This window comes from Hemibagrus wyckioides, linkage group LG08 (assembly GCF_019097595.1).
Source record: "Hemibagrus wyckioides isolate EC202008001 linkage group LG08, SWU_Hwy_1.0, whole genome shotgun sequence".
NCBI classification, from domain to species: domain Eukaryota; kingdom Metazoa; phylum Chordata; class Actinopteri; order Siluriformes; family Bagridae; genus Hemibagrus; species Hemibagrus wyckioides.
In genome coordinates, this window is record NC_080717.1 from 28,793,438 (window position 1) to 28,865,526 (window position 72,089).

At 42.1% G+C, this 72,089-nt stretch overlaps 5 protein-coding genes across 10 annotated transcripts; 3 read left to right on the top strand and 2 right to left on the bottom strand.

Moving 5' to 3' along the window:
• The first annotated feature begins 2,288 nt into the window (after nucleotides 1-2,288).
• pla2g15 (phospholipase A2, group XV) lies at nucleotides 2,289-9,886 on the top strand. The gene is made up of 6 exons (XM_058397288.1): nucleotides 2,289-2,604; nucleotides 5,038-5,194; nucleotides 6,448-6,566; nucleotides 6,791-6,889; nucleotides 7,365-7,589; nucleotides 8,042-9,886. Exons 1-6 carry the CDS (start codon nucleotides 2,457-2,459, stop codon nucleotides 8,551-8,553), a joined length of 1,260 nt encoding a protein of 419 aa, XP_058253271.1. The 5' UTR covers nucleotides 2,289-2,456; the 3' UTR covers nucleotides 8,554-9,886.
• Nucleotides 9,887-10,026: 140 nt separating this feature from the next.
• usb1 (U6 snRNA biogenesis 1) lies at nucleotides 10,027-18,074 on the bottom strand. 2 transcript variants are annotated; one of them, XR_009205328.1, is made up of 8 exons: nucleotides 17,698-18,074; nucleotides 17,444-17,625; nucleotides 16,525-16,708; nucleotides 16,391-16,444; nucleotides 15,394-15,499; nucleotides 15,235-15,318; nucleotides 14,244-14,423; nucleotides 10,027-14,038 (listed from the first exon to the last, which is right to left on the bottom strand). XR_009205328.1 is itself a non-coding variant. In XM_058397296.1 (7 exons), the coding sequence occupies exons 1-7, from the start codon at nucleotides 17,820-17,822 to the stop codon at nucleotides 14,319-14,321; spliced, it is 840 nt and encodes a 279-aa protein (XP_058253279.1). In that variant the 5' UTR covers nucleotides 17,823-18,074; the 3' UTR covers nucleotides 14,108-14,318. The 2 variants fall into 2 exon arrangements, 1 of the variants encoding a protein (XP_058253279.1); XM_058397296.1 differs by lacking the exon at nucleotides 10,027-14,038 and having other exon boundaries at nucleotides 14,108-14,423.
• Nucleotides 18,075-18,460: 386 nt separating this feature from the next.
• znf319b (zinc finger protein 319b) lies at nucleotides 18,461-27,932 on the top strand. The gene is made up of 2 exons (XM_058397287.1): nucleotides 18,461-18,816; nucleotides 25,613-27,932. Exon 2 carries the CDS (start codon nucleotides 25,933-25,935, stop codon nucleotides 27,745-27,747), a length of 1,815 nt encoding a protein of 604 aa, XP_058253270.1. The 5' UTR covers nucleotides 18,461-18,816; nucleotides 25,613-25,932; the 3' UTR covers nucleotides 27,748-27,932.
• Nucleotides 27,933-29,799: 1,867 nt separating this feature from the next.
• On the bottom strand, nucleotides 29,800-42,032 carry ccdc113 (coiled-coil domain containing 113). 3 transcript variants are annotated; one of them, XM_058397289.1, is made up of 9 exons: nucleotides 40,962-42,032; nucleotides 39,319-39,480; nucleotides 38,487-38,598; nucleotides 38,217-38,390; nucleotides 36,782-36,937; nucleotides 32,941-33,177; nucleotides 32,154-32,261; nucleotides 31,025-31,180; nucleotides 29,800-30,549 (listed from the first exon to the last, which is right to left on the bottom strand). In XM_058397289.1, exons 2-9 carry the CDS (start codon nucleotides 39,378-39,380, stop codon nucleotides 30,481-30,483), a joined length of 1,074 nt encoding a protein of 357 aa, XP_058253272.1. In that variant the 5' UTR covers nucleotides 39,381-39,480; nucleotides 40,962-42,032; the 3' UTR covers nucleotides 29,800-30,480. The 3 variants fall into 3 exon arrangements, with proteins under 3 accessions (XP_058253272.1, XP_058253273.1, XP_058253274.1); XM_058397290.1 differs by lacking the exon at nucleotides 40,962-42,032 and adding an exon at nucleotides 39,948-40,592; XM_058397291.1 differs by lacking the exon at nucleotides 40,962-42,032 and having other exon boundaries at nucleotides 38,217-38,378; nucleotides 39,319-39,654.
• Nucleotides 42,033-42,199: 167 nt separating this feature from the next.
• On the top strand, nucleotides 42,200-54,764 carry csnk2a2b (casein kinase 2, alpha prime polypeptide b). 3 transcript variants are annotated; one of them, XM_058397293.1, is made up of 13 exons: nucleotides 42,204-42,798; nucleotides 42,987-43,192; nucleotides 44,337-44,448; nucleotides 44,897-44,998; nucleotides 45,757-45,807; nucleotides 47,994-48,053; nucleotides 48,134-48,217; nucleotides 49,370-49,480; nucleotides 49,856-49,957; nucleotides 50,458-50,558; nucleotides 51,687-51,835; nucleotides 53,747-53,827; nucleotides 54,245-54,764. In XM_058397293.1, exons 2-12 carry the CDS (start codon nucleotides 43,089-43,091, stop codon nucleotides 53,821-53,823), a joined length of 1,053 nt encoding a protein of 350 aa, XP_058253276.1. In that variant the 5' UTR covers nucleotides 42,204-42,798; nucleotides 42,987-43,088; the 3' UTR covers nucleotides 53,824-53,827; nucleotides 54,245-54,764. The 3 variants fall into 3 exon arrangements, with proteins under 3 accessions (XP_058253278.1, XP_058253276.1, XP_058253275.1); XM_058397292.1 differs by having other exon boundaries at nucleotides 42,204-43,192; XM_058397295.1 differs by lacking the exon at nucleotides 45,757-45,807 and having other exon boundaries at nucleotides 42,200-43,192.
• Nucleotides 54,765-72,089: the final 17,325 nt, after the last annotated feature.

Consider the following 72,089-nt stretch of genomic DNA (forward strand, 5'->3'; position numbering starts at 1 on the left):
TGTTCCAGTGTCCCAGGTTACTGTTCCAGTGTCCCAGGTTACTGTTCTCCCAGTGTCCCAGGTTACTGTTCTCCCAGTGTCCCAGGTTACTGTTCTCCCAGTGTGCCAGGTTACTGTTCCAGTGTCCCAGGTTACTGTTCTCCCAATGTCCCAGGTTACTGTTCTCCCAGTGTCCCAGGTTACTGTTCCAGTGTCCCAGGTTACTGTTCTCCCAGTGTCCCAGGTTACTGTTCTCCCAGTGTCCCAGGTTACTGTTCTCCCAGTGTGCCAGGTTACTGTTCCAGTGTCCCAGGTTACTGTTCCAGTGTCCCAGGTTACTGTTCTCCCAGTGTCCCAGGTTACTGTTCCAGTGTCCCAGGTTACTGTTCCAGTGTCCCAGGTTACTGTTCTCCCAGTGTGCCAGGTTACTGTTCCAGTGTCCCAGGTTACTGTTCCAGTGTCCCAGGTTACTGTTCTCCCAGTGTCCCAGGTTACTGTTCCAGTGTCCCAGGTTACTGTTCTCCCAGTGTCCCAGGTTACTGTTCCAGTGTCCCAGGTTACTGTTCCAGTGTCCCAGGTTACTGTTCTCCCAGTGTCCCAGGTTACTGTTCCAGTGTCCCAGGTTACTGTTCCAGTGTCCCAGGTTACTGTTCTCCCAGTGTCCCAGGTTACTGTTCCAGTGTCCCAGGTTACTGTTCCAGTGTCCCAGGTTACTGTTCCAGTGTCCCAGGTTACTGTTCTCCCAGTGTCCCAGGTTACTGTTCTCCCAGTGTCCCAGGTTACTGTTCCAGTGTCCCAGGTTACTGTTCTCCCAGTGTCCCAGGTTACTGTTCTCCCAGTGTCCCAGGTTACTGTTCCAGTGTCCCAGGTTACTGTTCTCCCAGTGTCCCAGGTTACTGTTCCAGTGTCCCAGGTTACTGTTCTCCCAGTGTCCCAGGTTACTGTTCCAGTGTCCCAGGTTACTGTTCTCCCAGTGTCCCAGGTTACTGTTCCAGTGTCCCAGGTTACTGTTCTCCCAATGTCCCAGGTTACTGTTCTCCCAGTGTCCCAGGTTACTGTTCCAGTGTCCCAGGTTACTGTTCTCCTAGTGTCCCAGGTTACTGTTCCAGTGTCCCAGGTTACTGTTCTCCCAGTGTCCCAGGTTACTGTTCCAGTGTCCCAGGTTACTGTTCCAGTGTCCCAGGTTACTGTTCTCCCAGTGTCCCAGGTTACTGTTCCAGTGTCCCAGGTTACTGTTCTCCCAGTGTCCCAGGTTACTGTTCTCCCAGTGTCCCAGGTTACTGTTCCAGTGTCCCAGGTTACTGTTCTCCCAATGTCCCAGGTTACTGTTCTCCCAGTGTCCCAGGTTACTGTTCCAGTGTCCCAGGTTACTGTTCCAGTGTCCCAGGTTACTGTTCTCCCAGTGTCCCAGGTTATTGTTCCAGTGTCCCAGGTTACTGTTCTCCCAATGTCCCAGGTTACTGTTCTCCCAATGTCCCAGGTTACTGTTCTCCCAGTGTCCCAGGTTACTGTTCCAGTGTCCCAGGTTACTGTTCTCCCAATGTCCCAGGTTACTGTTCTCCCAGTGTCCCAATATCTCTTCATAGGTTTCTTCCAGGATCTCTAGTTTCTTCTTGCCTGCTAGATGAACTGGCTATGCAAAATTTCCCCTGTTTGTGAATGAGTGTGTGTGTGTGTGTGTGTGTGTGTGTGTACGATGATGGTTTCCAGCCTCATGTTCCAGGGATATGCTCCGGATCTGCAAACACAACCCTGTGACTACTAAAGATGAATGAATAAGTAAGGACTAATACAATTATATGAAAATATACGCGAGCTGTGGGGGGTTTAATACGGCATGAGGTGCAAATGGAGCACTGTTTCTTATTAAAATAGATTATTTTCGTATAGCTGCATGGTCTGGGGTGTGTTATTCAAGAGGTTTGTCATCCCCTAACTGGTGTCACAACATCAGTGATTACAGATTACAGACAACAAAAAAAGTTTATTATTAGGGTATTATGTGTGTTTTCATCTGAGCACGGCCCTGAGGATGAGCTCTTACTACAGAAACACTAAACTATCATTAGGAGAGCATTAATACAGAGTTACAGCGTTCATGTCCTGTGATATAATGAATATTTCTGGTAAGCTCTTGGGAAATGAATGTTTAAACACTTTTGGATGGCCATATTCAGGGTCTCTACTTCACCTTTAAAAACCTTTACATGAAAAAAAAAACGCTGCCTAGTAAATAACAGTCGGCGAAAAATTAATCAATTCATAGCCCCGCCCACTGAAATCGATGTCATCGTTCATCGTCACTACAGCCTGAGTGAGTTCAGCGTTAAAAACCTCTCCGCGCTCATGGGGCGCGCTCTCTATCGTCTTTCTGTATTTCATTTTATATTTGTTTATCATCTTGCTCGTTAGCTTAATAATCCCTCACCATGGCTTCATTTTGATGTAGTACGGACCGTGGTGTTATCAGCCCAGATATGATCCGATGGAAGATGATTTGTTTAAACCAGCTCGCCTTCTTCTTCTTCTTCTTCTTCTTCTTGTTTTTAGCTTCATTCGCCTGGGGCAGAAGTTTAAAATGTTCCGATGGGAAGCCGTGCTCGGACCGACCTCCTGTGGTACTGAGTAAGTTGATGCATTTACAAAACAGGTATTTATTCCACGACACTCACAGTTATTAATGCTAATCGTTAGTCTTGTTTACTGATGACGACTCGTTCACTGTTGACTTGTTGACCTGAGGGCGCGTGATTGGACAGACTGAAATGCAGGACGGTGTTGACCTGAACGTTTTGTGAAATTTAGCCTGCAGAGATTACAAACAGTGCTTGTGACACCTTATCAAAGTCCAGTTTCAAAGTAATAAATGATTAGCATTTGTGTAATTGTCTAATCCATCCATGACCTTCAAACGAACACAATTTCACCGGAGTGTATGACCAAGACATCCTGAAATTGGGAAGGATTAGAGAGGTCAGTTCTTCCTCGAGTTTCCTGGCCTTGTGTCTGTGTGGTGATTCATATGACGTCCAGTCACATGAGGTGGTCAGGGAAGCTTCTTCTCACTGCTGTTACACAATGTAGTGTTTATTAATAACACAACTGGACACCAATACGTCCTGTACATTACAGACTGGAATAACAGTTCAACAAAGATTCAAGAAACAAATAATATGTACTAGGACACTTTTTAAAAGTAAAGTGACCACAAATGGTAAAAAGTGAAATAACACTAATAATAAAAAGTGAGTAGATTTATCACTGAGAAGGTTAAATCACAGGAAATATGACTTACTATTAAACATTTTGTTGTCGGCGTATAAATACATACAGGACATACCATAGCATTATGTTAATAAATCTGTTTTTTTATTTTTCAGTAAACTCACGAGTAAAATCAACACTTGTGTATATTAATCTGACAGACGCCCTAAGAGCAGTTGAACTTGTGTGTGTGTTCAGTTATTTTCCCCCAATTTGTTCCTCTATCATCCTCCAGCCAGCTCTCCTCTATCATATGATCGCTGCTGACATGGGAATAAGGTGAAGCATCTACTTCCTCTAAGGCCATGTCCACATTAATACATTGTCCTGTAAAAAAAAAACACATATTTATCTATCGGTTTTGTCCTTCCGTCCACACCGAGACGCCGTTTTTAGTTGACGAGAACGGATCTTTTTGAAAAGTGGATAAACTTGAAAACAGCGTTTTTCGTGTCTTAGTGTGGACTGTGAACACGGAGGGTTTCGAAAACTGAGACATTTTTAGTCCTGTGAGCGATTCAGCTAGGATGGTGGACGACTTTGTAGAGCAGTTGTTTTGGATGCTCTCCGTTTTGAAGTAAATAAAGACCGGGTGGAAATGATGCAGGTGGAAGTGTGTCTTGTTTTACTCGTGTGCAGTACAGGGACCTGAGTGTTTTCAGACGTTTCCGTGTGGATGAACATGAAAATGAATGAAGAAATACATTTCCCAGTGCTTTACAGGGCACATATAAGAGAATGAAGACATACCAGTACTGAAAGTCCCTCTCTCATTTATTTGATCCTTTTTGTTATTACTACATTTTTTTATATTCCCAAAACATAAGTGCATGTACTGCATTATGCACAAGAGTCAAAATACAGTATAAGGAAATAGCTTTTTAAGTAGGTTTGTGGTTTTTAAAAAGTAAAGGGCAGCACTGAAAATAAGGCAAGCTTCGGTGCTCAGAAGTCAAACCGCAACGAGTTGTATTAACCAAAAAGTCAACTGAGATATCGCCAGCTCTTTATCTAGCGTTCAGCAAGCACACAGGCCACTGTTTGACCACGTGCTAATATCCGAGTTTATCCTACAGCTTCATTTCAGGTCTGTTGCCTCAGCAGTAACAATATTTAAAGTAACTATTTCCTTTTAAGCCTTAATGACTGATCATCAGTCACTGAGTGACAGGAAGTGGACAGCTTCCTTATCAGACTCACGGTCAACATCCTTAGATGTGAACGCATGTAGAGACAAACACATAGCTCTAAATCGGTTAAAGTCTTGATTCTGTTTGTTCAGGAGGTGCTGATTGATTACTGGTTTCTATTCATTCTCTCCTTCTAGTACTTTATTGAAACAGCGACTTGCAGGATGGACGTTCCACATAAACTGTTGATATGATGCTCTTTTCTGTGAGGAGATGTTTTGTTTAGCGTTTGTGGAAGGAAGGGTCTGGCTTCGGGAGAGAGGACTTCTTCCTGGGTTTTTTTTATTTTTATTCCAATTCTTATTCACTTTGAGAGAGAGGAAAGAAAGAGAGTCTGGTGTGGGATTGGCTGTTATAAACAGGAACATGTTTCTTCATGAATACAAGATTTCACAGGTATAGTATATGGCCCTTTGGAACATGCCATCTTTGGAATAATCTGCAGAATATAAGAGCTACACTGAGGCTTGTCCAGGATTGCACAACAAATATGACAGAAATAATCTTGGGAAATTCTGCAGTATTTACTGAACACGTAGCCTTGCTGAATTCCGCTCTGACAGCAACTGTAACCGGGAATTTCACTCAGTCTTCTGTTTTGCAGTTCCAGGAGATCTGGGCAACCAGCTGGAGGCTAAGCTAGATAAACCCAGCGTCGTTCATTACATCTGTTATAAGAAGACAGATGAGTACTTCACGCTGTGGTTGAACCCGGACCTTTTGCTGCCAGTGGCCATCGACTGCTGGATCGATAATATGAGGTGAGAAGCATCAAGTCGATCCATCTCATGATGGATAATACCCATTATTAGGTCACAGGTACAGGTATTTTGCAGGTAAGTCAAGTGTGTCATGGAATGCTGACCTGTAGGAGCTTGTTGAACTTCCCTTTCCAGATCGATTTCCTCTTTTACTGTTGTAGTAATATCCACTCACTCTGCTGGATGTTGAAGCGTGTCTGTGTGGATTTGTGAGCATTCAGTTAGACTGATGTTGTAAGAGTGAGGAGGTCTGGGGTTCTCTCGGTGTTCCAGTTCATTCCAAAGGTGTTCAGTGAGGTTGAGTCAGACACTCCAGTCCTCTTTACATGTACAGAGGCTTTGTGATGGGAAGGGAAGTTGTAATGCTTCGGCATACAAAAACATTCTTTATAATCAGTTGTGTGCTTTCATCTTTGTGAAAGAACCACATATGGGTGTGATGGTCAGGTGACCACAATTCTTGCACACTATATGCTCAGGTTAGACCTTCTATACCTAGATTTATGCAGTGTTCCACTAATACTCAGACTCAAAAATTCTGAACGGTCTCCTAAACGCTGACGTCAAATCAGTATGACTGTCCGTCTGTGATTTTAATTAGATTAGGGAAGTCCGAGACGCTCTCTGCCTGCTAGCGGTTTCATCCGTCACGCCCAGCAACTTTCTATTCGGTTGCCGTATGTCATAATGACTTTACACTACATTACACAAGATCGAAATTCTCAGTTAAAGTTGTGACTCAGGTCCATATTAGCAAGCTCTGTTTTCATGTTTCTTCTGTATGTCGTCAGACGTATTTCCTCAAGCAGGAGTTATTTTTCTACTTCAGTGGCTAGATCAGGATACTTTGTGTTGTGAGGCTTCATCATGATCTCTGCAATGAGGCTTTGCTTCTCAGAAAGATCTGAGTAAACACTAATGGCTGAAAATGTGAGTTTAGCAGGGTTTAAAGTTTCACTGATTTGATTTGATGCACTCGTCTTCTCCTTCAGTGCTTACGGAGTCGTATTATAAAGAAAAACTAAAAGTATATAGAACTGTATCGCTTAAGAAATAACCCCTAAAGATCGACACGTCAGAGCGACTGATATACTCGAATCCCCTTTCATCTGTAACACAGACCTTTTGTCATGACAATGATTTATTTTTAAACAGGTTTTTATTTTCCCTACAGCGTGTATTAACTTCTTGTTTAGTGCTGAACATAATACACAAGAACCTTTCATATGTATTCTCCTCATTGTGTGCATCAGGCTGATCTACAATCACACAACTCGAGGTACAGAAGCGCCTCCGGGTGTGGATATCCGGGTGCCCGGCTTCGGCCAGACGTTCGGCCTGGAATACCTGGACCCGAGCAAACGCAGCATGGGTGAGTAACAGCTACACTTCCAGCTGTGGCTATTTGTCACAAACCTCTTCAGGCTGCTTCGTTTGTTTGTTTTTTCGTTTGTTGTTTCTCTTGCACTGAAATAAGCAGTGAAATAAATGCCTAGAGGATCTAAAAGTTCAGTTCACTGCAACAAGCGCAGTCGTCTGCACTGAGAGCTTCTTTGCAGTCGTCCTCACGCTTGTTTTGTTTCCTCTCCATTACAGGAATGTACTTCTTCACCATAGTGCAAGCCCTGGTGAATTGGGGTTACACCAGAGATGAAGATGTCCGAGGAGCGCCTTACGACTGGAGAAAAGCTCCCAGTGCGTAAAATCTGAATCCTTTGGCTAAACTTCGTAATGCCCTACGTTTGAGAACTGCAGAGCATCATGGGTAGAATTAAAGAATAAAAATCTAAATTGGTACCCAAAACATTTCTTCTTCTAACTGACAATTTTTCATTTAATTACCTCAGATATTTTCAGTAAGTCTAGTAAATCTGACCGAGCCATTAAAGTATCATAAAGTTTATAGAATGATAATATTGCCTCTAAGTGGTTTCGATTAAGTGACAAATGCTTGATTTGCAGGAATTGCTTCCTTTATTTGGCTACCAAATTTATATAGATGAAGACATTCCTTTAATATCGTATCTTATGAGATTAATTTGAGGTGCAATCGTTAAAAAAATGACCCAAATCCAGCTCAGTATTCTCAAGAGCTTCCTTATAAATCTTTTTAAAAATGATTTGTTCAATTTTTTAAAGAAAGCTGTATTTGCGCTCTTTATTATTACAGATGAGAACAAGGAATACTTCCTGAAGCTGCAGCAGATGATCGAGGAGATGGCGCAGAAGTACGGTGGGCCGGTGGTCCTCGTCGCTCACAGCATGGGCAACATGTACACACTGTACTTCCTGAACCAGCAGCCACAGGCTTGGAAGGACAAATACATCAAGGCGTTTGTGTGTCTGGGTCCTCCGTGGGCCGGCGTGGTCAAGACACTGCGAGTGATGGCCAGTGGTAAGAAATTATATTCTGTGTGGTAGAGGTGTCCAAAGTCCTGCTGTTTAGATTTAACTTTAATATTTAATATCTGTATAAAAGATCTCTGAAAGCCTAATAAGCTAAAAGGAGGAAAGATCTTTTAGCTCATTAAATGAGAATCAGAGTTCATGACATTACAAGAAGATGACCTTTGGTGCTATAACATATTTATTATATACAGAAGTAAACACAGTAAACAGTGAACTTGTACCTAATTCAACACATTGTACTCAGATGTGCATTATAAATAGTAACTGAACAGAACATCTGTTTTCATCTGAACTGTACAGTATATTTACATAGCACAAAAATAACTAAATATATAAATTATGCTGTACATTGTTTTTTATATGAATGAAAATCTTTTTGTTAGTAATAAGAGTAGTACTGTTTCTTTAGCTTTAACATGTCCCGGTCTTCCTGTTCAGGGGATAATAATCGTATTCCGGTGATCAGACCTGTGAAGATCCGCACCCAGCAGCGGACTGCCGTGTCCACGGCGTGGCTCTTCCCGTACGCTCACACGTGGCCGAGCGACATGACGCTGGTCTCCACACCCACCGCCAACTACACGGTGAAAGATTACGAGCGTTTCTTCAAGGACATTGGCTTCGAGGACGGCTGGGACATGCGCCAGGATACGGAGCCACTGGTGCAGGCTCTGGAGGCCCCCGGCGTTCCCGTGCACTGTCTGTACGGGACGGGCATCGCCACGGCGACAGCTTACCGCTACAGCACGTTCCCAGACGCCGACCCTGAGGTGGTGAACGGCGAGGGAGACGGCACGGTGAACGTGCTGAGTGCCGTGCAGTGCAAACGCTGGAAAACCGAGCAGAAACAGCCCGTGATTCTGAAGGAACTGCCAGGGAACGAGCACGTGGCTATGCTGCTGAACTTCACTACCGTCACGTACATTAAAGACGTGCTGTTCTTACCCTGACGCACACAACACTTTCATTTTCACCTTTTTAATTAGCAGAAATGACCGTTCACACCTGACTGAAAGTCCTCATTTCTGCTTTTATCATGAATTTTTGCCCCGTTGAGGTTAACTACTTCTGTTTTAAAATGTAATGTTTACCTTTTTAAAAAGCGCTTGGCACAGATTGCCACTTTAATTAAGAGAAATGATCTGGGTCGATTTCATAAATGAAAATGCCTCAGTTCTCCTTTTTTACTAAAAATCCTTGGCGGTTAACCACTTCTTTATTTCTTTGTAAATGTCCAGTGGTCACCTGTATGTTGTAGAGTAGTTATATGGATAAATTAGTCCAGGTTAATCCACTTGCACATTCTTGGGCACAATCAGAAAAAGAGGCATCCATGAATTTTATATTTGGGTTGTTAAAAATCCTAAATTTATTATTTATGAAAGTATTGATATTTACTATGTGATTTAGACCAAATGTTCTGTGCCACTTTAGATATCTCTTCTGCTGATACTGATGTGCCTGCGATTTCTTTTTATTATTTTTTTCCCCTCTGAGAAGAACTGAGCTGAATCATGATAGTGCTATACTTTTAAATTCATACTAATTATACCAAAAATCTTTTTATTGATTATAAATCAGATGTTTATATTTTGAATGTTTTTTTCCTGCTTATATTTCTGTTAAATCGGACACTACAAAGACACAGCTGCTTTTGCAGACATTAAAATGCACAATGCAGAGAGAACTTTGGTCATTCCATCAGCAGGGACCTCATGCTGAGATGTTTACAGAGAAAGAGTTTGTCCTTAGAATCCTCTATTTTGTTTTCATACCCAGATCAGCTTGTTAAGTTAACTTGGGTGCAGAATCCAGACACCTCAGCGATTACATATATTTAAGAAAAGAGAGAGATAGTATGACGTTATGCAGTATAAATTTCAGGTTTTGTATGCAGTCAAGCTGGAGGTATGTCTAGCATTATATATTTACATAGCATTATATTTCTAAAGAATAGATTTAAAAGCCTTTTAGAGTTCATTTTGGATCCATTTATTCTGTTTTGCTGGAAAACCTGTTTGTTCCAAATTTCTGTAGTCATTTTCACTGTTCTCATTCTGATGTACAAGTGGGATCTTAACATTTTATTGATTTGTTGTTTTATGTTTGGTGTGGGTGAAAAAGGGCATGTGAGAACTGTATGAGTGATCAACAGCTTTTGTGAACCTGTACAAATCAGTATTGTTAATTTTATAAGGACAAAATGCTATTGTTGTGCCTTTAAAACGTGTCAAGAATATTTGTATTCAGTATGGGTTGAACAGTGTGGATTTTAAAGTTAAACCATCCTGCCTCATTGACTCATTGACTCGGGTGTTTTAGATACAAGGCTTTGCATAAAGGCAAAGGTTGATCAGCAGCTAATGCTTGGGGCTAGTAATAAAAGCTAACACCACACCACTCATGCAAGTTCCTTAAACTTTCTCTGGTTGCACCAGATGAGTAAACAGAAATGATAGAAAGTCATAATTTAACTAAATAAGAATGCAGTGACATTACCATTTAAACAAATAAAACCAAAGAAGTTTCTTTTTTAAATGTCATTTTAAAAAAATCCAATTTCATGTGAGGGTAAATGTAAGGACACACCCACATTTATTTGTACTTAAAATGGATAAAATAACCTCCAGGTGAATCACATCAGGTGGAAGATTGTTCCAGAGCATTGTGAAGGAGGCGTGTCTTATTTAACCCTCAGACATTTAGCTTGGTTTGCTCTTCATTGTTGAAGTGAGAGGTATCACCATGGTGAGATCCAAACAGCTCTCTGAGGCCTTCAGAAAGAAGATTGTTGATGCTTATGAGTCTGGTAAGGGATATAAAAAGATCTCAAAAGAATTTGTAATCAGCCGTTCCACTGTCCAGAAAATCATTTACAAATGGAGAACATTTAAAACAACTGCCACCATGGCCAGGTCAGACCGTCCGAGCAAATTCACCCCGAGAGCAGACCGCAAGATCTCCAAAAACCCTAAAATATCATCACGGGACAGTTGATGTCAAAGTGAATGAATCTTAAATCAGAAAGAGACTACACAACGTAATCATGGGAGGTCTAAGAAAAACATGAGGGCAAGACTGAAGTTTCCCAAAGAACACAGAGACAAAGGCCAAGACTTCTGGAATAATGTGCTTCAGGGAGATGAGTCTAAAACTGAATTATTCGGACACCATAACAGGGCATGTTTGGTGTAAACCAAATCCAACATTTCAGCAAGTGAACCTCATACCACCTGTGAAACATGGAGGTGGAAGTGTTCTGGTTTGGGGATGCTTTGCTGCAGCATGGCCAGATCACCATCATAGAGTCCATTATGAATTCTACATTGGATCGGAAGGTGCTTGAGGAACATGTGAGACGATCTGTCAAAAAATTGAAGCTAAAGCAGAACTGGACCTTGCCACATTACAATGACCCAAAACATCCCAGTAAATCCACCAAGGACTGGCTGAAAAGTAAAACATGGAGAATTCTGGAATGGCCGAGTCCAGATCTAAATCCTATTGAGATCCTGTGGGGTGATCTGAACCGGACTGTGTGTGCAGGAAACCCCCCAAACATCACACAGCTGAAAGAGTTCTGCATTGAGGAGTGGGGGAAACTTTCTTCTAGTCCATGTCAGAAACTGGTAGATGGCTACAAGAAACATCTCAGTGAGGTTATTTCAGCCAATGGGGGAACATTAGCTATTAGGGCAGAGGGTGTGCTAACTTTTTCCTCAGGTGAAATACACATTTTTGTTGATTTCTTTTGTTTAATAAGTGAAAAAAGTGATACTTTGTTGTTTAAATGCAGTTACATCACTTTCATCTACAGGTACAAATTTTTTAGTCAGGGGGTGTCAGTCCCGACCGGGGATCGCTATGAGGAACTCCAGAAGCCCGTGGACCCCAGAATCCTCCTCACAGGAGGCAGTGCCAGACACCTTTGGTGTTTTGGAATCCATCTCTGTGGCTGAGGATATTATGGTGGTTAGAAACCTTCATAGTGGATGAGATTCAGCCAGAGATGTTTAACTTGTGGTCATGTGGTTGACACGCCTCTTCTATGGTGTACGAAGATCTAAGGTGTGTTCCAAAGAATCAGGCTCACGTGAAAACTCCTCAGTAGATGAAGACCTCAGTATTTGAAACCTTGATTCAGGAGAAACTATGTGGGTTCATGCCAGGCTGTGGAACAGTGGACGAGATCTTGTTAGTGGTAATGGGAGTATGATCCTGTACTGTAGGAAGATCAGGTCTCTGGGTGGATACCTCACATGATCTGTGCTCTGTATGAGTGTAGTGAGAGAATGCCTTCCTCTGCAAGTCAAAACCCTTCAAGTTGGCTCTGTCGAAGGGAAAGCTCTTTACTCCAGTCCTTTTTGTGGTTTCCACAGACAGGATATCAAGGTTGGAGAGATGTCTAGTATGGAGACAGGAAGTTAAATCCCTGGTATTTGCACAATATTTTCTTAGCACCACCTGAAGTGGACATCTGAACATGCATTCTTCTCAGTGTGAAGTTGAAAATCAGCACCTCTAAGTCTGAGCCCATGGTTCCCTTGGTCCCTTGCCCCTGGAGGAGTTTAAGTGTCTTGGGATCTTCTTCACAAGTGATGGAGAAACAGTAGGTGAGATTGACAACACGCTCAACAGCAGCATTGTTACAGTTGCTGTACAAGTCTGTAGTGGTAAAGCAGGACCTGTTAGCTGGTCAGTCAGTACATTCCTGTCATTACCTGGCGGTTTACAAGCTGAAGGTAGTGACCTAAAGAATAACGTCATAAGTACAGGCAGCAGACATGATATGCCTCTGCAGAGTTGCTGTGCATGATTGGATGAGGAGCTTGATAATCTGGGAGAGCTCAGATTAGAGTCACTGCTCATCAGAAATCAGATGTCAGTTGAGTTTTGGGCAACTTACAAGGATAATCAGCTCCTGGTAGAGCTGCGCCGGGGTTGTCCCACTGGATGGAGAATCCACAGGCAGACCCAAGGCCTGCTGGAGAGATGACAAGCCTTCTGAGCTTGTCACAAGTAAGACCCCCACCAGGAAAAGTGGAAGGATAATGAATGAATAAATAAATTGATATGAAGCACTAGTTCCTATATTATACAGCATACAGCAATACACTGTATATTCAATATCCCTCTGGAAGGCAAAAATAAATAATTGAAGTGAGATAAAATCTTGAGCTTGTATTTGATCAGTATTTTAGTTTGGTTGATGCAGTTGTTAAGTTTTAAAGAGTACAGCCGATCATGTAATATGTTAGAAGAAACAAATCCTTGCTGCAGTTTCGTCGTGTCGGAAGTTGCGACAAGTGAGGTTTCGCTGTTAGCAGTACAGGAAATAGCTATTTCCTCTACTGTTTGAAAAGGGGTAACAGTAACTGTCCATTTCTTGAGGCTTATTTATACTTATATGGTGAACAACATTTCACGTATGAGTGATAGAGAAAAAAAAATAATTTAAAGCGATCTCTAATTCTACTGAGGGAATTCAGACAAAGATGTGAGATTCATCTGATAATATTTCTGATTCGTAGTACTCTTTCACTGGGTTAAAAAAAGCAGAATTTACTCAGACAGAAACCCATAGATTCAGCCACCTGTGCATTAGACATTGGTTTGATTTCTGTTACGCTCCTTTGTGACAGAGATGATCATGGCAAAGAAAAACTCAAGGAAGATACCTGAAGAGAAACCAGACCCTCCATCTTTTATGTCACTTGAGATCAGGATTATAGATCATTACAGTATACTGGTGTAGAAGAATCAAGAATTCTGAGATGATCACAGGACAGTCTGTATGATAACAGCAGCAATGCTTTAGATACAAATCTTCAGCATCTAGGTGAGACTTGGGCATGTACTGTTTTTGAGGAGTAATAATTTTACAGGTGGTCCATGTAGGAGACTTCAAAGTTCAGGAAATATCGAGGCCAGACTTTTCTCCCAGTGACACTGAATGTCAGGACCTTAAAAGATATATTGAACTCAGGTGCTTTAATATATCCTCTATAGCCAGGCAAAGCATTCTCCATGCAGTAGACTTGTATTAGCCTATATAATAATATAAGAAAGTTTTCTCTGTATCAGTGGTTGTCCTTAGGAGAATGTTCCATTTTTTAATGTAAAATAATCCTGAATTCAGTGCTTTTAGTCAGTTCCTTATTAAAATAAGAAAAGTATGTAATTAATAAACTGGAGGCAAAGTGGCTTTGTATTCAACACGCTTGCCCTCACACCTCCAGGGTCAGGGGTTTCTCTAACCTCTGTGTATGGAGATCTCATTATCTTTAGGGGTTTCCTCTCCTAGTAAGAAATGTGTTATTGGCTGATTGGCCTCTCTGAAATGTGTGAGTTTGTGTGTAATTGTGCCCTGTGATAGAATTGGCACTCTGTTTCCCAGCTTATACCCAGAATCCCCTGGGAGAGACGCCAGCAACCCTGTGTAGAATAAGTAGAAAATGGACAGGTGGATGGATATAAATAATACATAATAAAAAAGTATTAAAGGGTATTTACTGTACAAAAAATATTTAATTCAGCACATTATTTAAAAGTGTTAGAAGATTTGTAATGGAAATTATAGTCTCTTATTTATTTCAGTATCCTAGTAATAATAAACAGTGAAATATTACATTCATCACACCTTCAGTAAGGCTACTCTGACTCTTCTGAAAGCATTAGTCTGTTATTACTGTAAAATCCTCCTAGGTGCCGTGTGTCACTGTATTGGGAAGAGAAAGAATTTATTCCCGATTTTGCAGCGGAGCTCCTTGCACTTCAGCCTTATCTGAAAAGGTCCATCTTCGTGGCCGTCCACCAGACTCTGTAGAGAGAAACAGAAACGGATCAGAGGTTAAAACAGGTCAGTTACCTGGGTGAAAGTCAGGTAGTCAGGAAGTTACTCTCATATGAAAAAATCCTGACACGGTCCACATGAACATGTTTAGTAAGTGACAGATGCTTGTTTAGCTGCTCACATTAATAGTAGAGAGGGGTTAAAGGTTAAACGGTTATTCTGTAAACTGTTAGTCACGTGAGTAGGTTTCAAAACTGCAGATAACAGAAACGGAGCATGTTTAACTTGTGAAGTTATACACAGTTCTCTTTTACAGTTAACAAATTAAGTTTTCTTTTAGACTCACTCAAATTGATTTTCTGCTTAGGCTCGCTACACACTACAAAGATTTTATGCCCAATTTTGTGCCTGATTTGCCCCCTCCAGTGATCATGGGGGCATGGCCCGGTTCAAGGTGTATCGCAACAACTATTTGTCTAATTAACCCTCAAGTGTGTGGTGCCAATATGATTATTTTTCTGCTTCTGCTTCGTCCTCGATTTCGAATTGTAAATATCAGACATGTGGTATTGAAGATTCCTGATCAGACAGGCTCCGGCGGAACACCAACCGCATGCTGCTTACTTTTACAGCTCACAAACACGGCAGCTCCAAATGGAGCACCTATACCGCCTTCTCAGCCAGGATTACACCTGCATTCTTTTTCTTCTTTTTTGCTGCAAAACTCTATATTTGTTTTTGTTCTGAAGTCATGTTTGATGTGAAAATCTCTGTGAAATCTCGTGTGGAATCGCCAGTGTATAATTGTTCTCTTGGTCTGGTGGTCTCAGTTCTGTACCTGCATCTCTGTTAAACACGCACGCTGCAGTGTTTTAGTGAAGTCTCCAACACACCAGGCCAGACTCAAGTGAAACGATGGATCCTAGAAGACACACAATGAGTGAGCAGATGAAAGCAGAGTAACATCGGACTCAGTTTCTTTAAGAAATCTGCTGACCTCATAGTAAGTGCTAAGGTTGAACTCTTCCATGACCTTGTCCACTCTTTTCACAACCTCAAGAAGCTGAGTGTGACCTGTGGAGATTTCCATACTGAGAAAAGTCCTGCAGAGGATGAGATGTCACAACCACAGAAACATTTTAATCCAAGTCTGAAATCTGACTCATCAGAAGCGAGTGTATAAATTACTCATTTTATACTGATGGGAGGGAAAGTGTTTGTGGATATGAAAGATATATTACTCTGTTAGCGCTAATGACAAACAGAACAATGTCAGACAACGAACATGTTTTGGGCTCATCATTTTTGTAAAGGAGTAAATTGTGCAAAATGTACACTATATTGCCAAAAGATTTGGGACGTCTGCCTTTACATGCACATGAATGTAATATGGAGTTGTCCCGCCCTTTGCCGCTATAACAGCTTCAACTCTTCTGGGAAGGCTTTCCACAAGGTTTAGGAGTGTGTTTATGGGAATTTCTGACCGTTCCTCTAGAAGCACATTTGTGAGGTCAGGCACTGATGTTGGACAAGAAGGTCTGGCTCACAGTCTCCACTCTAATTCATCCCAAAGGTGTTCTATTGGGTTGAGGTCAGGACTCTGTGCAGGCCAGTCAGTTTCCTAAATAAGAAAACTAAAGGACATTGCAAGCTTCTTCATTTGAGACACTTATATTAAAATTTTCTGCCCTAGATACTAGCTATACCACCAGCCAGATCAGAGCTGTTCAGATCTGTCACATTTTCTGAAAACACAACTTGAATAATATGTAGTTCAGTAGGTATGAATATTCAGGATGTAATTAAAAATCCCTATTTCTATGTACTGCTTCTGTATAGTGTTTGAACATCTCTAGGCTTCAATCTGACAGAAAGCTAAATTACAGTCCACCTTCGATTCGTGCCTGCATACAATAAGTTATATTTATACAATAATGCAAATATAAGACATCTTCAAAAAAAAATGCAATCCAAGCTAGAAATGAGAGACTTACCTAGTTTTTTCTTGATTGGAGTACACTTTCAGTTTATCTGCTAGACATACAAATCTGCAAAAATCAATGCTCACAGTTAATATATGTCATGAAGCAATTTTCAGGTCAAAGGGAACAAGAAAACAGGTCCAGACCCGCTGCATGTTGCCAGTGCAGAACGCAGCGACTGAACAAATGGTTGAATCCAGTGGTGTCGCAGGACCACCGTCTGAGAGAGGCTGATGTGAAACTCTTCAGCCCGGGTCAAGGTGACGCCGCAAGCTTCGGCACAAACCCGCAGCTCATCCAGCAACTCCGGGAACCCGTCTTCAGGCTCATCTGAAATGGAAACTGCCGATTCAGGCCAATATTCCTAACAGGACATAGATTGTGAAAAGACTTTGTCATGGGTCCAAATGCTGGCCTCACTGACCCTCATACAGTCTGTGAACATATTTTTCAGAAGCTGAAGCAAGAGTTCAAAGTTCATGGTTGCTCATTCTGCATGATCCTGTTCTACATACGATATGGTCAAAAGTATATGAAGACCTGGACATCACATCTATATGCACTTACTGAACATCACATTCCATCAGGGCTACTGTTACTCTTCTGGAAAGACTTTTCCACTAGATTTTGGAGTGTGGATGAGGGGATCTGAGATGATTCAGCCACAGCATTAGTAGGATCAGGCACTGATGTTGGGTGAGGAGGCCTGGGGTGCAGTCAGTTTTCCAGTCAGGGCTCTTTAACAGGCCACTCGAGTTATTCCATATCATCCTAGGCAAACCATGAGCTTTATTGTACTGGGAATCTTAATGCTGTACCATACAAAGACTTTTTAGCAATCGTGAGCTTCTTAATTTTTGGGAAAGTTCCAAAAAAATTGGTGTGAAGGGTCAGGTCTTCACATACGTTTTTGTCATATAGTGTATATTAATGTTGTCCCTGCTCCAACACACCTGATTTCTATATGGACAGTTCTTCCTACACTAAACTCGGTGTGTCAGAGTAGGGAATTTGTAGGACAGGACCAGTATTAGGTTATCTCATCAACCCTACTTTGAGTCTTACATGGCAGATAGACATAAGTAGCCCAGTTGCCTCTCTCGTGCTGGAAAGACCGGAGTCGTCCTCCATGCTGAGACCTGTCTTCAAAGTGCTGCTCTTCTGAGTCTCTGAACATCTCCATCACAGAGGCAGGCAGAGGAAGACGAGTCTGACATGAACCTTCATCCTTTCCTGGAGCTGAAACCCTGGATTATAAAAGGGTTCAGTTTCACTCCATAAAAAAATAAACAATTATGACTTCTAATTCTCTGACAAACCTGGTTTCCTCTGTCATCTTTCCTTGGGTTTTTGTCCCACCTGGACCCTCATGTTTGGCACTCTTATTTCTGTTAGTATTAAAGTCATTTTCTTCTTCCGAGCTGCTGCTGTAATTAACTAGCATGTTACAACACACATCAACTCTTTAAAAGTTATACGTTACACGCGTTATTATAATTTCATTTGGCAGGCGTTTTAAGACCATGAAAAATGAAAAGATCCCGCCAAAAAATAGTTCTACAACATATAATAATCGACCTAAGTTAAAAAATAAAAATATATTATTACGTTCCCTGTATAGGAAGCACAGAGATATTTGGGACTGAAGGCAAAGTGTTGCGCCATCAGAAGTCCCACCTGCAACAATATCGACTGCATTAGTTCCGGATTTGTGTTACAAATATTCAACAAATCAGTTTTTTCTTTGTCGAAACGGTGTATAATTAGCAAGTCTTGACTGTTGTAGTGATCTCAATAGAAAATGCTTGGAAGTTGACCAGAAAAACATTTGCGATCGCCTCTCCATTGACATGATCCATTTCAAGCCAAAGATATCTGGCCACATTTTTTGTGCACGTTTGAAATAAATAACAAGAACCTGCGCGTGCACAGCAAATATAAATGTTTTTTTTATTATTAAATAAATAAATAAATAAATAGATATGTAAACTTCTTTTTGCGTGTTTGCCAATAAGCTTGTAGTTATTTTAAATTTAAAAAATCTAGCCAGGTTTCCGGTATGTTCTCTGTATGATGCCAATTATTTATTATTCAGGTTCCTGTTGGGGGGTTCGGTGGTTAAATGGAGCCTTGTGCTGCTGCTATGAAACCGAAATTAAGTTGAAAAAGCGCGAATAGACGCCATTTCACTCGATGGGTTTATTTCTTTAGGCACGTTGCAAACGCAACATACAATTTCTAGTTGTTTATAAAGAAACTGCTTCGAGTTTCGCGCTGCTTTTAACAGGCGGATGAAGTGAGCGGCCTGCGGCGTCCGACCAGCAGGAAAATCCGCGGATTAGATTTTGGCCTTCGGTCGGTTACAAGACCGGAACATATTTTAAAGGAGAAAAAATAACCAAATTCTAATGCCAACTTGTGTCTGGAGGAACGAAAAGGTATGTAAAACGCTAATAACGTGTTTAAACATTCATTTTTAGTGAAACATCTCGACGTATCCTGAAAGCTATGCTAATATAGCTAGCCTGCTAGCTCACCGGTATCAATGAGAAGCTTTTCCATTTTGCACACAGCGCGTGAGCTTGTAAAGTGTTTTATTCTTTTAGTTTTAGCATTGGTTTGGTGGTTTTTCTACGGTTTCTTCGTGCATTCTACGAAATGCCGGTGCAAAATGTAAACCGACCCGAATAGCCGCTAATGCTAATATAGATAAACAAGTGGCGTAAATATCTTTATGTATTAAACAGGTAAGTGAATAAAAGGCGCCGTTTCTCATTCTGCCTGTTGAAAGTGTGCAGGTTCTCTCACAGTATTTCCAATTCCACAGACTTTATTTTTCCATCTCGTATTAAAAGCAGAGATGTTTTATTTCCAGCCAGAACAATGGGAGTTTCAGCGTAGCAGCATCTTCTTCCTCCAGAAGACCTGCTCCAGTAAACTCCAACTTTCCTCTTCATTCTCCCCGGCTTTAATTACTGATCTAATCACTGATCACTCATCTCTGATCAATCAATGATCATGATTAATGGCGAGTTTTGTTTCTAAAGCACGCTTTTATTGTCTTTTAGTGCAAAAAAACAAAACAAAACAAAGAATGAATCAAATTCCTATTCAGCTTCAGCGTGGAGTTACAATAGTTTGAGAGTTAAGTACATGTGATCAAATAATGACATTAGAAATAATATACACACTATATTGTCAAAAGTTTTGGGACACTCCTCCAAATCACTGAGTTCAGGTGTTGTTTTTCAGGGGTTGGACTCGGCCCCTTAGTTCCAGTGAAAGGAACTCTTAATGCTTCAGCTTCATACCAAGACATTTTGGACAATTTCATGCTCTTTGTGGGAACAGTTTGGGGATGACCCCTTCCTGTTCCAACATGACTGTACACCAGTGACCAAAGCAAGGTCCATAAAGACATGGATGAGTGAGTTTGGTGTGGAGGAACTTGACTGGCCTGCACAGAGTCCTGACCTCAACCCCATAGAACACCTTTGGGATGAATTAGAGTGGAGACTGAGAGCCAGGCCTTCTCGTCCAGCATCAGTGTCTGACCTCACAAATGCGCTTCTAGAAGAACGGTCAAAAATTCCCATAAACACACTCCTAAACCTTGTGGAAAGCCTTCCCAGAAGAGTTGAAGCTGTTATAGCTGCAAAGGGCGGGACAACTCCATATTACATTCATGTGCATGTAAAGGCAGACGTCCCAGTTTTGGCCTGGCTCGCAGTCTCCGCTCTAATTCATCCATGTCTTTATGGACCTTGCTTTGGTCACTGGTGTGCAGTCATGTTGGAACAGGAAGGGGTCATCCCCAAACTGTTCCCACAAAGAGCATGAAATTGTCCAAAATGTCTTGGTATGAAGCTGAAGCATTAAGAGCTCCTTTCACTGGAACTAAGGGGCCGAGCCCAAACCCCCTGAACTCAATGGAGGGGTGTCCCAAAACTTTTGCCAATATTGTGAGATATCTGTGTGTATATGAACAGCTTTTACTATGAACAGGGGTATTAATGGTCAGTTCTACACATTTGGTGCCTGAAATCTGTCTCATTCCTAGAACATACAACACGCCAGCACTTGATCCTAAAAGCCTCAGAGATGATCAGAGTCTGTCAGGTGGTTTTTCAGAGTATGTATGATTTTGTTAGAAATGTTTGACAAAAATCATAATTGTTGATTATTCCCTTGTAGAGCTGGGCGATATGTCCTATAAATTGAATCTGCGATTTTTTAAAACAAAATTCGATTTTCGATTTTAAAACAATTATTTTTCTAAAAAAAAATAATAATAAAACACTAGAGACTATAGAATAGATTTTTTTTTTAATTTGAGCAAAAACAATATAACCAAACTTATGAACTGCAAATTTGGACTAAAAGTGCAAACTTATTTTCGCTAACAAGTTTTTTTTTTTGTTGTTGTTATTTTGGAAAAACAATATCATATCAATAAAATCATTACAAGAACATACAAACCTTTTTTCTTTTTTTTTTATTAAAGTGCAAACTTTTACCAGTCTTTACAAGTTCTAATTATTCTGGCAAAATAAAGTAATATAACAAAATATGAGGGATTTATAAATTGCAAACTGCAGACTTAAATCACTTTTTATAAAATAAATAGTTGTCACCTGAAAAAAATCCCTGAAGAAAAACTATTTTGTAAATCAGTTCAACATGAAACTTAACAACAATAAACTCAAACAGGAGCCGGACAACATTTTACAACTGTGTATATGAACACAATCAGGGGTGAGTCTAGGATTTTCATTTAAGGGGGGTTCAGCCCCCAATGAGGGTATAATAGTAAAAAAAAAAATATATATATATATATAATATAATATAAATAAAGGTGTGACTATCAGGGTAGGATGGTAAACTTATTGCAGCATCACACTGTATTGCATAGATGTGTATAACATTTGAGTACTGAACAAGACAAATACAAGTCTTCCTGATCACACTGATCACACACTTGTCCTCTGATACTCGCTCTGTGACGCTGCGGAAGAATGAAGAATGCGCTGAAAGATGGGGAGGAGCTGAAGTCTGTCGCCGTTTTCGTATCTAGGCCCTTTTTAATATTTCTACTCAGTGCTCCTAAAAATTCTGTGATTCTCCATAAGCTGTATACAAATTGGTGATCGTCTCAGTCCCCTTTAAATTTCATATGAATACGGCGACTCCTCTCCGTCTTTCAGCGCGTTCTTCAACACGACTGATGAAGCCACGCCTCTTTTGGAAACAAGCTCTTTGCGTCGCAGAACTACAGAAGCTCGCTCTGCCCAACCAAAGTGAAATCGTAAAATCGATTTTCGTTTTTCAACATTGATATAAACCATAAATTCGAATTAATTGATAATAACGATTAATCACACAGCTCTATTCCCTTGAAATTGGAATTAAATTATCACAATTTACATTAAATGGTGTTTTGAATAGCTTTAACCATTGTTTTAAGCAACTGCATGCCATATTTTATAACATATAAATATTTGTTATCTTGGTGACTTTTCTATCCTATTTCTTTGAGGGTGGACTCATCAGAGAGTATCTCTGAGACTTGACGGTCAATCACCATACTAGTATTTATAGTGCTGAGAATTCCTGTTTAGTAGACAGAACAGCTGAATGATGGAGTCTGTTCTGGTCCATTGTTCCCCTAAGCCATGTCTGTATTTTAACTTAAATACTGCATTAGGTGAATAATAGAAAGTCATGATGTTCAGACTGTAATGTCTTAGTGCTTTAACAGTTTATATTTTATTTAGATCTGTCTTTAGGCTTATTTCATTTAAGGCTTTTGTATATATTGGGTATGGAATAATATTCTAAAGGGTCCTATATGTCAGGAGTTTTCATAATCAGAGACGGTGGGCCTCCTTTTTAACACAACATACATTTTTCTGCCAACTTTTATCAACTGTGTTAACATTAAAAATGAAAAGTTAGACTATAATCTGAATAATAACATTGTTGTGTTTTCTGACCGTTTTTTATTGCTGTCGTTCTCAAGGGCTGTAAGGTGTTTTAGTCGCGTGGAGTAAAAGCGGCGCTGTGCAGACCGATAGGTGTAGAACATTACAGTATCGCGAGAGCGGTTCTAGAGCATATTCCAGCGCATACTCTCGCGGTATTTTGGTGTGTGCGTGCGCGCGCACAGAGATGTCAGTCAAAAGTCACGTCTTTTCAGTTCTAATTCTTGATTCTTCTCAGCAACACTTTACAAACTATCTGATGTTTCTTTATCAGCGCACATGTCTGCGAAGTTAACATGATGAGAGAGACATGCACAAGTGGATAATTGGGGTGTTGATAAGGACACGCCTACAGACTATTAGGCCAATTATCTTTATTCGCCCCTCACAACATAACCTGCAATAAACATAAACATGCAGAATAATGGAAGTATATTTTTTTTTTGTAATCGCAGCTTTGAACGATTACATAATCATGGCATCTGTAATCGTAATCACCATTAGTGACCACTGCCCTACCCCTGGTCGGAGTCTCGTCGCTTGTTGGTGCCCACTGATGCCGTGGATGGATCTGTGTGGACCAGGAGACAGCCATGGACAGAGCCACTTGGGGACTTTCACACTGTCACAGATCTGCCATTTCATCTGTCAGCTCGTGACAGCAAAGAATTAGTGTCTATAATGACCTCAGAAACTACACTGACCTAATAGTTCCTCATGGGTCATTGATTTCTGTTGTAGAAAGGACATTAATCAGTTACAGTTACATTATTTACTGTCCAGTGTCACCCAAATGAGGATGGGTTCCCTTCTGAGCCTGGTTCCTCTCAAGGTTTCTTCCTCATATCATCCCAGGGAGTTTTTCCTTGCCACCATCGCCACAGGCTTCTCATTAGGGATAAAATAAAATAGTTTAATAATTAAATTTAATGATTTATTCTTATTTCTAGTTATTTTTATTTTCATTTTTCCCCTCCCCTTTCTCTGTTTTTCTTCTTTTGTAAAGCTGCTTTGAGACAAAGTTCATTGTAAAAGGTGCTATACAAAATAAATTGAATTGAATTAGAAAATCCATTAATTGTGCAGCCCAAGATCAAACTCTTGTTAGAAACATGTTTTTGAGAATGCATTTTGCTTAAATCATGTGGTCTCGGTTATGAACCCGGATACAGAGATTTTGGAAGTCGAATTGCCGGTTACTTTTACATAAAGAATTTACTGTGTCATTTAAATAGCTTCAATATTTTTGAATTTAATGAATTTTGTTGTGAAACCTAGTCCTTTATATGATCTAATGGTAACAAAAAAGAATTAAAGCCAAGATGAATCCATAAGAAGAAAAAAAAGATATTCAGATAAGAGTGCTGCTGTATAAAAGGAGGACATGCTCCAGGTGGTGTGTGGGGTCCATTCCACATGCAGCAGCATTTTCTTAACACTTCCTTCGAGTCAGCACCCAATGACCGATAAGTGACCGATGTAGTTAGTCTCAAGCTGCATCGTGTAGTTATGGTACTCCCATAGCCTTCCTCCTAACACGTCCTTCTGATGTTCTAACGCCATGTCATGGAGGACACAAAGGATATTTCTGGCTGAGAATCACCGAGACATTTCACTTTGAATTAAAACTCGTGGTGTCCATGGTCACCTGGGTACACTAGATGTGTGTTTTGTTACCTCCACTTTTCTTTTCACTTCACTTAATTCAATTATTTTTCACATTTTCTGTAAGTTGGCTCCAGATTTTGGCCTTTCAGCTTTGATAATGTATATTTTTATTGGCATAGATGTGAGTCTGAAATAACTTTCAATTCTACTGCCAAGAATCCCCCCTCCTTGTCTTTTTTTTTTTTTTTTTTTTTTTTTTACTTTTGGTGGTTATTTCAGTGGTGTGAGGTTTGCCTGCCTTATATGGAGTTTTGCGGGTGTGTCAATGTTAATATTGATCAAAATATTGATTGATTGTCATTCGTAGACAGACACCCAGGTACGAAGAAATTCAGACATTTGGTAAAATTCAGACATCCAGTTTTTTCTTTTCCCAACATTTATGATATAAACTAAGATGAGCGAGGCTCAGTGTCCGTGTTCATCACATTATTGTTACAAGCTGAGCTCAAAAAAAACAAAAACAGTTCAGGTCAGCACTGCCCTGTGTGTGTGTGTGTGTGTGTGTGTGTGTGTGTTCGATAACTGTTGTGTATGAGCATGCTAGGAGCAGCACCAGAGGTAGTGATGTGACGTGTAGAGCAGGTGTGGAAGCGAGGGGAAGAAGGACGTTTTATTTTTCTTTGCACAGTAGAATGTCTTTCCTTTTCTAGTTTTTTCTTTCTTAGCTCACTTGTTTTTTGGAAGCAAAAGTCTGTTCATAAACACTACATACTTCCCTATTTCCTCTGAGCTTCAGAGCGGTTTGTTTCAGTGCGACATTTTTAACGAAGCTGAAGGAAAGTACAGTGTTTTTATTATAACACATGAGCTGTAAATAATAATAATAATAATAATAATAATAATAATAATAATTATACACAGTGACTCCCTGTATCACCTCTTTTATCAAATACTGCATAATGTCCTGGTGATTCTCACCACCCCTGGCAGTTTGGCCAGATGTGCAACCTATGTCCAGATGTGTAATATGGAGGCTGTTGTGCAGTAAAATCAGCACCTGACAGCTGGATACTGAACCATTTGTGTTTGTTCAGCTTGTTAATGAGCATCATAGCATATGCTTATCTATAATTCTACACGTTACACAATCAGGGCAAATTTTTGTAGATTATGATTGATTTTTTCATTTTTTTTTTTTTTAAGAGTTCAAATAGCTTTAGAAATGCATCTAATGCAACTTGAATATCAAACAGAGACATTAAAACACTTCTCTTTCAGAAAATATTCATACTCAAACTTAATTCAACTTTAATTTTGTCTCTATTAATAATTAGAGAATTCAGTAACAGTTGAGGCAAAAAAGCACTGAAAAGAACATTAAATGTGGGATGTTAAAATTTGTCTCCTCAGAGTCTTTGAACTTAAAGTGGATGTCCAATCAAGACAAAGGCTACTAATGGAAATACTGTACACACATGAAATACTGAAAGATGAACCAAGATGAAATACAGAGTAAATATTAGACATGTCCTCCTTAATCTGGGCAAGTGATGACAAAGTAGATAAATATTGTAGAGTTATGCATATGTAACCTATTACGTGTTTATCACAAATGCTTCATTACCTGACTTCCTCTTTGCAGGAGTGAACACAGCAGGAGGAATCTGGTGGAACTGGTGTGCCTGTGATCTTTCATCATCCATCTTGTTTTTCACGTTGGGAGGATGTCCCCCCACACAGTGTCCTGATCACGTTTCGGAGTCAGTGAGTGCTCCTGGAGGTTGAGGTGCAACACATCTCCCCATTTCTCACCTTAGCTGGTCTAACTGAACCGCCAAAATAAGTTCCTCGTTGCCCCCCCACTTGTCGCATCGCGGCCAGTCCAGCAACCCCTTCCCCCTGGATTCACATGCCAAGCGGTCCCACTACGGCACCAAGCTGAATCCATACACGCGGGCACGGATGACAGAGGCATGGCAGCAGCATGCTGTTGCCCCGCCTCCCGTCGTCCACACCATCCCACCGGGGGCAGAGAACGCTCTCGGATGCGCCGTGTACGGCATCGTGCTGCAGCCGGACACCCTGCAGTCGCAGCAGCAGCAACAGCAGCAGCAACATCACAGCCAGCAGCACAGCCAGCAGCAGCAGCATCCGGCTCAGGCGCAGCAGCCTACACTGCAGGTGGGGAGCGAAGGAGGCCACAAATGTGGCGCGTGCGGCCACGACATCTCGCATCTGGCCAATCCGCACGAGCATCAGTGCATGGTAAGCCAGGACCGCTCGTTCCAGTGCACGCAGTGTCTGAAGATTTTCCACCAGGCCACAGACCTCTTGGAGCACCAGTGTGTGCAGGTGGAGCAGAAGCCGTTTGTGTGTGGCGTGTGCAAGATGGGCTTCTCGCTGCTCACGTCGCTGGCACAGCACCACAATGCACACAACAGTGGAAACCCCATGAAGTGCTCGATCTGCGAGAAGACCTACCGGCCTGGGTCTTCAGGAAACGCCACGCCGACGTCTTCCGGCAGCAACAATCCAGCTCAGCCATCCGGCGACGGTGCATCAGCAAGCAGCAGCGCAGCAGTCGGTGCTTCTGGACAACCCGCCTTCGAGTCCTCGGCTCCTTACCGGCCATACAAGTGCTCTGTGTGCTCGAAGGGTTTCCGCCATCTGTCAGAACTGACGCGGCACGAGCGCGTGCACACGGGTGAGAAGCCGTTCAAGTGTGAGACATGTGACAAGAGCTTCAGCCAGCACTCCCACCTACAGCACCACCAGCACACGCACAGTTCGGTGCGAGCGTTTAAGTGTGCCGTGTGCGATAAGAGCTTTAAGCACCGCTCACACCTGGTGCGGCACATGTACGCGCACTCGGGCGAGCACCTGTTCAAGTGCAACGTGTGCGAGCTGCACTTTAAGGAGTCGTCTGAGCTGCTGCACCACCAGTGTCAGCCACAGGGCACGCGGCCGTTCCGCTGCGCCACGTGCGGCAAGGGCTTCAAGCGGCCGTCCGACCTGCGCCAGCACGAGCGCACACACTCCGAGGAGCGTCCGTATCACTGCGACGACTGCCAGATGAGCTTCAAGCAGCAGTACGCACTCGTACGTCATCGCCGCACTCACACTGCCTCCGGAGACCGACCGTTCAAGTGCAACCTGTGCGACAAGGGCTTCCTGCAGCCCTCACACCTGCTTTACCACCAGCACGTGCACGGCATGGACAACTTGTTCAAGTGCGCCTCGTGCGGCAAAGGATTCAGCCAGTCGGGCGAGCTGCTGCGGCACAAGTGCGGCGAGAGCTCGAGCCCTCCCAGCAACCCGGACAAGCCGTACAAGTGCGACGTCTGCGGCAAGGCCTACAAGAAAGCAACGACGTTGCAGCGCCACCAAACCACACATTGCAACGAGAAGCCTCTGAAGTGCTCACTGTGTGACCGGCGCTTCCTGTCTTCGTCCGAGTTTGTTCAGCACCGCTGCGACCCATCGCGAGAGAAGCCGCTCAAGTGCCCCGACTGCGAGAAGCGCTTCAAATACTCGTCGGAGATGAACCGCCACCGCCGTGTCCACACCGGCGAGAAGCCGTACAAATGTGCGAGCTGCGATAAGGGCTTCAAGCAGCGAGAGCACCTTGCCAAACACCAAAGCGTTCACTCTAGGGATGCACAGTTCAAGTGCGTGTGGTGCGGCGAGCGCTTCGCAGATCTCGGATTGCTCCAGGAGCACACGGTCCAACACACTGCTGAAGGAGGCGGATACCCGGTGTCTTCTCTTATTCAGTAACCCTCGCATTGTTTTTCTCCTGTTCTTTTTTTAGATAGCTCCAAATACTAATCAAGTAATATAATCGTTTTGTTACCTGCATATACATAAAGTACTTTGTTATTCCGTTGGACACCGTTTCATTTTGGACAAGCAATAGGTGCTGAAAACTAGAAGCATCGTTCTCTTTCCAGCCTTGATTTAAAGCTCCATTTTGTTACAATTCAAGGGAAAATAATGAAGGAGAAAAACTTTGCGTGGTGAACGAACAGAGTGAGGGAGAGAACAGGAGCAGTTTCATATCTGTGAGATGAAGAAATGGCTCACTCTGGAGTCTTCATGCCATTCTTTCAGTTTGATATTCAGTTCACTCTTTTATCAGTCACAATTCTGGAGTTTATATTTAAAAAAATAAAAAATAAAAAAAAGAGAGAAAAATAAAAAGGCCAAAAAAAGGGTAAAAAAAATATATAGTATACATAATACACAGTAGGTAGTGCATTTTAGATAGTGTTTGTGTGCTTTTTTTATTTTTTATTTTTTCATTTGCAGCTACAGATCCCTTTCTACCAATCAAGAACGAATTGATGGGAGATGGGTCAGTCCCTAGCCATGCTCTGAAATGAAGAATACTGTGTATATATACGTACTCACATCACTGTTCCAAACTGTACCGCGTACTTTCAGACACCTCGGCTAGACGAAGCTGACCAGATGTCCAGTAACAGATGGGGGTTAGCCCGTGTTGTGATAATACGATATTATGAACTATTCACGCCGTCTTTAAGTGTGTGTCGTCGTGTGTGTATGCCCTGCGAGGTGGCAGAAATTGTATGTACCAAAAAAAACTAAAAGAAAAAGGAAGTACTGTATGACCCGACCCCCCCCCACCGTCTCCGCATTTCACCGCGATATACGTGAATATATACTATATAGAAATATATACGTCACTCATTTACACACACAGATCATATTCCCACAAGTGTGACTGTCCTGAAGCAGCTTTGTGTTACTGTAAGTACATAGGATAGTATGTATGCGTCATGTTTTCTAGTCCTGTCTTTAGTCTTTCCTAAAAACTTATAGATTTTTTTTTTTTTTTTTTTACATGGAACTTTTCTCAAATTCTCCATTTTTCCTTTTCTTTTCTTTTTTTTAAAAAAAAGTTTGCTTTGTAGATTCCTAGGCATTTGATGATGATGATGATGATGGTGGTGGTGGTGGTGGTGATGATGGTGATGGTGTGTTGTATGCGAGTAATTTTGTGCATCTTGTCGATTAGTGTTCGGTTCTTCCTCACACAGACCGAGGAGTCCGATATTTTTTTATTTTATTTTTTACATTTTTTCCCTCGTTCAGAGCCAGCTTTGAGAATCGGTCAACGTCACAAACCTCCCTCAGTGTCAGCCAGACCTTGACCATGATTCGTGTTTTTTTTTTTTTTTTCCTCTGTACAGTAGCATGTGAGATTTCTACAGCCTGTATAGATTTATTATATTTCCTGTTGACTTGCCTGCATTTATACTGTAAAACGACTTCCCCCGTGTGTTTCGTCTTCAGTTTTTTGGTATGAAAACAAATTTCTTCCACCCCACGATGTGAGAGAACATGAGCCTGTGAAGTCTGACCGCTGTCCTCCAATTGAACACGTTGTTTAGCGTCACTCGTGCTCCCACGGTCAGCAAGTCCTGTCCTTTACAGCACCCTAACCCTTGATCCAACATGGACGTGAGTGCAGAATAAATGAACGCAAATCTCCTAATTTTCAACTCCAAGGTGACGGTGGTAGTTTTGCACAAGCGAGGTCCCCCTCCCCCCATTTTCACACGGCTGTGACTGATGAGCAGGCCTCCGCTCCGAGGGCCGTGCAGTATTATAATTAATGCCTGCCATGTGGAGGTCAGGGCTCTAGATACATTTGGCCTTAAAAGCATGAGCAATTCAGGGTGTATCCATAGCCTCCATCTTTATATTGTGGTCTTTCTTTATTTATATATATATATATGTGTGTGTGTATATATATTTTATATATATATATATATATATATATATATTTTTATATATATATATATATATATATATATATATATACACACATATATACACACACACACACACATACATACATACACACACACACACCCCCAGGCATTAAAGGTTTGACTCAAAGGGCAGTTGGGATTCAAGAAAAAAAATTATGCCTTTTTTTGTTTTTGCATTTTCATTGTATATTCATTTTTTTAATTAATATTGTTTAAAGTTTCTATATAAATATATATACTTGGTGGGAGGGTCAGAGCCACAGAGGAAGGGACACTGGGTAATGAGGGTGAAAGTGTTCTTCTGGGTTGAGGTGAGCATGTTCTGGCCTTCCTCTGTGGTCCTGCACTCTGCCTCGTGCATGCCTGCTGTGTTAGTTCCTGTAATCTGTTTTAAAAATGTTTGTGCTCCACAGCACACTTCTTTAGCTTTTTCAAATTGTAGATTGTGGATGAGTTAGTAAGAAAAATTTCATGTGGAGATGGATGTGACATTCATGCTAAATATCTGTATGTAGCATTTAATATACACAGCACTAACTAATAAACTTTCTCATTAATAACGCGTGTGCTTTGGGTTCTTGATGGTTTATTTGAGCCGTGTGTGTGGAGAAATGGTCTGCAAGTCTGTTTTAACAAGAACGAAGAAATGATGGAAAAGCAAAAAATATAGCGCAAAAAAGAGGATTCAGTTAAAGGGTTTGGTCATGATGGACTAGTGGTCCTCGCTCTTACTGCAGCCTGACGAATCTCCTGGACTGTGTTTCTTAGCCATCGAGGTCATCTGCAGATTGTACAAAACAACAATTGTGTATTTTTCTCTGTATTGAAGTTAATAAGTCTGAAGCTTGTGTCACTGAGAAGCTGGAAAGTGTTTCCTCCATCCTAAAGACTTTCCAGTGTAGGAAAACTAACCGCTTTACCTCTGTCTGTAACAAAGAGCTGACACTGGAGACTCCTTCAATATGCTTCACCGAAAACTTAATAAAAATAATCACATTTTAGAACTTGACTAATAGAAACTTGCCAGTGCACTAGAGTCTGAACTTCTCTTATAGGAAATTAATCAATAACTTCCAGCCAATCAGAATTGAGAATTCAGCAGTTATGTGATGTTTATAAACCTAACATTAACCTTAATTATGAGCTGCTAGTGACTGTCACAGGATGAGACATTTTATTAAACCATGCTTGGCCCTCCAACAGCTTAGATTATAATTCTGGATCATTTGTGCCTGTTTTTTTTTTCCTGGGCTCACCTTAACAATCCTCGCTTTGCGCTCCAAGGCCTTGATGTTGTGTCTGAGTCGATCGTTTATGGCCTTGTCCTCAACATGTTTCATGACATCAGGGACACGGAAATTAGCCAACTGGGCTTTCAGCTTCTTATTCAGAGCCTTAGCCTGAGATTGCTCCTGCATTCAGGAAACACAAATGTATGTAATAATAAATACAATAATAATAATAAATGTCTGGGGGGAAAAAAAACATTCTGCTCTCATTTGCAAAAGTGGAAGTAGAAACATCCATATGAAGAGGTAATGAAGAAATATGAGTTAAGTCCAATTTTTACACACTACATTTTGTTTATTAAGTGGTGTGTGTACAGTGGCTAGTGTTTCACAGCTCCAGGGTTTTGTGGTTTATTCCTGAGCTTGAGTTATTGTTTGTCTGGAGTTTCAACATCACCTTGTGCACTTTATCATGTTCCTCAAATCATTCCTGAACAATTTTTGCAGTGTCAAAAGGTGCACTATCCTTCTGAAAGAGGACCAATGCCTGGGTCTGTTTAGGTTGGTGGTACAAATGATCATCTACAGGAATTCCAGCACCTATGGTTGCCCAGAGAATCACACAGCTTGCTTTCTTCCCATACTTCATCCTGGTGCCATCTTTTCCCAAGGTAAGTGATGCACACACACCTGGCTGGTCACATGGGTGATGGAAAAGTAAACGTGATTCATCAGACCTGGTCACCTTCCACTGCTCCATGCTCCAGCTCTGAAGCTCACATGCTCAATGTAGGCTCATGGACAGGGGTCAGCATGGGCAGTCTGACTGGTGTACAGTTACATAGTCCCACAGGAAGCAAGCTGTGATGCTCTGTGTGTACTGAGCCAGGAAATGAAAATGGACCAAACATCTAGCCTTGGGCACCCATGGGTTCACTGGTTGTCCTTCCTTGGACCACTTTTCCTAGGTACTAACCACTGTATTACTAGGAACACCTCACAAGACCTGCTGTTTCAAAGACCTCGTCGTCCAGCCATCAGTTTGTCCAATTTTCTGGCTTCCACCACATCAATTTCAAGTACTGACTGTTCACTTGCAGCCTTAATATATCTCATTGCAAAAAGATATGAATCAGTGAGTTGAAATCCTCCTCACCTTCTCGACCTTCTGCTGCTGCTCTCTGATCTTCGACAGCTTTTCTTCATGTAAAGTGATTTTTCTGCTCAGCGTCTCAGACTCCTCCAATTCCTTCTTGAGCCGTTCCTGCAACCGAGAAACACCATGATGCATCTACACAGATCTCTTCATATTCCCAGCATGATGCTTTTTACAACAATGGTTTATGATACATACTGGTGGATTGTTTTGGGGACTAGAACTATAAAAAAAATGCTCAGCTCAGTACCATACATTATGGCTTGTGTTTTCATCAGGATGTTTTTTAACTGAGCTGTTGCACCTAAAGTTGTTGTTTTCTCTGATTTTCATTGCTGCATCTGCTCTTTATACTTCTTGTGTACAGTGACTCTAACAGACTTGGAGATGTTTACGGAAGGAGTCTCCAATACCAGCACTTGGTAACAGTGAGTATGCCTTCAGGACGGAGGACTTTATAACTGAGGGAAAAAAAAATTAAGGTTGGTGAGGGAAAGTGTTTATAGCTGCTGTAAGGTAAGGGATAACAGGACTTATTTCATGGACTTATTTTATGGAGTTATTTTATGGTGTTACATGTGGATTAAAAAGCACACAAGTCATTCATTAATAGTTTAGTGTGCAAGGAACAAGGAAAAGATTTTGTGTAGGACATAGGATTCTGGGATCCATGTCCTGTAGCAAAGTCAAACACTTCTAATAAACCAAATGAACAGAGCAGGGATCCTCAGGGGAAACAGTACAATATGATATCTAAAATCCTGGAGCCTATGTTCTGGATCTGTACCTTGTAAACATTCAGGCCTTGTTGGCTCTTTCGAACCAGCATCCTGTGACACAGCACTCGCTCCTGTAACTTCTGCAGAAGCTCCCGGCTGTGGATGTTCTTTTGCTTCAGGTGCTCCAAGTCGATCCTGCGCAGCTTGTCTTGCATCTGTTCCTTCTGCTGCACCATGCGCTGCTGCTTCCAGCTCTGTTTCCGCAAAAACTCGTTTCTCCTGCGCATCCTCTCCGTCAGCACCTCCTGCAGGAGCAGACAGAAATTTGGCCACAAGAAGGAGGAAAGAGTCTTTGTTAAGAAGAATCTTTGTTAAGCTGTGCTACCATGTTGAAAAGAGCTATATTGTTATCTGGGTTCTTTTCTACTGGTGAAGTTCTGCTGTCAGACTTTAGGAGGTTGTGCCTTCACCCTAATGAAACAAATGGGCAGTTATCTTCTTCATTACTGAGGTCTAGTTCCTTTTTACATATTATAGTCACAGTGTGTCACTGATCTGAATGTGATTCCAGGAACAGAAGATTTGAAGACTTCTGGCAGTGGAAGAACAGTTTGCCTCAGTTAGCTCCATTGTAGAGTTAACATCTGCTAACAAATATCAGCTCACTAGCAAACACTGGAAACCAAAATGTGTTACTGGGGCATAAAAGAAATTGATAAACTGTGTATTGGTCTTTAAAATAATGATGCCCTGGACCAGCGAGGAGCTAAAGAGTTAAAGCAGTCAAGTCATAAATATAAAATCGTCTGTGATTCTGTATTTCTCATGTCTGAGTTAAAAATATTCAGAGCTGTTAATGAGCTCCATCCAGTGGTGGCTCGCATAGGAGCAGGTAATATATTCCACACTATATCACCAAAGGTTTTGGGATACCTCTCAAAATCCCCCTTAGTTCCAGTGAAAGGAACTCTTAATGCTAGAACATCTGAAATGTGTGTAAGTTGTTTTTGCAGACAAACACTGATAAAAATAAGCCTCTCTTTTGTCATTTTTTTGGATGCCACCTGTGCAACAAATCCAGTCGTGAAATTTCCTCGCTCCTAAATATTCCACAGTCAACTGTCAGCTGTATTATAAGAACATGGAAGTGTTTGGGAACGACAGCAACTCAGCCACGAAGTGGTAGGCCACGTAAACTGACGGAGCGGGGTCAGCGGATGCTGAGGCACATAGTGCGAAGAGGTCGCCAACTTTCTGCAGAGTCAATCGCTACAGACCTCCAAACTTCATGTGGCCTTCAGATTAGCTGAAGAACAGTGCGCAGAGAGCTTCATGGAATGGGTTTCCATGGCCGAGCAGCTGCATCCAAGCCATACATCACCAAGTGCAATGCAAAGCGTCGGATGCAGTGGTGTAAAGCACGCCGCCACTGGACTCTAGAGCAGTGGAGACGCGTTCTCTGGAGTGACGAATCGCGCTTCTCCATCTGGCAATCTGATGGACGAGTCTGGGTTTGGCGGTTGCCAGGAGAACGGTACTTGTCTGACTGCATTGTGCCAAGTGTAAAGTTTGGTGGAGGGGGGATTATGGTGTGGGGTTGTTTTTCAGGAGCTGGGCTTGGCCCCTTAGTTCCAGTGAAAGGAACTCTGAATGCTTCAGCATACCAAGACATTTTGGACAATTCCATGCTCCCAACTTTGTGGGAACAGTTTGGAGCTGGCCCCTTCCTCTTCCAACATGACTGTGCACCAGTGACCAAAGCAAGGTCCATAAAGACATGGATGACAGAGTCTGGTGTGGATGAACTTGACTGGCCTGCACAGAGTCCTGACCTCAACCCCATAGAACACCTTTGGGATGAATTAGAGCGGAGCAGCAAATATTATCAAGGATGTGGCCTTTACAATGGGTGGGAAAATCAACAAACTGTTGAATTCCAAAGCTGTCAAGACATGATATAAACTCCTTGGTGAGAGTGTTATTATAGTTATCCACGTGTATATTAAAGTCTCCCTGTAAAATAACATTAGGAGATATGGAGCACTGTGAAGTTAAAAACATGGATAGCTCAGCTAAAAAAGTTGTACTGGTTTTCGGTGGGCGATAAACAGTAGCAAAAATAACAGGGCAAGGTCCATTTATCTGCAAGACCATGGACTCAAAAGTTTCAAAGGAATCCAAGTTAACTGAAGAGACTTTCCACTTCTCATTGTAGAGAATAGCAAGCCCTCCACCATGCCCAGAGGGGCGGGGCTGGCAGGTGTAAACAAACCCGGGAGGAACTGACTGATTCAGCTGAGAGAAGTCATTTTGTTGTTGCCAAGTCTCCGTTAAACATAAAAAATAACTTCTTGTCGCTCAATAAGTCATAAATAAATGGCCCTTTGTTTGTTAGCGAACGAATACTGAATAGGCCAAAAGAGAGATCACTCCTACCCGTTTTAGGGGTGATACTCGACCTAGATAAGTTAGCCAGCATAGTCCGGTCAACGGGTCGTCTCGATTTCCTAATCTGACGAAATCCTGATGACCAGAAGGAACGTATTGGACCCGAATCATCATAGATGTAATTCCGTCGGGAAGACCGGTGGAGATATCTCTGGCGAGGGTAAAAGATGATGTCCTGATGACGCTGAAGCGTCGGTGGGGGTCCCGGGGCACGAAGGCGCAGGGTGAGCAGCTCAGTTGCTGTATATTGGAGGATAGATGCAACTGGGTGACAGATGAGAAGAAGTAGAATCCAGATGAAGAGATTGTAAGCGTTCAGCATTGTTGCGGCGAATGAAGGAGAAATCCCAGGCCGAGTCCCAGGTGCCAAAACCACTGAGCCAGGTACGCCAGAGTCCAGGTAGACCCACCGAGTGGCTTAAAATTGTCAGTTTGTTGTTATGAGGTTAAAATAGTCCAGTGGTTGTTAAACTATGTATTGATTCATCCAAACTTTGATGATATTAAAATGCAATCTATACTACTTAGAAAATAGTAACAATAACCCGCAGAGAGCAGCGGCAGCATTACGCGCCAGCGTTCACTCTCCCGGATTCCTCCCGTATTCCTATCTCCGACCCTGAGAGATGGTGGGACCAGTCGAGCAGTGCTAGTGGACCTGAGGGAGTGAGGTGCAGTGTGAGTAATAATAAGATCTTTGAGGTCAGATGGTGCTGGTCCATTCTTGGCTTTGTAGGCATGGTTCAGTGTTTTAAATCTGATGCAGCTACTGGAAGCCAGTGGAGGAGCAGCAGTGGGGTGGTGTGGGAGAACTTAGGCAGGATGAAAACAAGTCATACAGCAGCATTTTGGATCATTTGCAGTGGACAAATTGCAGTTGGAGGAAGACCTGCCAGTAGAGAGCTGCAGTAGTCCAGTCTCTAAATGACCAGAGACTGAACAAGCACCTGAGCAGCCTGTGTGGATACCAACGGTCGAATCCTTCTGATGTTGTAACATGGGAGTAAAAGGACATTTGATTGTCCATGGTTACCCCAAGGTTGTGAGCAGTGGCTGAAGGGGAGATCATGAAGTTGTTCAGAGATAATGCAAGATCCTGGGCAGAAGATGAATCACCTGGGATTGAGTTTCAGCTGATGAGCTGTCATCCACGATGAAATGTCTGCCAGACACGGTGATATACACGTGTAATGACCACCTCATATGCTGACATGTACAAAACATGTAATGGCTGAAGTAATGAAGGTTTCTGTTACATGTATATTTATAGACCATGTGTGTTTGTAACTTTCAGGACATTTTCTCTGACAGGAAAGTGATCAGGACAGAGGGAATTTTGCAATGAATAAAAAATAATCCACTTCAGGATGGACACAGTAATCCTGCTTCGGATTATTTTTCTATAAGTACAGTATATTATTAGCTCGTACCTACACGGGACTCACACACGCTTCAGCTTACCTTCGCTTTTATTTTACGCTCGATGTACCCGATGACCTTCTGTGCCCTCTGGGCCTGAACCGGTGTTGTCTGTTGAGTTTTAGCAACAAACTCTTCAAACTCATGCCTCTCCCGCTTGATTTCCACCAGACGCTTGTCCAAGTCCTCTACAGCAGCCTGACAGGAAGAGAAGCCATTATGGTGATGGTTATTACCTTTACGTTTGGAGACAGCTTCTCAGATCATTATAACAATTATATCATCATATATCATTATATAACAACGGGCTTGACCATTAATTAGTGTAATTAATTAACCGCAGACTAAAGCAGTTGATCACAGAACCCTGGATGACAAAAACTTGAGTTTTAACACTTCATTTTAAATGTCCAGCATTCAATCCTATAACCTTGAAGGATGATAATCAGCTTCTGGTTGCTTGTTTGCGAGCCACAGAATTCAAGTTCACTTCAAAATTCACTTCAAAATATCACATTTCTAATGTAACATCTTAGAGAATAAATTAAATGCAAAAATCAATCCATCCATACACCGATCAGGCATAACATTATGACCACCTGCCTAACATTGTGTCGTTCCCCCTTTTTCTGCCAAAACAGCCCTGACCCGTCCTGCACTGTGTATTCTGACCCCTTTCTATCAGAACCAGCATTAACTTCTTCAGCAGTTTGATCAACAGTAGCTCGTCTGTTGGATCGGATCACACGGTCCAGCCTTCTCTCCCCACGTGCATCAATGAGCCTCGACCGCCCATGACCCTGTCTCCGGTTCACCACTGTTCCTTCCTTGGACCACTTTTGATAGATACTGACCACTGCAGACCGGGAACACCCCACAAGAGCTGCAGTTTTGGAGATGCTCTGATCCAGTGGTCTAGCCATCACAATTTGTCCCTTCATCAAACTCGCTCAAATCCTTACGCTTGTCCATTTTTCCTGCTTCTAACATCAACTTTGAGGACAAAATGTTGACTTGCTGCCTAATATATCCCACCCACTAACAGGTGCCATGATGATCAGTCTTATTCACTTCATCTGTCTCAGAATGTTAGGCCTGATCAGTGTGTTCTGTTGTGCTTATCCTACACAGGGTCGAGGGGGAACCTGGAGTCTATCCCAGGAAACTTGGGGCACAAGGCTGAAGACACTCTGGACGGGGTTCAGACACACTCTACAGACAATTTAGTTATGTAATCAGCCTACAACACATGTCTTTGGATTGAGGATGGAATCTGGAGTACCCCGAGAAAAAGCAGAAGGAGAACATGTAAACTCAACCTACAGCATATACAGAATCCCAAACATGTGCATTACACTATGTAATACAATCTCTCAAAACCTCTGAAGGAGATGAGCTGAAGGATTTAAAGCTACACACGTGAGGACTCGTGTAACTCACCATGGGGTCTGGTAAATAAAATTCACTAAATGATAACCTTATAATACTTGACATTTCTTGCTAAACTTGTGTTGAACGGCTCCAGCTCTTTCCTGGACTCCTCCAGCTCGCTCACTGCAATGTAATACTTCTGTTCCAGTTTCAGGAGATTCGGGGGTTCCTGAGATGTTCCACAGCTTTCAGATTTCCCTCTGTGAACCTTAGAGCAAAACTGGTTTGGAATTAGCCGGCTTCTGTATAACTGAAGATATATAATCCAATGACTTTTTTTATATTTAACCATTATGAGCCATTATCACACAATCACCACTTCGTTCTCCATCCGGGACCCGAGCAGTGAGGTCAAGCTGAGAGAATCCAGCTGACCGATGAAGCTCTCGAACATCTCATTCTCCGTCTGAAGAACAGCATTTGTGCATCTGATAAATCACAAGTTACACAAACATCAGAGATACAGAGGCACGGAATAAAACACAGAAAATTTCTCCTGCAACTTCGGCCATTTTTTGGGACTTGCTTCAAGAGCTTCAAGAGCAGGTTAGGACATTGACTAAAAAGAACATCTACCATGATGAAGGTTCCAATTCAGTTTATCTGTATAGCGATTTTAACACTGGACATTGTCTCAAAGCAGCTTTACAGGAGTACAGAAACATAGAATAAATAATAAGGTTTAAAATTTAAGTTACTATTTATCTCTAACATTTATCCCTAATTAGAAGCCTGAGGTGACGGTGGTGAGGAGAAACTCCCTGGGATGATCTGAGGAAGAAACCTTGAGAGGAACCAGGCTCAGAATGGAACCTCATCCTCATTTGGGTGACACTGGACAGGAAATGATGTAAATGTAAATAATGTCCTTTTTACAACAACAACCAAGAGCTCCTGAGGAACTAATAGGTCAGAGTCTGATGTACAGGTTTCTGTGATTATAGTGTTTACTAATTCACCATAAAGGATTAAAAACTAGTGCATTATCAATAACCTGTAAACTGTTAATCAAAACCTTCTGGCCAATCAGATTCAGTCTGACCAATCAGAAACAGAGCGCGTGGAAGTGCGCGTGGTCGTCTTAAAAATCACTAGAACTTCAGAAGCGTCTTCAGAAAAAGATAGTTTGCTTCTTGCAAGTTTCTTACCTTAGTTTTTCCACTTCTTGTTTTAAAGCTGAGTCTGTAGCGGCTTCTCTGCTCGCCGCCATGGTTGCTAGCGTAAACGGTCGCTATGAACAAAACAAAACCGGAAGACACCGCGGGATGGGGCGGAAGAGGAACGACACGTCAACGCGTCCGACATGTTGCCTGGGGACAGATGTAAACGCAAACCAAATGCAAGTCTATCGATAGATGCGTTTACACTCTGATAAAATAAAAAATATAGCATTTTGCATGTCACAGTAAATGTAAATTGCTTGAATAGTTTGTCTAGGGCTTCACAGCTAAATAAGTTTGGAAAGAAATTATTATAATGGTCTGAAAGGTAAGACCTGCCACTGATGCACTTAAATCATCTTCATCATCATCGACAATATTATTATTATTACTATTAGTAGTAGTAGTAATAATAATAATATTAATAATAATAAATAATTAGTGCAGTGAGTATAAAATTCTACACAACCCTATTAACATTGCAGGTTTTTGTGAAGTAAAAAAAAAAAAAAACCAAGATCAGTGTTGATCAGATCTTTCCCCAGACTTCATGAGAGACAGTAAACAACTAAATTCAAGTGAAAAACATAGAATTTTTTCATACTTTAATAAAGTACCTTATACTACAGCCCTCGCTCTTTTAGGTTAAAAGTCTGCCAAAGATTTTCTTCCATTTTTCCTGCTCCAAATCTCTCACACTGTGCGGGGATCTCCTCTGAACAGCCCTCCTTCAGTCATTCCACAGGTTTCTGATTAGATCTGGGTTCTGACCCGGCCATTCCAAAATGTTGAAATTCTTATTCTAAAGCTATTCTTTTGTTGATTTGAATTTGCTTTAAGTCAACAATGATATCCATACGTGCTTTTGTAAGCTCTTTGCAGTCCATGGCTTCAGCAGTCAGATAAAAATATAATCCTTCAGAAAGAGCTAAGGTTTATTTAAGGGTTAATCAAAGTCACGTCATTGATAATGTATAGAATTTCTTCTGAACTTCTATACTGAATGTTGATGGGTTCGTTCTGTCACATTCACATCGTCAGTCATGCAACCTGCTTCTGTTTCCCTCTAAATGTTTTTTCTAAGAGACTGATAGCAAGAAAGAAAATCTTTTTGTTTTGTTTAATTGTATTTTATCAATTAACACATAGATAAATAGACATTACGTGGATATTTATATACAAAAGACACACACACACAGAGACAATTTCATATTGTATCAAATTTCATGTGAGAGTAAAAGTAAGGACACGGCCACATTTATTTGTACTTAAATAAACTTTAAATAAATAATAAATAAATAATTTTTTTAAAATATATATATAAATTTTATATATTTTTATATACACATATATTTGTATATGTATATCCGATGCACAATTGGCTTTACATAACTATTGGTGTTTTTCATAATTTATCATGTCTTTAATTTCTACTATGATAGTTTTTATTCTTCCTATTTTTCTATATATTTTTTATTACCTATATCCCTATACTTTTCTTGTCCACACACTTTAAATTCTTTCTTCAAATGTAGGACAGTCATAAAAAGCATTTCACTACATGTCATACTGTGTATGATTTCATATGTGACAAATAAAATTTTAATTTGAATTAAAATGGATAAAATAACCTCCAGGTGAATCACATCAGGTGGAAGATTGTTCCAGAGCATTGTGAAGGAGGCGTGTCTTATTTAACCCTCAGACATTTAGCTTGGTTTGCTCTTCATTGTTGAAGTGAGAGGTATCACCATGGTGAGATCCAAACAGCTCTCTGAGGCCTTCAGAAAGAAGATTGTTGATGCTTATGAGTCTGGTAAGGGATATAAAAAGATCTCAAAAGAATTTGTAATCAGCCGTTCCACTGTCCAGAAAATCATTTACAAATGGAGAACATTTAAAACAACTGCCACCATGGCCAGGTCAGACCGTCCGAGCAAATTCACCCCGAGAGCAGACCGCAAGATCTCCAAAAACCCTAAAATATCATCACGGGACCTACAGCAAGCTCTTGCTACAGTTTATGCCAAAGTGCATGAATCTCCAATAAGAAAGAGACTTAGAGTAGACTTAGACATAGAGTCCATTATGAATTCTACACTGGATCGGAAGGTGCTTGAGGAATATGTAAGACCATCTGTCAAAATATTGAAGCTAAAGCAGAACTGGACCTTGCAACACAGCAATGACCCAAAACATCCCAGTAAATCCACCACAGACTGACTGAAAAGTAAAACATAGAGAATTCTGGAAAGACCGAGTCAAAGTCCAGATCTAAATCCTACTGAGATCCTGTGGGGTGATCTGAACCGGACTGTGTGTGCAGGAAACCCCCCAAACATCACACAGCTGACAAACTTTCAGCTCTACTCCGCTCTAATTCATCCCAAAGGTGTTCTATGGGGTTGAGGTCAGGACTCTGTGCAGGCCAGTCAAGTTCCTCCACACCAAACTCACTCATCCATGTCTTTATGGACCTTGCTTTGGTCACTGGTGTGTAGTCATGTTGGAACAGGAAGGGGTCATCCCCAAACTGTTCCCACAAAGAGCATGAAATTGTCCAAAATGTCTTGGTATGAAGCTGAAGCATTAAGAGTTCCTTTCACTGGAACTAAGGGGCGGAGCCCAACCCCTGAAAAACAACACCTGAACTCAGTGATTTGGAGGGGTGTCCCAATACTTTTGGCAATACAGTGTAGTATGTGTACATACTCTCTATCTATCTTTCTATAATTTAGTGTAGACTTGATCGTTTTTTTTTGTTTCAACTCAAACCACAGTGGAAAGAAACGCTGCCATGGTAACCTCGACCACTTCCGGGTACCCAACCCCTGAAATTTACAGTCTCCTTCCGGGTCGCCGTATTGCAAGTTGTTTCCCTATGTTCCCATATATACCGTATCTGTATGGTACAGGCGGGTTGGGGGGCGCTTTCTACAAATCCCTCCAAAATCTCTCTCTATAGGGGGCAGCTCGGGGCGGGATTTCAGAGCTGTGCCACAGCTGCGTCCCTAACAACTTTTTGGAAAGCCATTTTCCTCCGTGTAGTGTGAGTCAGTAGGCTAACTAACGCTATCGGTTTCTATCGTACCCCCCTTTTCCCTTTTAGCCGATGGACCGCTTCAGTTATTCCGAAACAGGGGACTTGTTTTGCGCGAGACAACTCTGTTACTTTGGCCGTGTTCCGGTTGTCGTCCTTCGCAGTTAGCTTTGTAGCTGTTAGCCAGCCAATGTAAACAAGCTGCAAAACGAATGTAAACATTACACACAAACGATATAAGCTTAGTGTTTGTTTTTCCCCTCACGTCAAACAAAACGACGATGTAATCCAGCTAAATAAATTACCCGAGAATTTATAAATTGTAACTTTGCGTTCCTTAAAAAAAAAAAAACAAAACACACCCGAGCGGTTTCTTCTTCGTTGGTGCGATACGAAACAAAACGCGGGTGGTTTTCTTCTTCATTTGTGTGAGTAACGTTTAATACAATAAACCGAAAAAGTCAACACGTGCAATTTTCTCCATCTTCTGCATGCTTGTATTAATGATTTAACCCCCGATCGTTTATTTCTACACATATTGCCTGCTTTTTTCTGTTGCTTTTTTTCATTTAAAGAAATCAGAAATTAGTTAAAGCATTAGGTTTCACACACACAGAGAGACTCAGGGAAGCCAGAAAAAGCGATGAAAACCCTGAGCTGAGTTCTCCAGAGCCGTGTGGATATCTGCTCTAACTGATAATCGCCTCTTTTGGTCACCATGCCGGGCCCAGTGGCCGGGAGCACAGCTCGGGTCTATGCTGATGTGAACACTCTGAAGAGCAGAGAGTACTGGGACTATGAAGCTCATGTTCCAAACTGGAGGTGAGGATGGAACTAATCTCTCTCTGTGTGTCTCTCTGTCTCTCTCTCTCTGTAGCTCTCTGTCTGTCTGTGGTTCTCTCTCTCTCTCTCTCTCTCTGTTAATTAACATGGCCTCTAACTTGGACACAGCAGGTTCGTTTAACAGATCTGATCAGTGATAATTTGACAGATGACTGCGTTCACTGCTGTTTCTTCTTCACTAAAATATCAGTACCACCAAGCAGAAATTCGGGCCATTCATTCTCCAGAATCAAAAGTAGAGTGAATGAGTTAGAGCATCAGAAAGGCTTTGACTTCGTTAGACAAAATGAAAGAGAGGTGTTTTTTTTGTTTGTTTTTTTACTCGTCTGTCCCATAATCAAGCTCTAAGTGCTCTTCCTCAGTTTCATTAACATAGACTACAGCCACACATCTTTATAATCCATCCATTAAAGCAAAACTCCACCCTCAAACATATTAAATGTTTTTATATTATAATATTTAGGATGTGTTTCGTGATTCTGCTGCTAATTAGCTGTATTTTTCTAATTTCTGAGAGAAGATGCCATCGTGCCAAAGAGGTACTGTGTGTAGCATAGTTTCAGTCGAGTTTAAAAACATATCAGCAAACACAAACAGGATGGATAGATTCTTCCCTCCCTCATCAAAAGAACTACAGCTGCATTTCTCAGTGGCTCGGTTAGTATTTATGAGGAACAAGCGAGAACGTTGACGTTTTGGATGCTGAACGGTTTTATCGGAGTGTACAGATGTAGAGGTGAAAGAGCTTGACGGACTAAAGCGCCGCTGCATCGCGCATTAGCTCTAACATTAGCTCTATCTCTTCAGATAGAGATGAAGCAAGAGATAAGTGACACCATCAGCAGGAAATCATAGTGAAAATGTCTGTGAAAGACGTTTTGTTATCATACAACGCTTTAAGGACAGCACAAGTAACCGGATTTATTGTTCGTCTTGGAAACCTTTGAGTCTGTTAAATTCAGTTCCAACCAACCAACATCCTTTCTAATCATTTGGAGTAACCCGGATTTCTGTTTCTTTCCTTCCAAATCAAGATATGTTTTAGAGATGTTTTGTAGAAAGCAGGTTGTTGTCTGTTTAACCTTCTCCTCTCTCTCTCTCTTGCTCTCTCTCTCGCTCGCAGTAATCAGGAGGACTATCAGCTGGTGCGGAAGCTGGGCCGGGGGAAGTACAGCGAGGTGTTCGAGGCTGTTAATGTCAACAACAGCGAAAAAGTGGTGGTGAAGATCCTGAAGGTGAGTTCACACTTGAAGACCTGCGTGACGTAGACATAACGTTCATCATTTTTACATCAAAGCCTGGAACAAACTGACCGTGCCCAAGTTTTCAGAAAGCTTCATAATGCTCCAGGAACAAATGAACCAAAAATGACCAGCTTGCAGGTTTTTCTGATTACATCGACTACATTTAGACTGAGAGATATTTGGTACATGAATTTTTTTGTACTTGGTTATCCCTAGGAGTCTGACAGTTCTAATGTTACCACTTTACAGCTGGAGTTTCTGAGAGTTTCTGAACTTCTATCTTGAAGCTGGAATCACTTTCATCCACAAAACATAGTTTAGTATTATAATTCTAGTTATAATTTTTATTAAGACCCATAAAGGAGGTAGAAAGTTTGATGGTGTAGATGTTGTGCATGTTAGCATCTTGTTTTCAGTATCTTGATATTTTTTATTGCAGCCCGTCAAGAAGAAAAAGATCAAGCGAGAAATCAAAATCCTGGAGAACCTGAGAGGAGGAACAAACATCATCCGGCTTGTGGACACCGTAAAGGACCCTGTGGTATGTCAGAAAGTGGACATGTTAGAGAGCATCAGGAACGTGATCCTAATATTTTAAAAAAATATTAAAAAGGTACATGTCAAAATTGATTGATTTATATACACTATAGTGCCAAAAGTTTTGGGACACCCCTCCAAATCATTGAGTTCAGGAGTTGGGTGGGACAACTCCATATTATATTCATGTCCATGTAAAGGCAGATGTCCCAATAGGTTTGGCAATGTAGTGTAGTTCTGCAGGAAAGTTGATTTAAAAAGCAGAATTTGTTCAAGTTTAAAGGTCCATAAAAGATGATATGTTGGTCTTCCAGTTCACCCAGTACTTTAGCAGTTACATTAGAAAGTGACCTTTTCTCAGTTCTATGCAAATTAAGCCCCATGTTGTACACTGACAAATCCAAACTACTGAATCAAATGCTTTATGTGGTTTCTTCAGTTCCCCAAAACTGCAAATAATTGCATTTCCCGTTAGTTTGTTGGCTCGTTTCTTGTTTCGTTTCTTGGTAAGTCTGAGTGAGTGCTGCTCATTTCTGCTGGTGTCTAACTGCTGCATCAACCCTCTCCTTTAGAGTAAATCCACACAATCTTTCACAGTCATTTTTCCCCAGAAATGATGCTTCCGGTCATCTTATGATTGCTCTCCTGATCCTGCACTTTTAGCTGTTGTCTTATAATGTGTTTTGTGTTTGTAACTTTAGTTCCTGTTGATTAATTTCTGACACTTCTTCTCTTTTCTTTTCTCTGGCTCTCTCCCTGCAGTCTCGAACTCCTGCTCTTGTCTTCGAGTGCATCAATAACACTGATTTCAAGGTAGACACTTCTGTTTCATTATGGACAGCGTTGTGTGGTTTAGGGGTTAGAGGAGATCAGGTCCAGGATCTGGGCCAGCTACACCTCCTGGACTTTTCATTCTTTTTAATGGAAAAACACTTAATTTTGGTGTGGATGTAGATGTTTTTGGAGAAAAGCAGATTTTGGGTGGACAGATTTGTGTAATGATAACAGAATGGAATCTACACCGATCAGCTAGAACACTCTGAGCAGTGACCGGTGAAGTGAATAAGACTGATCTCCTCATCATGGCACCTGTTAGTGGGTGGGATATACACTACTCACAAAAAGTTAAGGATATTTGGCTTTTGGGTGAAATTTATGGAAAATGTAAAAAGTTCACACTACAGTGATATTATATCATGAAAGTAGGGCATTTAAGTAGAAGCTGCAATGGTGATTTCCTCATCTCAAACAATTTATTGAAACAAAAGCCAACAACAGTGGTGGGTATACCACAACAAAAAATCTCAATGTCTCAATCTGTCATGTGCCCTTGACCATCAATTACAGCTTGACCACGACGTCTCATGCTGGTCACGAGTCGACTTATTGTCTGCTGAGGCATGGCATTCCACTCTTCTTGAAGGGCGGCCCTCAGGTCATTGAGGTTCTGGGGTGCGGGGTTACGAGCCTCTACACGGCGACTCGGCTGATCCCAGAGGTTTTCTATGGGATTCGGGTCTGGAGAAAGTGCAGGCCACTCCATTTGAGGTACCCCAGCCTCCAGCAGCCGTTCCCTAATGATGCGACCTCGATGAGCTGGAGCATTGTCGTCCATGAAGATGAAATTAGGCCTGTGTTGTTCATGCAGGGGCACAATGACTGGATTAATGATGTTATTCAGGTAGTATTGGCTTGTCACTGTACCATTCACAAGATGTAGGGCAGTTCTGTATTGAGTGGACACACCTGCCCAGACTGTAACACCACCACAACAGTGGCTGATGCATAGCGCTCTCCTTGACGTCCCCAACATCGTTGGCGGCCATCATTTCTGCTCAACGTGAATCATGAATTTCACCCGAAAGCCAAATATCCTTAACTTTTTGTGAGTAGTGTATTAAGCAGCAGGTGAACATTTTGTCCTCAAAGTTGATGTTAGAAGCAGGAAAAATGAACAAGTGTAAGGATTTGAGTGAGTTTGACCAAAAGGGCCAAATTGTGATGGCTAGACCACTGGATTAGAGCATCTCTGAAACTGCAGCTCTTGTGGGGTGTTCCTTGGGCAGTGGTGGCTCAGGTGGTTAAGGCTCTGGGTCGTTGACCAGAAGATCAGGGGTTCAAGCCCCAGCACCGCCAAGTTGCCACTGTTGGGCCCTTGAGCAAGGCCCTTAACCCTCTCTGCTCCAGGGGCGCTGTATCATGGCTGACCCTGCGCTCTGACCCCAACCTCCAAGGATGGTATATGTGAAGAAAGAATTTCACTGTGCTGTAATGTATATGTGACAAATAAAAAAGGCTGTTTCCTTGTCTGCAGTGGTCAGTAACTATCAAAAGTGTCCTTTACGTCCTGTAACTTGTGAGGTGGCAGCCATGGTGTCCCTGCTGCTAACATCTTGGTGCCAGATACCACAGTCCATGCCTTGAAGGGTCAGGGCTGTTTTGGCAGCAAAAGTGGGACCAACACAATATTAGGCAGGTGGTCATAATGTTATGGCTGATCAGTGTATATGTGTTTAAGAAAGATGGATGTCAATCAAGCTTGCTCATTAGAATATTAGGCCACGCCCAGATCATTCTCAGCTCTCTCTGATTCTCTCTCAGCATCAGCACAAATTTTAGCTGAATGTTTAATATAACACTCAAAATCTATCATCCACTCTTTTTAAGCGTTTAGTGTCAGTGCCTGACCTCACAAATGCTCTTCTAGAGGAATGGTCAAAAATTCCCATAAACACACTCCTAAACCTTGTGGAAAGCCTTCCCAGAAGAGTTGAAGCTGTTATAGCTGCAAAGGGCGGGACAACTCCATATTACATTCATGTGCATGTAAAGGCAGATGTCCCAATACTTTTGGCTATGTAGTGTATATACAGAACAGTTGGAGTATTAAGCTGTTTATGGTTATAAAACATAAAGCAGTCACTTGTAGACTTTATTTGACATTAGCAGAATATTCTTTGAGAGTCTTGGTAAAGTCTTGGTCCTTTGTCTCTGTGTAGGAGCTGTACCAGAAGTTAACAGATTTCGATATCCGCTATTACATGTACGAACTACTAAAGGTAAGAAACGTTAGCTGGTATGGCTTTTTGTCCTGATCGCTGCTGCTGCTGTATTAATGTGTGTGTGTGTGTGTTTGTAGGCCCTGAACTACTGCCACAGTATGGGCATCATGCACCGTGACGTCAAGCCCCACAACGTCATGATCGATCATCAGCTGAGGAAGGTTCGTTCTACACTTTTCTCACATTTGGTCTGAACACAAACACAAATGTTTTGTACGGTTCAGGTTAAAGGTGCTGGATGTTCGCTTTAAATGTTTAGGCATCTAACTTAAACATAGTTTCGTTTCATTTCAAAAATCTGAATGGCTGAGCCATGTGGCAGTGAAGATATTGTTTATCTGAAGCATAGTTTCTATCTATAGCAGTAGCGTATACTACCCCAGGCACGAGATTAGCAAATAATATTTAGTTACAGTGGCGGAAATCACATCTCCCTGTTCTCTATAAATATACGGTGTTATGTTTAGGGGTTCAAGCACCAACGTCGTCTCACACCTTCAGTGGAAAGTTCAGGAAAAGAAAGCTTTGACACATAGATAAACAAAGACACGCACAGACAAGATAGACAGACACACACACAAGATAGATAGACAGACAGACACACACACACACACACACACACACAAGAAAAATAGTATAAAATAAAATTGAATTAGCTGTACAGAACAGTGAAAATAGACAAAATAAGGAAATTTAAGACCAGTTCACAAAACAGTCAGTACAATCCTTATTGGGTCAAACATAAATAATTGATAAATGAAGTCTATCAAAAATTAAAGTGATAGTTACAGTATACGTCCATGTTTACAGCTCCCACACTCATTATTCATAGAGTATTATTTGTAGAGTATGCTGTTTTGCTTGACCATCTAAATACCACTGGACCTTCCTGTCCGTCTCTCCTATAGGATATATAACACCTCTCCTACTCGTGTTTATTTTTAGCTATCCCTCATATGGCTGTTTGTGTACATGCAAACGAAGTCAGGAAGCACCGCCGCCTCCTAGAACTTTTCCATTTCTTGATGTTGAAATTTTTATTCCCTCATTCCAGAGCGTCTGTTTTAGTTACGTTAATCGATGCATTCCCAGAAATGGATGAGACCGCCTTTACTGTACATCTGTACACATCTGTATTTCTGCTCGATTTTATCTTTAGTTTCATTCCTTCTGCGGTATCTAATTCATTTCCCATCCAATATCAGGTTATTGATTTAATATCATGGCAGTGATCAGCCACCAGGTGGTAGTGTGATGACTCGTGTGTGTGTGTGTGTGTGTGTGTGTGTGTGTGTGTGTGTGTGTGTGTGTAGCTGAGGCTGATCGATTGGGGTCTGGCTGAGTTCTATCACCCTGCGCAGGAGTACAATGTCCGAGTAGCGTCTCGCTATTTCAAGGGTCCTGAGCTGCTCGTGGATTACCAGGTAAGACAGTAACTCAATTCTTTTATGTCTACACACATATATACACAAAAATATAAGACAAAGAAGAGAGACCCTTAATATAGAATAAATTTCTAAGTTAAATTAAAGGTAGTAGTGCAGATGTATTTAATCATATTTAGATCAGTATTTACATTACAGTACAGTACACATGTACAAACTGGTGGTAGATAATAAATATGAAGAAGGTTATGAGTCTAGAAAATAGTGTTAATAGTTGTTGTAGTGCAGTGTGAGTGTGTTATCATCACCTGTCTCACACACACACACACACACACACACACACAGGTGAGCTGTTGGTCTTTACAGCTGTGACGAACATCTTCATTTATGGCCTTTCTGTGTTTTTGTGTACAGATGTATGACTACAGTCTGGACATGTGGAGTCTGGGCTGCATGCTGGCCAGTATGATTTTCAGGAAAGAGCCTTTCTTCCACGGCCAGGACAACTACGACCAGGTGAGGCGGGGGAAAAAAATCGGCAAGCTGTCACAAAAGAACATCTGAATAAATGAAAGTGTTAGTTATCAGTTCTCATAATGCTGGACAAAATGATACTCAGCTGATCCTTTTATTGTAGAAAGCAGGATTTAAACAGAGAAATAAATTTGAGCTACTTGAGAAATCCTGAGTATTATTGAGTATTATTGATAATCATGCTTATATAATTGACCGAGTTTAATTGATACTATTTGCGCCCTTGTTTTGTCATCTCTTCTCATCTGATATTCTCGCTTTAAGTTAATATGAAGTATGAGTAATAATAAAAGCTTCACTTTTTCACTACAACAAATTAATTATGATCAGAAATTGAACAGGACTTTCTCGATATGTTCCATTACTACATGGACTGTAACTGTACAAACCTCTTCACCTGTGATTCATAATAACGTCTGTATTCCAGTTGTTGAAGGCATGGTCAGCATTGGGTAAATATATATATATATATATTTTTGCAGTTGGTGCGGATCGCTAAAGTTCTCGGAACCGACGAGCTCTTCAGCTACCTGCGTAAATACCACATTGAACTGGACCCACGCTTTAAAGACCTGCTTGGACAGTGAGTACCAACAGGAGGCGCTTGAGCTACACCGTCAGGTTTAAGGCTGTGTGTTATTGCCACAGGCTCAGAGGAAGACGCTGATTGGTGCAGCGTGTCAGTCTACAGGCCGCTGTGTAAACAGTTATTGGAATTATTTTTAATTATGGTGCTGGACTGAACAGTGTAAGCATTAGACTGGTAGGATCCCTTTACTATAGAAATAATTAGAAAGGTGTTAGAAGAAGCACATTAGTATAAAACTGCAGTTATTTTATATAGGACGTTCTGATCAGGTCTGATCATTCAGCACTGCTGTGGTATAAAGTAAAAGATGAAGGTTTCAGGAACAAAAGCAAAGATCTATTGGCATCATTTTGAGTGCTTCATTACTCTGAATAACATTAATCACATCCTGTATTATTGTGTGTGTGCAGGATGTATCTTGTAACTGACAAAGCTTCTGTAACACTATCTGTCCATCTAATTATTCATCCATCTGTCTATTTACCCATCCATCCATCTAATTATCTATCCCTCCATGTAATTATCTATCTATCCATCTGTCCATCTATCCATCCATCTATTCATCTAATTATCTATCCATCCATCTAATTACACTATGTAATTTTTGTTCCTGGGTAGTAAATGACATTTTTCAATTACTCTTGATGGAAAATGATGATAAAAAATAGCTATTAAGCCCCTTGAGCTTTTAAGAGAACGAAAACCTCAAAATTAGCCCATTTTACTAAAAAAAAACTGCCCAAAACTAACCCAAACTTTCATGGCTACGATGGGTTTTTTCTCTTTATTGGGGTTACAAAGAATGGGGAAATAACACTTATTTCCCAGGAACAAGAAAAAGTAAAAATTTGTCTCATAGTGTTATCTATCAGTCTAATTATCTATCTATCCATCTACTTATGTCCATCCATCCGTCCGTCCATCCATCCATCCCGCTAATTATCTATATAATATCCATCTAATTATCCATCCATATAATTACCTTTCTTTCCATCCATCCATCTGTGAGTTGTGTCCTACTGGTGTATGATTAGTTTAAATCATTAAGGGACAGTCAGTAGAAAGACTGTTCTGTAGAGCGTAAGGTGCTGATCGGTTCTTCTGCTTGTGTCTGTGCTGCAGGCAGTCGAGGAAGTGCTGGGAGCAGTTTGTGCAGGTGGAGAATCAGCACCTGGTGAGTCCAGAAGCTCTGGACCTGCTGGATAAACTACTGCGCTATGACCACCAGCAGAGACTCACTGCCACCGAAGCCATGGAGCACCCCTACTTCTGTGAGCTTTCCATCCTCAACTGGGTGTTCTTGCTTCTATTAGATTTGTGGGTTAGCACCTCCTAATCCATGAGCAGACGTCTGGTGTATGTGTAGGTCCAAAAGGTTTTGGGTAACTGGGTGCTTGAATGTTTTGGTGTAATTACTACTAACAAGAGAATGAGCTGAAAAATCTCTTGGATGCTTAATTGACCTGCTGATGGTTACAGGTCATCCGGTCAGGACAGTGAGGTTTCATTCAACATCAGTTCATTAGTGATGCATATAGACATGCGTGGTCCAGACATATGATATTGCAATCTTTATGTAAAACTACTTCTTTAAATGGAAATATGGACATCCGATCCAAAATATATACACAGGAATGCTGTGTGTGTGTGTGTGTGACTCTAGAGCACATGTACGTTACCTGAGATGCCACCATACATCACTGTTTACAATAAATAAATACACAACACTAACATAAAATGTCCCAAATAAATAAAGATGGAATGTCAGTAACGCCATAGTGACAGACCGTGATATCGTATGTTATCTGTGTTTTAATCAGATTTGTATCTATAAGAATCTTTTTTTTTTTTGCTTCAGCCATTTCTGACTACCAGCTGAATTAAGCATCCAAGAGATTTTTCAGACGCTGTATAGTGTTAAAATTTGTTCAGTCATTAATTCCTCAGCTCTGATCAGGACTTTATAAAACTTGCTGTATTTCCGGCTGTAAATTTTGCTCGTTTCAATGTGAGATAATGACGAACTGTGCAAACAGAACAATTAGAAAGCTCATTTTAAATCTCAAAACAGAACCAGTGTAAGTCTGATGCAAAAAAGCAACTACCTCGTCTTCCTTCAGGCTAGAAACGTTTTTTATTTTATCAAACATGACATCTGTATATTAATGTAACAGTCCACACACACCGGTCAGCTATAACATTGTGAGCAGTGACCGGTGAAGTGAATCAGACTGAGTATCTCCTCATCATGGCCCCTGTTAGTGGGTGGGATATATTAGGCAGCAAGTCAACATTTTGTCCTCAAAGTTGATGTTAGAAGCAGGAAAAATGGACAAGTGTAAGGATTTGGGCGAGTTTGATGAAGGGCCAAATTGTGATGGCTAGACCACTGGATCAGAGCATCTCCAAAACCGCAGCTCTTGTGGGGTGTTCCCGGTCTGCATTGGTCAGTATCTATCAGAAGTGGTCCAAGGAAGGAACAGTGGTGAACCGGCTCATTGATGCACGTGGGGAGAGAAGGCTGGCCCGTGTGATGCGATCCAACAGACGAGCTACTGTTGCTCAGATTGCTGATTAATACTGGTTCTGATAAAAGGGGTCAGAATACAAAGTACAGGACAGGTCAGGGCTGTTTTGGCAGCAATAGGGGGACCAACACAATACTAGACAGGTGGTCATAATGTTATGCATGGTTTGTGAATATTGTTTGTAATAACAGTCAGTAATTATCAGTCAGTGATTTTTGCGCTGTCTCGGCCCAGATCTGCAGCAAATCTCTGGTAAATTATAAATATTGCTCCTCCAAAATATCACATGAATTTTTGGGTTAATTTATACGCTCACTGAATTGTAGTACTGTGTGTAATTATTATAACAGATTCTTTAAGAATAAAGATGTGATCTTGGTTGCACTGTTTGCGACATTATCATCAATATCTCATTATCAGTGTATCTATATTTCAGATATTTCTGTCTATTGATCTATATATCTGTTCCTATATTATTTTGCCAAAGAATATCAGCTTTAGGTCCCAGTCTCCTTACACTGTCCATTTCCTGTCTGCCTGTTTACTCCATCCACATGTGCCTGGACCTATAGCTCTGTGTTTTACAGCTAAGGGCAGATAACAGTCTAAAAAACGAATTCAGTTCTGATTCTTACCGTTCTGCTTCCCCTTTAGACCCAGTGCTGAAGGAGCAGTCTCTTTCCAACTCCAATAACACTGTAGGATCAGAAGGATCCAATGCAGCTCGGTGAACAGGTATCTCATTACCTTTTAGATATATATATAAATACAGACATGCTTCTTATGACATCATTTTATGTGATTTTGTAAAAATTTTGTAAAATATTTTTAAAAAAAAATAGCAGTGTGTATTTACAATTTTAAATGAAGAATTATTTTCTTATAGATATTTTATTATCCTATTATTTTAGGCCCCGCCTCTCAACACTGGAGTTAAGAGAAATTGGGATGTTATGCTGATATGAAACAGCGATTGATTTTTTTTTTTAGACACTAAACATGTTCTGGCTGATTGTTTTGACTCAAAATGTGATTTTCCTTTTCTTTAATATGAGGTTGGAGCACAGGGTGCAGATCTGTATGTCCAGTTAATCTTTAGAGTTAGATTTCTTCCTCCGTTTGATAAATTCTCCTTTCTTTTTTCTCTTTCAGACTTTCAGAAAGCTGAAAAATAACTTGTTACCTCAGTTTACCCTTCGTGGCAGAAACCTCTCAATGTGTACAAGTGAAGATGGGCAAAAGCAGTATTGACCAGTTTACACCTTTTACACACACACACACACACACGCAATGTTGTCCTTCTCCGTATCAGTGAAGGTTGATCTGTCCCCTGTACCTCCATAGGCTCTGAAGCCATTTTAGTTCGGAGATCTTGAAGATGCCTCCTGTTTTATTGATAGGTGAGGAGAGTTATTAGAGGAATAAGGCCAGTCTCTGAACCCCCCACCCCACCCCTCGTACCGTGACCCTGCCTTTGTTTACCTTGCCGTGAAGAGTGAAGCACAGATACCCTGCCCTCACTGTTCTCCTCACCGGTCTGTCTGTGTGTTCAGTATTCAGACCCCAGTGTGGTGTCTTGCGCACCATCACACCGAAGACGTGGCATATTGGACCTCATTTCTCTCTGCTCTAGCTAGAAAAGTATTAATGACAATAAATGACTTTTATTTAACCTGTGTTGTGTGGAGTGTGTGTTAATTGTGTGTTGTTGGTTAGGATTGGTGGATGAATGATGAGATGAATTTGATTCGATGTGTATGTGATTGAGTTTTGTAGCATTAACTCAGAGTTTTTGTTACTCCAACATGACTCTCTTTTCTGCCCCTGGAGCTGAGAATCAAACCCCTGGTCGTTAATAATACACACACTCCCACTGCACTGTTCCAGCATCAAGGGTTTAATTACCTAAATGAATTAATTCCCAGCAGCAGTAACATACTTGTGAGATTAGATTATCTGACTCTGACCGGCGTTACTGAATCACTCACCATAACTCTACATCACTCACATCGCTCACTCTACATCACACACACATCGCTCACTCTACATCACACACACATCGCTCACTCTACATCACACACACATCGCTCACTCTACATCACACTCACATCGCTCACTCTACATCACACACACATCGCTCACTCTACATCACACACATCGCTCACTCTACATCACACTCACATCGCTCACTCTACATCACACACACATCGCTCACTCTACATCACACTCACATCGCTCACTCTACATCACACACACATCGCTCACTCTACATCACACACACATCGCTCACTCTACATCACACACACATCGCTCACTCTACATCACACACACATCGCTCACTCTACATCACACACACATCGCTCACTCTACATCACACACACATCGCTCACTCTACATCACACACACATCGCTCACTCTACATCACACACACATCGCTCACTCTACATCACACTCACATCGCTCACTCTACATCACACACATCGCTCACTCTACATCACACACATCGCTCACTCTACATCACACTCACATCGCTCACTCTACATCACTCTACATCGCTCACTCTACATCGCTCACTCTACATCACACACGCATCGCTCACTCTACATCACTCACTCTACATCGCTCACTCTACATCGCTCACTCTACATCACACACACATCGCTCACTCTACATCGCTCACTCTACATCACACACGCATCGCTCACTCTACATCACTCACTCTACATCGCTCACTCTACATCACTCACATCGCTCACTCTACATCGCTCACTCTACATCGCTCACTCTACATCACACACGCATCGCTCACTCTACATCACTCAATCTACATCGCTCACTCTACATCGCTCACTCTACATCACACACACATCGCTCACTCTACATCGCTCACTCTACATCACACACGCATCGCTCACTCTACATCACTCACTCTACATCGCTCACTCTACATCACTCACATCGCTCACTCTACATCACTCACTCTACATCACACACGCATCGCTCACTCTACATCACTCACTCTACATCACTCACTCTACATCGCTCACTCTACATCACTCACTCTACATCGCTCACTCTACATCACTCACTCTACATCGCTCACTCTACATCGCTCACTCTACATCGCTCACTCTACATCACTCACATCGCTCACTCTACATCGCTCACTCTACATCGCTCACTCTACATCGCTCACTCTACATCACACACATCGCTCACTCTACATCACTCACATCGCTCACTCTACATCGCTCACTCTACATCACACACATCGCTCACTCTACATCACACATCGCTCACTCTACATCACTCACATCGCTCACTCTACATCACACACATCGCTCACTCTACATCACACACATCGCTCACGCTACATCACTCACGCTACATCACACACATCGCTCACTCTACATCACACTCACATCGCTCACTCTACATCACACTCACATCGCTCACTCTACATCACTCACATCGCTCACTCTACATCGCTCACTCTACATCACACACACATCACTCACTCTACATCGTTCACTCTACATCACACACACATCACTCACTCTACATCACTCACTCTACATCACACACACATCACTCACTCTACATCACTCACTCTACATCACTCACTCTACATCGTTCACTCTATATCACACACATCACTCACTCTACATCGCTCACTCTACACCGTTCACTCTACATCACACACACATCACTCACTCTACATCACACACACATCACTCACTCTACATCGTTCACTCTACATCACACACACATCACTCACTCTACATCACACTCTACATCGCTCACTCTACATCACACTCACATCGCTCACTCTACATCACTCACGCTACATCACACACCGCTCACTCTACATCACACTCACATCGCTCACTCTACATCACACTCACATCGCTCACTCTACATCACTCACATCGCTCACTCTACATCACTCACATCGCTCACTCTACATCACTCACGCTACATCACACACCGCTCACTCTACATCACACTCACATCGCTCACTCTACATCACACTCACATCGCTCACTCTACATCACTCACATCGCTCACTCTACATCACTCACATCGCTCACTCTACATCACTCACGCTACATCACACACCGCTCACTCTACATCACACTCACATCGCTCACTCTACATCACACTCACATCGCTCACTCTACATCACTCACATCGCTCACTCTACATCGCTCACGCTACATCACACACATCGCTCACTCTACATCACTCACGCTACATCACACACACATCGCTCACTCTACATCACTCACATCGCTCACTCTACATCACTCACGCTACATCACACACATCGCTCACTCTACATCACTCACGCTACATCACACACACATCGCTCACTCTACATCACTCACATCGCTCACTCTACATCGCTCACTCTACATCACTCACATCGCTCACTCTACATCACTCACGCTACATCACACACATCGCTCACTCTACATCACTCACGCTACATCACACACACATCGCTCACTCTACATCACACACATCGCTCACTCTACATCACTCACATCGCTCACTCTACATCACTCACGCTACATCACTCACATCGCTCACTCTACATCACTCACTCTACATCACACTCACATCGCTCACTCTACATCACTCACATCGCTCACTCTACATCACTCACGCTACATCACACACATCGCTCACTCTACATCACTCACGCTACATCACACACACATCGCTCACTCTACATCACTCACATCGCTCACTCTACATCGCTCACTCTACATCACTCACATCGCTCACTCTACATCGCTCACTCTACATCACTCACATCGCTCACTCTACATCGCTCACTCTACATCACTCACATCGCTCACTCTACATCACTCACGCTACATCACACACATCGCTCACTCTACATCACTCACGCTACATCACTCACATCGCTCACTCTACATCACTCACATCGCTCACTCTACATCACTCATGCTACATCACACACATCGCTCACTCTACATCACTCACGCTACATCACACACATCGCTCACTCTACATCACACTCACATCGCTCACTCTACATCACTCACGCTACATCACACACACATCGCTCACTCTACATCACACTCACATCGCTCACTCTACATCACTCATGCTACATCACACACACATCGCTCACTCTACATCACTCACGCTACATCACACTCACATCGCTCACTCTACATCACTCACGCTACATCACACACATCGCTCACTCTACATCACACTCACATCGCTCACTCTACATCACTCACGCTACATCACACACATCGCTCACTCTACATCACACTCACATCGCTCACTCTACATCACTCACGCTACATCACACACATCGCTCACTCTACATCACACACACATCGCTCACTCTACATCACACTCACATCGCTCACTCTACATCACACTCACATCGCTCACTCTACATCACTCACGCTACATCACACACATCGCTCACTCTACATCACACTCACATCGCTCACTCTACATCACTCATGCTACATCACACACACATCGCTCACTCTACATCACTCACGCTACATCACTCACATCGCTCACTCTACATCACACTCACATCGCTCACTCTACATCACACTCACATCGCTCACTCTACATCACTCACGCTACATCACACACATCGCTCACTCTACATCACACTCACATCGCTCACTCTACATCACTCACGCTACATCACTCACGCTACATCACACACATCGCTCACTCTACATCACACACACATCGCTCACTCTACATCACACTCACATCGCTCACTCTACATCACACACATCGCTCACTCTACATCACTCACGCTACATCACACACACATCGCTCACTCTACATCACTCACGCTACATCACTCACATCGCTCACTCTACATCACACTCACATCGCTCACTCTACATCACACTCACATCGCTCACTCTACATCACACTCACATCGCTCACTCTACATCACACTCACATCGCTCACTCTACATCACACACACATCGCTCACTCTACATCACTCACGCTACATCACTCACATCGCTCACTCTACATCACTCACGCTACATCACACACACATCGCTCACTCTACATCACTCACGCTACATCACACTCACATCGCTCACTCTACATCACTCACGCTACATCACTCACGCTACATCACACACATCGCTCACTCTACATCACACACACATCGCTCACTCTACATCACACACACATCGCTCACTCTACATCACACTCACATCGCTCACTCTACATCACACTCACATCGCTCACTCTACATCACACTCACATCGCTCACTCTACATCACTCACGCTACATCACACACACATCGCTCACTCTACATCACTCACGCTACATCACTCACATCGCTCACTCTACATCACTCACGCTACATAACACACATCGCTCACTCTACATCACACACACATCGCTCACTCTACATCACACACACATCGCTCACTCTACATCACACTCACATCGCTCACTCTACATCACACACATCGCTCACTCTACATCGCTCACTCTACATCACTCACATCGCTCACTCTACATCACACTCACATCGCTCACTCTACATCACTCACGCTACATCACACACACATCGCTCACTCTACATCACTCACGCTACATCACTCACATCGCTCACTCTACATCACACTCACATCGCTCACTCTACATCACTCACGCTACATCACACACACATCGCTCACTCTACATCACTCACGCTACATCACTCACATCGCTCACTCTACATCACACTCACATCGCTCACTCCACATCTCTCACGCTACATCACTCACGCTACATCACACACACATCGCTCACTCTACATCACACACACATCGCTCACTCTACATCACACTCACATCGCTCACTCTACATCACTCACGCTACATCACTCACATCGCTCATTCTACATCACTCACTCTACATCACACACACATCGCTCACTCTACATCACTCACGCTACATAACACACATCGCTCACTCTACATCACACACACATCGCTCACTCTACATCACACACACATCGCTCACTCTACATCACACACACATCGCTCACTCTACATCACACACACATCGCTCACTCTACATCACTCACGCTACATCACACACACATCGCTCACTCTACATCACACTCACATCGCTCACTCTACATCACACTCACATCGCTCACTCTACATCACACACACATCGCTCACTCTACATCACTCACGCTACATCACACACACATCGCTCACTCTACATCACTCACGCTACATCACTCACATCGCTCACTCTACATCACACTCACATCGCTCACTCTACATCACTCACGCTACATCACACACATCGCTCACTCTACATCACACACACATCGCTCACTCTACATCACACACACATCGCTCACTCTACATCACACTCACATCGCTCACTCTACATCACACTCACATCGCTCACTCTACATCACACACATCGCTCACTCTACATCACTCACGCTACATCACACACACATCGCTCACTCTACATCACTCACGCTACATCACTCACATCGCTCACTCTACATCACTCACGCTACATAACACACATCGCTCACTCTACATCACACACACATCGCTCACTCTACATCACACACACATCGCTCACTCTACATCACACTCACATCGCTCACTCTACATCACACACATCGCTCACTCTACATCGCTCACTCTACATCACTCACATCGCTCACTCTACATCACACTCACATCGCTCACTCTACATCACTCACGCTACATCACACACACATCGCTCACTCTACATCACTCACGCTACATCACTCACATCGCTCACTCTACATCACACTCACATCGCTCACTCTACATCACTCACGCTACATCACTCACATCGCTCACTCTACATCACACTCACATCGCTCACTCTACATCACACACACATCGCTCACTCTACATCACTCACGCTACATCACTCACATCGCTCACTCTACATCACTCATGCTACATCACACACACATCGCTCACTCTACATCACTCACGCTACATGACTCACATCGCTCACTCTACATCACACTCACATCGCTCACTCTACATCACTCACGCTACATCACTCACGCTACATCACTCACATCGCTCACTCTACATCACACACACATCGCTCACTCTACATCACACTCACATCGCTCACTCTACATCACACTCACATCGCTCACTCTACATCACACACATCGCTCACTCTACATCACTCACGCTACATCACACACACATCGCTCACTCTACATCACTCACGCTACATAACACACATCGCTCACTCTACATCACACACACATCGCTCACTCTACATCACACACACATCGCTCACTCTACATCACACACACATCGCTCACTCTACATCACACTCACATCGCTCACTCTACATCACTCACGCTACATCACACACACATCGCTCACTCTACATCACTCACGCTACATCGCTCACGCTACATCACACACATCGCTCACTCTACATCACACACATCGCTCACTCTACATCACTCACTCTACATCACACACACATCGCTCACTCTACATCACTCACGCTACATCACTCACATCGCTCACTCTACATCACTCACTCTACATCACACTCACATCGCTCACTCTACATCACACACACTACATCACTCACTCTACATCGTTAACTCTACATCACACACACATCACTCACTCTACATCACTCACTCTACATCGTTCACTCTACATCACACACACATCACTCACTCTACATCACACACACATCGCTCACTCTACATCGCTCACTCTACATCACAAACACATCACTCACTCTACATCACACACACATCGCTCACTCTACATCACACTCACATCGCTCACTCTACATCACACTCACATCGCTCACTCTACATCACACTCACATCGCTCACTCTACATCACACTCACATCGCTCACTCTACATCACACATCACTCACTCTACATCGTTCACTCTACATCACACACACATCACTCACTCTACATCACTCACTCTACATCACTCACTCTACATCACTCACTCTACATCGTTCACTCTACATCACACACACATCACTCACTCTACATCACTCACTCTACATCACTCACTCTACATCGTTCACTCTACATCACACACACATCACTCACTCTACATCACTCACTCTACATCGTTCACTCTATATCACACACATCACTCACTCTACATCGCTCACTCTACACCGTTCACTCTACATCACACACACATCACTCACTCTACATCACACACACATCACTCACTCTACATCGTTCACTCTACATCACAAACACACATCACTCACTCTACATCACACACACATCACTCACTCTACATCGTTCACTCTACATCACACACACATCACTCACTCTATATCGTTCACTCTACATCACACACACATCACTCACTCTACATCGCTCACTCTACATCGTTCACTCTACATCACACACACATCGCTCACTCTACATCGCTCACTCTACATCACTCACTCTACATCACACACACTACATCACTCACTCTACATCGTTAACTCTACATCACACACTACATCACATCGCTCACTCTACATCACTCTACGTCAGTCTACATCATTCAGTCTACATCACTTACATCGCTTAGTCTACATCGTTCACTCTACATCGTTCACTCTACATCACACACTACATCACATCGCTCACTCTACATCACTCACTCTACATCACACACACTACATCACACACATCACTCACTCTACATCGTTCACTCTACATCACACACACTACATCACACACACATCACTCACTCTCCATTACACACACTACATCGCTCTACATCACACACTCTACATCAGTCACTCTGCATCACTCACTGTACATCACACTATACATCACATCGCTCACTCTACATCACACACACATCACTCACATCGCTCACTCTACATCACACAATCACTCACATCACTCACTCTACATCACACAATCACTCACATCGCTCACTCTACATCACACAATCACTCACATCGCTCACTCTACATCACTCACACATCACTCACATCGCTCACTCTACATCACTCACACATCACTCACATCGCTCACTCTACATCACACAATCACTCACATCGCTCACTCTACATCACTCACACATCACTCACATCACTCACATCGCTCACTCTACATCACACAATCACTCACATCGCTCACTCACACATCACTCACATCGCTCACTCTACATCACACACATCACTCACATCGCTCACTCTACATCACTCACTCTACATCACACACATCACTCACATCGCTCACTCTACATCACACACATCACTCACATCGCTCACTCTACATCACTCACTCTACATCACACACATCACTCACATCGCTCACTCTACATCACACAATCACTCACATCACTCACTCTACATCACACAATCACTCACATCGCTCACTCTACATCACACAATCACTCACATCGCTCACTCTACATCACTCACTCTACATCACTCACTCTACATCACTCACATCACTCACATCGCTCACTCTACATCACTCACTCTACATCACACACATCAGTCACATCGCTCACTCTACATCACTCACTCTACATCACACACATCACTCACATCGCTCACTCTACATCACTCACTCTACATCACACACATCACTCACATCGCTCACTCTACATCACTCACTCTACATCACACACATCACTCACATCACTCACTCTACATCACACAATCACTCACATCGCTCACTCTACATCACACAATCACTCACATCGCTCACTCTACATCACACACACATCACTCACATCGCTCACTCTACATCACACAATCACTCACATCACTCACTCTACATCACACACACATCACTCACATCGCTCACTCTACATCACTCACTCTACATCACACACATCACTCACATCGCTCACTCTACATCACTCACTCTACATCACACACATCACTCACATCACTCACTCTACATCACACAATCACTCACATCACTCACTCTACATCACACACACATCACTCACATCGCTCACTCTACATCACACAATCACTCACATCGCTCACTCTACATCACACAATCACTCACATCGCTCACTCTACATCACACACACATCACTCACATCGCTCACTCTACATCACACAATCACTCACATCACTCACTCTACATCACACACACATCACTCACATCGCTCACTCTACATCACACACATCTCACATCGCTCACTCTACATCACACACTCTACATCAGTCACTCTGCATCACTCACTGTACATCACACTATACATCACATCGCTCACTCTACATCACACACACATCACTCACATCGCTCACTCTACATCACACACATCACTCACTCTACATCACACACTCACATCGCTCACTCTACATCACACACATCACTCACATCGCTCACTCTACATCACACACATCACTCTACATCGCTCACTCTACATCGCTCACTCTACATCATACACACATCACTCACATCGCTCACTCTACATCACACACATCACTCTACATCGCTCACTCTACATCGCTCACTCTACATCGCTCACTCTACATCGCTCACTCTACATCACACAATCACTCACATCGCTCACTCTACATCACTCACTCTACATCACACACACATCACTCACATCGCTCACTCTACATCACACACATCACTCACATCGCTCACTCTACATCGCTCACTCTACATCGCTCACTCTACATCATACACACATCACTCACTCTACATCACACACACATCACTCACATCGCTCACTCTACATCACACACACATCGCTCACTCTATATCACACACACATCACTCACATCGCTCACTCTACATCACACAATCACTCACATCGCTCACTCTACATCACTCACTCTACATCACACACACATCACTCACATCGCTCACTCTACATCACACACATCACTCATCACTCACTCTACATCACACACATCACTCATCACTCACTCTACATCACACACATCACTCATCACTCACTCTACATCACACACATCACTCACATCGCTCACTCTACATCGCTCACTCTACATCACTCACTCTATATCACACACACATCACTCACATCGCTCACTCTACATCACTCACTCTACATCACACACACATCACTCACATCGCTCACTCTACATCACACACACATCACTCATATCGCTCACTCTACATCACTCACTCTACATCACACACACATCACTCACATCGCTCACTCTACATCACACACATCACTCATCGCTCACTCTACATCACACAATCACTCACATCGCTCACTCTACATCACTCACTCTACATCACTCACTACATCACACACATCACTCACATCGCTCACTCTACATCACTCACTCTACATCACACACATCACTCACATCGCTCACTCTACATCACTCACTCTACATCACACACAATCACTCACATCACTCACTCTACATCACACACATCACTCACATCACTCACTCTACATCACTCACACATCACTCACATCACTCACTCTACATCACACAATCACTCACATCACTCACTCTACATCACACAATCACTCACATCACTCACTCTACATCACACAATCACTCACATCACTCACTCTACATCACACAATCACTCACATCACTCACTCTACATCACACAATCACTCACATCACTCACTCTACATCACACAATCACTCACATCACTCACTCTACATCACACAATCACTCACATCGCTCACTCTACATCACACAATCACTCACATCACTCACTCTACATCACACACACATCACTCACATCGCTCACTCTACATCACACACATCACTCATCGCTCACTCTACATCACACAATCACTCACATCGCTCACTCTACATCACTCACTCTACATCACTCACTCTACATCACACACATCACTCACATCGCTCACTCTACATCACTCACTCTACATCACACACATCACTCACATCGCTCACTCTACATCACTCACTCTACATCACACACATCACTCACATCGCTCACTCTACATCACTCACTCTACATCACACACATCAGTCACATCGCTCACTCTACATCACTCACTCTACATCACACACATCACTCACATCGCTCACTCTACATCACTCACTCTACATCACACACATCACTCACATCGCTCACTCTACATCACACAATCACTCACATCGCTCACTCTACATCACTCACTCTACATCACACACACATCGCTCACTCTACATCACTCACTCTACATCACACACACATCACTCACTCTACATCACTCACTCTACATCACACACACATCACTCACATAGCTCACTCTATATCACACACATCACATCGCTCACTCTACATCACTCACTCTACATCGTTCACTCTACATCACACACTCTACATCACTCACTCACATTGTTCACTCTACATCATTCATTCTACATCAGTCCAGTCTCATGTTTACTATAAACCATTTTGTTTTATTTATATATATATATATATACAGTATCTCACAAAAGTGAGTACACCCCTGACATTTTTGTAAATATTTTATTATATCTTTTCATGTGACAACACTGAAGAAATGCCCCTCTGCTCCAATGTACAGTAGTGAGTGTCCAGCCTGTATAACAGTGTAAATTTGCTGTCCCCTCAAAATAACTCAACACACAGACATTAATGTCTAAACCAGGGGTGTCCAATCTTATCCGCTAAGGGCCAGTGTGGGTGCAGGTTTTCATTCCAACTGAGCAGAAGCCACACCTGAGTCCGCTGAAAACCAAGATCAGTTGATTAGCCAGTTGGAATCAGGTGTAGCTTCTGCTTGGTTGGAATGAAAGCCTGCACCCACACCGGCCCTTTCTGGACAAGATTGGACACCCCTGGTCTAAACTGTTGGCAACAAAAGTGACTACACCCCTAAGTGGAAATGTCCAAATTGAACCCAATTAGCCATTTACCCTCCCCGGTGTCATGTGACTCGTTAGTGTTACAAGGTCTCAGGTGTGAATGGGGAGCAGGTGTGTTAAATTTGGTGTTATCGCTCTCACACTCTCTCATACTGGTCACTGGAAGTTCAACATGGCACCTCATGGCAAAGAACTCTCTGAGCATCTGAAAAAAAGATTTGTTGCTCTACATAAAGATGGCCTAGGCTGTAAGAAGATTGCTGCTGCCAGCACTGGGGAGCTACAGTTCATTGAGGGAACCATGAATGCCAACATGTACTGTGACATACTGAAGCAGAGCACCATCCCCTCCCTTCGGAGACTGGGACACAGGGCAGTATTCCAACATGATAACGACCCCAAACACACCTCCAAGACCACCACTGCCTTGGTGATGGACTGGCCAAGCACGTATCCAGACCTAAACCCTATTTGAGCATCTGTGGGGCATCCTCAAACAGAAGGTGGGGGAGCGCAAGGTCTCTAACATCCACCAGCTCTGTGATGTCATCATGGAGGAGTGGAAGAGGACTCCAGTGGCAACCTGTGAAGCTCTGGTGAACTCCATGCTGAAGAGGGTTAAGGCAGTGCTGGAAAATAATGGTGGCCACACAAAATATTGACACTTTGGGCCCAATTTGGACATTCCCACTTAGGGGTGGAGTCACTTTTGTTGCCAACGGTTTAGACATTAATGTCTGTGTGTTGAGTTATTTTGAGGGGACAGCAGATTTACACTGTTATACAGGCTGGACACTCACTACTGTACATTGGAGCAGAGGGTCATTTCTTCAGTGTTGTCACATGAAAAGATATAATAAAATATTTACAAAAATGTCAGGGGTGTACTCACTTTTGTGAGATACTGTGTATATATATTTGTATATTGTTACACTTTGTCAGCTATATTAATATCCTTTATATGTTTATTTAAACTTTGCATAAAAATATTCTATATCAAAAATATTTAGCTTTTTGTTTTTTTGCTCATGTTTACATCACATCTTTCTTTCTTTTTTTTATGTCTGTTTCTTTTTTTTATGTCTGTCAATTTTCTGTCTTTCTCTCTTTTCTCTTTTCTTTCTGTCTGTCTCTCTCTCTCTCCTTGAATATCATCTCATCTTGAAAATGAAACTCATATTTCTGTAGTTGTTCCACATGATCTCTGTGCATCACTAACCCCAGGTCATGTCTCTCCTGCTGCAGTGTGTTTGTAATCTGATCCTCGGGGTTCAGTCTCAGGGTAGATTGCTGTGTTTGTGATGACCGATGTCATAATGCACCTTTTGTTCCTTGGTGAAAGGGCAGCCATCGCAAACATCACTGTAGTGAACGGTCCACTGGAGATCTCAGCGTAGAGTGGAACTGAGGGGCAGAAACCCAATACCCCAGACTCCACCCTTAAACGTGTTGCAGGGGTTAGTGTGTCCCGTGTCTGACGTCAAACGCTCCATCATAACGTTGCCTGGTTCTGGCTCCTGAACAACGTCCATGTTTTCAGTCTTGGAAGGTTTGTTTATGTATTCAAGCTTCCGTGCAATCGAGAAGCCTTTTATGGGTGATTGTGGGTGTGTAGAGAAGGAAGAGGTGAAGTCAGTGGACTAATGATCAGAAGAGTTGAGTCCCTGGACCACCAAGCTCCTTGAGCAAGGCACTTAACCTCAGTTGTATAAAATAAGATAAATGTAAGTTGCTCTGGATAAGGACGTCTGATGAATGCTGTAAATGTAGGTTCATTCTGGGGCAGATTTTTACACTTTTCCAACAAGACTAGACTTTCTCAGTACATCCATGTAATACAGGAGTGTCCAGTCTTATCTACAAAGGGCCAGTGTGGGTCCAGGTTTTCATTCCAACTGAACAGAAGCTACACCTGAGGCTATTGAAAGCCAAGATGAGTTGATTAACCAGATGGATTCAGGTATGGCTCATTTTTGATTGGAATGAAAACCTGCACACACACACACACACACACCAGCCCACTGCAGATAAGACTGGACACTCCTGCTGTAAAACCTAGCTAAATAGCTAACATTTATAACAAAATCTGGGGACTTTTTCTTTTCTTTTTATTTATTAATGGGTGTATAGATAAAATGTTGAAAGTAGGACAAAATGGACATGTGCAGAAGATTTGACTATCCAGTATTAAAGATGTCTTGGACTCGAGTGCTCCCTGGCTTTAAAGCACAAAGGTGACGAACTAAATCCGGAGAAATTCTGAAATTCATGTAAATATTTCGGTGTTTCACTCAAGCTCTTGCTAATGTTATCAATTGTAAAAAAACAACATCAGAAAGAAGCACTTTCATGGCTGGTCTCATCATTTTTCATCACGTTCTTCTTTCCTTGCCTGATTTGTGAGGTCATTTCTATGTAAATGTCACATGTATCTTTTAACTCTAATGGAACTCTCATTATTAAATACCATACAGTTCCCCACAGATACCCCTGGACTCCTGGATGGCAGCTGTGAATAGAGTTAGACAGCAGAAATGACGTATAGAATCTTTACATCTCTAAAACAACCAGAAACCTACAGAAACATGTGTTCATGATTTTTCTGAGGACAAATTAGAAAATGTGTTCAATTCAAACTTTGCCTAAATGTTTAAGACCCACAGGACATTCGGCTAGTTTGTCATGAGCCACTAAACTGGCCATTCATTCTACCCAGGGAATGGAAATCCACTTATCAGACATATACAATCAGTATAAATAAACTAATGATGTTGTGTCTGTGAGTCTGATATAAAACGAGTCTGTTGGCTTTCAGTGTGTTTTAGACGTGTGTTTTTCCCTCTGTTGGAGAACCTTACACACAATTTTACTGGTTGAAGATCAACACCTTCTCATTTTAGATGATTATGAACAAACGGTTGGAGCATCTCAGAGAGCAGAAGCAGGTTTGATATCAACATTTACCTTGAAGATACAAACATTTCTGTTTTTTTTTTAAATTTACTATGAATTTATTTCCCCTAGTAGTCTAAAACAGAAATATTTGTATAAAGCAAATACAATTTCTTAGAGTTCTGAGTGTCCACTTTCATATGAGCTTCATATTAACCTCCACTGTGGAGTGTGACAAACATTCAGTACTGAACATGGACACAACAAAACAGGAGCAAATTCCTAATTCCAAATTTTTTATTCACTGATGAAAAGAATAACAGGAATGCTAAAAGATCAGTTTTGACTGCCTGTACAGTACTGATCTCCAGATACTCTGCAGACATACATTGTAAACTACATATACACCGATCAGCCATAACATTATGACCAGTGCCAGGTGAAGTGAATAAGACTGAGTATCTCCTCATCATGGCCCCTGTTAGTGGGTGGGATATATGTTGACAGCAAGTCAACATTTTGTCCTCAAAGTTGATGTTAGAAGCAGGAAAAATGGACAAGTGTAAGGATTTGAGCGAGTTTGATGAAGGGCCAAATTGTGATGGCTAGACCACTGGATCAGAGCATCTCCAAAACTGCAGCTCTTGTGGGGTGTTCCCGGTCTGCAGTGGTCAGTATCTATCAAAAGTATCCTTCAAGTCCTGTAACTTATGAGGTGGGAGCCATGAAGGCCCTGCTGCTAACATCAAGGTGCCAGATACCACAGCACACCTTCAGAGATCTAGTGGAGTCCATGCCTAGACGGGACAGGGCGGTTTTTGCAGCAAAAGGGGGAGCAACATAATATTAGGCAGGTGGTCATAATGTTATGGCTGATTGGTGTACACTAAAAATATACAGTACACACAGTTTATTCCTGTATATTAGGCATACTTATCTATATATTAACTATAATTATCTTTTAACTTCTAGATATTCATATATAAAATGTAGTCTATGTACTGGAAAATGTGTACACCGATTTCAACAGACTTTTGTCATGCTTTGTTGAAGTTTGTGTGTCACCACTGCGAGATTAGCTTCTTGTGGGTTACAGACACCCGAGCTCACGCTTCCTGTTCTCAGGCAACATCTTTCTCATCAAAGTTTCAGTGATGGTGATGTTAGAGCACAGGCAGACGGTGTTTGGTCAGCAGTGAACGCAATTCTGTCTGGCCTTGAAACTGTGTTTACCCCACACAGCCATGACAGCAGTTCAAGCAGGAGTAGAACGGTCCTCAGATATACTCCAGATACAAACTTGCTCTGATGTAAACATACAGAGAGAACTGCTAGACATTTAGTTTGTTTTTTTTGTGACAGTGTAGGTCATAGGTTTGTGCTCCACATGTGTTTAGTCATTTGACAAGGCAACTCATGATCTGAATTTAGTGTGAAGAAGAAGCTGTGGTTTCCTGTAAGGCTGTGCGAGTTCATTTTAGATACTGTGCAACTTTCTTTAACGTCCACCATGTTGAACAAAAGAAGGAAAATCTTTGCTTTATTTACATGTCTATTAAATGTACACTACTTCCAGAAAAGAAAAAAATCCAGAAAACCAAATGCATAAGGAATATGTCCTCAAATGAAACACTTTATTATCACTTTATTTATTATTTAGTAGTGGTGTGGTCTTCTTGGGGCCTGCTCCAGGAAGTCTGAGAGCTGTGTGGTCCATCCACACAGTCTGATTACCATGTCATCTGTTTCCCTTCTTTTCTACAGGTCACCAGATCACAGAAAGACAGAATTCTATAAATTCTATACACACCTAGCATATGTGTATAAAATAATATGAGAATGAGAATTTGTATTTTGAGTTCAAATCACTTTATTATAGCACCTCCAAAACACACTAAGAGAAAACATGCTGTTTTAGTCAGATATTTTAATTAAATTAGTCATTTAAAATCCTTACTCCTGATCACAAGGAGATTTTATAATGCTGACGTTTAGCTTGCAGCAGTGTTGGTTTCAGTGCTGTAACCCAAACCAGCTCTCCGGCTTCCATTACATCTTTAAAAGCGGAAACAAAGGAGCCCAGACTTGAAAGACAAACCCTCACACACACACACACACACACACACACACACACACACACACACACACACACATACTGAGATCCATGTCTCTGTGAGGCTTTCCAGTTGTCCAGATCATTCTTAAGATTTTGCAGAACAAACACAAAGTGATCAGATTTGTGACCAATG

Excerpts from the sequence above, each read along its gene's own strand:
- pla2g15 (XM_058397288.1), top strand. The coding sequence starts at position 2,457 with ATGATCCGATGGAAGATGATTTGTTTAAACCAGCTCGCCTTCTTCTTC. Across the intron at positions 6,890-7,364 it reads CGACTGGAGAAAAGCTCCCA|ATGAGAACAAGGAATACTTC; the intron begins GTGCGTAAAATC and ends TTATTATTACAG. Across the intron at positions 7,590-8,041 it reads ACTGCGAGTGATGGCCAGTG|GGGATAATAATCGTATTCCG; the intron begins GTAAGAAATTAT and ends CTTCCTGTTCAG.
- usb1 (XM_058397296.1), bottom strand. The coding sequence starts at position 17,822 with ATGCTAGTTAATTACAGCAGCAGCTCGGAAGAAGAAAATGACTTTAAT. Across the intron at positions 17,626-17,697 it reads AAGATGACAGAGGAAACCAG|GGTTTCAGCTCCAGGAAAGG; the intron begins GTTTGTCAGAGA and ends TTTATAATCCAG. Across the intron at positions 15,500-16,390 it reads TCCAATCAAGAAAAAACTAG|GACTTTTCTCAGTATGGAAA; the intron begins GTAAGTCTCTCA and ends CATCCTCTGCAG.
- znf319b (XM_058397287.1), top strand. The coding sequence starts at position 25,933 with ATGACAGAGGCATGGCAGCAGCATGCTGTTGCCCCGCCTCCCGTCGTC.
- ccdc113 (XM_058397289.1), bottom strand. The coding sequence starts at position 39,380 with ATGGCGGCGAGCAGAGAAGCCGCTACAGACTCAGCTTTAAAACAAGAA. Across the intron at positions 38,599-39,318 it reads CAAGAAGTGGAAAAACTAAG|ATGCACAAATGCTGTTCTTC; the intron begins GTAAGAAACTTG and ends GTGATTTATCAG. Across the intron at positions 38,391-38,486 it reads CCCGGATGGAGAACGAAGTG|TTTTGCTCTAAGGTTCACAG; the intron begins GTGATTGTGTGA and ends ATTCCAAACCAG.
- csnk2a2b (XM_058397292.1), top strand. The coding sequence starts at position 43,089 with ATGCCGGGCCCAGTGGCCGGGAGCACAGCTCGGGTCTATGCTGATGTG. Across the intron at positions 45,808-47,993 it reads TCAATAACACTGATTTCAAG|GAGCTGTACCAGAAGTTAAC; the intron begins GTAGACACTTCT and ends GTCTCTGTGTAG. Across the intron at positions 48,054-48,133 it reads ACATGTACGAACTACTAAAG|GCCCTGAACTACTGCCACAG; the intron begins GTAAGAAACGTT and ends GTGTGTTTGTAG.